Source organism: Leucopleurus acutus (genome assembly GCF_964270905.1).
Source record: "Leucopleurus acutus genome assembly, chromosome: 6".
Taxonomy (NCBI): domain Eukaryota; kingdom Metazoa; phylum Chordata; class Mammalia; order Artiodactyla; family Delphinidae; genus Leucopleurus; species Leucopleurus acutus.
The window spans coordinates 48393531-48465619 of NC_139149.1; positions in this window are offsets into that span (position 1 = coordinate 48393531).

Here is a 72089-nt window from a genome sequence, read left to right on the forward strand (position 1 = left end):
GACTCCCGGCCCACATCCATCCCAGAGTGGTCCAATGGGTCCACAGACCATCTCTGCAGTTATTGCCCATTCCCACAGTGCAATCAAGATTTGTTCTTTGGCCAGAGGTATAAGGGCAACAGTGTTTGCAAGGGGCGAGAGGAAGTCCCTAAATCTGCAGTATTATGTCACAGATGGAATTTCAGAAATTAGCACCACTATCAAAGATTTGAAGAATGCAAGGATACCCCCTTCAGTTTACCTATTTGGCCACTGCAAAAATTACAGAGATCATGGTGAATGACAATGGACCAAAATAAACATAAACAAGCGGTCGTCACAATCACAACTGCTATACCAGGTGTGGTATTTTCCTAGAACAGATTATCACAGCTTCTGGCACTTTTGAGCAGAAAAATGTATTTTTTTCTCAATCCCCATAAATAATAAGGATCAAAAGCAGTTTGCTGTTATGTAGAAAAGTCCATAGTATTCACTGTCTGTCTTACCCCAGAACCAGGTTAAATCTGTTCTCTGTCACAATGTAGTCCACAGAGACCTTGATCGTCTTGATATTGCACAGAACCTGCATGATTGCTGGTTGACAACGCTGATGGTGCCATGGTGATCGGACCTGGTGATCAGGAGGCAGCAAGTATTTAGATTGTCCTGGTAAGACACATACATGCTAGACGGTAGATGATAAAACCCTCAAAGTTTCAAGGACCCACATGGATGATGTTTTTAAAGATCCAATGAACAGGAACATGTGGGAAATTTTTTAATATAAATGACAAATTGTTGACCTACACACGTCCTATCACTAATAAAGAGACACTACGCGTGGCAGGCTTATTTGAATCCTGGTGTCAACACACACCATACACAGTCATACACTGTGAACCATTTATTGGTGTCTTGAAAGGCTGCCATATACCAAGGTGTGGTATATGCTGCCCAGAACAGGTAAGGACCCTATAGCAGGTCCAGACTGCAGTCCAAGCTGCCCTGATGCTCAGGCAGTATGACCTAGAAGATGGATAGTGCATTAGGACGCTGTATATAGTCTCTGTCAAACCTCAATATGACCTTGCTGGAAAAAACAGTGAAAATCTTATCTACTTGTACACAGATATGGCATCTAGATGAATGGACTTGTTTGCCATGTTTAAAAATAAAATGATCTGCTTTAGTTGAAGCCATTAGTGCTCATGAATAACTGAATTTATACTTAATTCTTCGCAAATATACTTAAATTACATATACATTGTATCATGTTAAGGAACCAGAGTTAGCCCAGATATCTCAGCCCTGGTAGCAAAATCAAAGCTGTAACTGTAGTTAGGGGTTGAGAACTGATACCAAATGGCTAAATCCAATTATGTTTTCCGCTATTTGATTGGGCCAGCACAGTGTTTAAATTAAACATCAAAAAACGAAGCCAGTGAATACCTTTAGCAGGAGCATGCACTCTCTAGTCTGCCATGGGCACCTCCATTTCCTCTGTCTTACATCCACCCAGCCTACTTTTATCTGCATAGTCCTGAAGACTACTGAGTTTGAGCTTCCTTTTCTACACAGGGAGTATTCTTCCTGATATTTATCTCATACCTTGCAGTTTCTGCCTCATAGCAGCACTAAGTAAATATCTGTTGAATGAATGAATGGCTGCATCAATGCGCATATGCATTTTGTGTAGAGGAGGAAAAAGCACCTTGGACAAAGGGTCAGGTTCTGGTCCAGGTTGTTTTGTTTCACATACCCTACTTTGAGTCTCTGAGTCTTACGTCTCTTTTAAAGTGAAGGGATCAGGCTAGATGAACAATAAGGCCATCTTGAGATCTCAATTCTGTTATCCTTGACTGTCTTTAAGTGTACGCGTTCACGTGTAATTGTATTGTTCCCCAATCTCAGGGAACACTATTCTGTATTATGTTAAATGTACAATAAATTTTTCTTTCAAAAAAAAAAAAAGCCTCAGTATAAGAGTCCCAGCACAGACCCCGGGTTCTGGAGCAAGGTCAAACCTTCGAAGACATAGGACTTCTCGCCATTTTGAAAGCAGCTCCTGGCATGCTTTTGAGCCCTAGTAGAGACTAGGACATCAAGAGTGACTAAGCACCTGGAGCTGCCTATGGTGAGTGGGATTATGAGATCCACAAAGTCATAAGGCTATCCAGGAACAGGAGCAAACCACAGTATGACGTAAATAGTGCATTACATGCAGGACTGGATTGAGCAGGTCCAGAGAGCACAAGTAAATTGCATAAGCATGTGGCCTCGACTTCCTCATGACTTTCCTCTGTTGCACTGATGCCTTCCTTCAGCTACACCCACACTCTCGTGGAGGCTTCCCTATGACCAACTTACAGAGGAGGAAATATTTGAGCCTGGTTCACAGATGGATTAGTGCAATGCATTTATGATAGCTGAAAATGCACAATACAGCCCCACTCAAAGGTGGCCTTGAAGGTAAGTGGAAAAGGGAAGTTTTCCCAGCAGGTATAACTCTGAGCAACACAATTGGTTATATACCTTGTATGCAAGGAGAAACTGCGTAAAACACAGATATACACAGCCTTCTGGGCTGACAGAGGGCTTTGTTGATTGGTCAAGATCCTGAAACGAGCACGATTAGAGGCTTAGAGACAAGGAAGTTTGAGAAACAGGTTTATGGATGAATCTTTGGCAGAGGGACCAAAGCATATATGGGTATTTGTGTCCTGTGTTAATGGCCACTGGGAACATTCTAGAGTGTTCAGAGAGGTTCTGGACAATCTGGTGAATAGGCTGACTTGTCCAGTGCATATCAGTCAGCTTCTGACCTCAGCCACCCCAGTGCTAGCACAGTAGTCCCATGAATGAGGCAGCCTTGGGGGCAAGGATGGGCTCTCTCCCACTAAGACAGATGTAACTACTGCCACTGCTGAACTCCTAAGATGCCAGCTGCAGGTCTGCAATATGGTGCCTCAATATAGAAACATCCCTCAAGGAGGCCAACTACGTGGTGACAAGTGGGTGACACCCTAGAAGGGCAGTAATACATCCTTACACTTGCTTTGATTATGAGTTTGCTTTTCCTATCCAAGGCTCCTCAGCTAGCATCATCTGAGGGCTTGAAGAGTGTACGGTTTACAACATAGGATCCCAATGACATTGCCTCAGATCAAGGGACATGTTTTACAGTGAAGGTAAATGAAATGAGTGGGTGGCGAGAGAATCCTCAGACCCTACCATACACCACAACACTCTGAAGAAGCCAGTCTAGTAGAATGATAGAATCACCTATTAAGTGCCCAGCTAGGAAGCCAGCTTGGGGACCACATCCAGCAAGGTTGGACGCTGTCCTCCAGGATTCTCTATGTGCAGTGAAGCCAACATGTGGTGACATGTAACTAGAATACAAGGGCCTGAAAACAGAAGGTGGAAGTAGGATTGTCCCCTCACGTTACCACTCCTAGTGACCCACTTTCAGAATATGTGCTTCCTGTCCCTATGTCCTTAGGCTCTGCTGCATTAAAAGCCCTGAGTCCAGGGCTTCCCTGGTTGGCACAGTGGTTGAGAGTCTGCCTGCCGATGCAGGGGACGCGGGTTCGTGCCCCGGTCCGGGAAGATCCCACATGCCGCGGAGCAGCTGGGCCCGTGACCATGGCCGCTGAGCCTGCACGTCCGGAGCCTGTGCTCCACAACGGGAGAGGCCACAACAGTGAGAGGCCCACGTACCGCAAAAATAAAAAAAAAAAAAAAAAAAAGCCCTGAGTCCTGTCACTAGGGGTGAAGATGGAGGGTAGACACAGAAAGGCAGAAAGAGTTCCACTGAATTTAAAGCTATGACTACTATGTATTTTGTCATTTGGGGCCTCTCAAATGGATGGACCAACAAGAAAAGAATGGAAAAGAAGTTGCCCACACTGGTAGGGCAACTGACTCTGATTACCATCAAGAAATTTGGTATTTCTGGATGATATCACTGATATGTGGAATCTAAAAATACAACAGACTAGTGAACATAACATAAAAGAAGCAGACTCACAGATACAGAGAACAAACTAGTGGTTGCCAGTGGGGAGGGGGAGAGGCCACGTAGGGGTGGGGAAGTGGGAGGTACAAACTATTGGGTGTAAGAGAGGCTCAAGGATGTATTGTACAACACAAGGAATAGAGCCAATATTTTGTAATAACCGTAAATGGAAAGTCACCTTTAAAAATTGTATAAAAAATTTTTTTACCTTTTTTTAATTCGATATTTGCTACACAATGGTGGCATGAAGGAACACAGATCTAACCTAGGATGTTCACTGGGGCTTCTCTTTTTTTTTTTTTCTTTTTTTGCGGTACGCAGTCCTCTCACTGTTGTGGCCTCTCCCGTTGCGGAGCACAGGCTCCGGACGCACAGGCTCAGCGGCCATGGCTCACGGGCCCAGCCGCTCTGCGGCATGTGGGATCTTCCCGGACCGGGGCACGAACCCGTGTCCCCTGCATCGGCAGGCGGACTCTCAACCACTGCGCCACCAGGGAAGCCCTGGGGCTTCTCTTGATGCTTCCATGCAATTCCAGCAAACAGCCTAATAAACGTAAAGCAACTAAGAGATCCAGATTCTGGAGATAAATGCTCCAACCAGGAAATACAAGGAAGTTAACACCCTCTGAAGCAACCTTTGGCCAAGGGGGGAAAGGAAGCTGGTGGATAAATAGTTTCCTTCTCCTATTTCAGGTGGATAAGCCTGAGGCAGAGCCTACACAGTTCCGCAAAAGGCACCCAGGCAAATTGAGCCCTAGTTCTCCAGGTTGGTAACCAACTCAATACTGTACCCTGAGATTAGCTTTCCCTCCTCCCCCATTTCACTCTTCCCAGCACCCTCAGTCTTGTTCCCTGTGATAACTTCCCATAATCAACTACCCACACTAAGTCACTGTCTCAGGCTCTGCTTTTTGGAAGAACCCCCAAAGTATTATTGTGACAACCTCCAAGAGTATTATTGTGAATATCTAATGAAATAGCCTAGAGCTGGGGTAGAATATTGGGGGAAAAAAGTACAAGAACTTAAATATATCCTGGTAATTTTTCTAAAGCCCAAGGATAAAAATAAAATTCTTCAAGCTTCCAGGCAGAAAATAACAATAATAACAACAGGCCACCTGGAAAAGAAAAAGAAATCAGACTGATACTGAAAAATCTCATCTGTAACACTAAAACCTAGAAAATAGTAATGTTTCCAAGCAAGAAGAATGTGACTCTAAGATTCTATAGCCAACCTATCCTTGTGTGACAGCAAGAGACAGACATTTTCAAATATGTAGGAATCTCAGAAAGTCCCACAACAGGAAATCTCTAACCAGAGGAAACTGCAAAAATAACTCAAGGAAATGGAATACATGGTATATAAGAAATAATGGTAAGTACTGAAATCCGTAAAATGGACAGAAATCTAGCTATAATGATGATGTATCATTAACTTTTATAATGGTTAAGAAAATTCTTAAAATAGAAGAAGTCTAATATTAAAAACGTAAGTACCTATTTCATGTGCTACCACAGTGCCAGGGATAGGGTAAGTATTAAAAACCAATTTGTTCTCTTCCTTACCTGTTATTTCTTGTCATCATGAAACACACATACAAGCAAAAGAGTGCATATATAACATATGGCATAGATAGAGTTTAAAAAATAATAATGATAGAAAAAAAAATCTATGCTTCTTCCCCCTAGCTTAAGCTTTATCTTCCCGCTTTTTCAATATGCTTTATTTTTGTAGCGAAGCCTTCTGTTTTTCACAATGGAAAAGTTCTCAACTTCTTACTTTTTAAAAATGTTTTAAGTTTTAAAATTTTAAATTGTAATTTTCCTTACATTTTATTTCCTTCTTTAAGTAACAAGGCTCTAGAACAAATCCCTGCTACACCATTAGCTGTATAAACTAGACCCAGGGACTGGATCTCCTTGACCCTAAGTTTCCCCTTTCGTAAAATCCTCACCTTCCCCACAGAAGCATCACTGGGAGTGTGGAGGGAGGACATAATTACTGTGGAAGATGTGCTCCATAATGTATAACTACTACTGTTACGGTTTTCCCTAAAGTAGAGAACAAAAGAGCATATACGTAAGAGAAGCACCTGGAATAATACCATCCAGCCACAGTGTGTCTGTTCCCCAAAGCTCATGCTATCAATTCTGCAGAAACGCTTGGACAGGGCTGGTTTTCTCTGGCTAACCTTTCTTTAGTCTTCCTGATCTGGCATACCCTGTTTCACTCTCTTTACCACTAAAAAACTATGCTCATCAATACACTCTTTTGCTCTTTTATCCCTTTTAAAAATCCAACGCATGAAGGAATCACCATTGAGTTCCATAAATTGCCTGAAGGAAAAGCTAAAATAAACAAATGTATCTGCTGCAAGGTGCCAGCAGTAAATTTTCAAAATAGCTCTGTGCAATGGACAGAATTAACTTTCCTTTTATTCTCCTGGCAGCATGTCTTTGTAGAGTTTGGCAGAGACATTTAACAGAACAGAACAAAACTTTATTTTCTCCTTGTACTGGTCTGACACTGTCAGCCTGAGCATTTTTGGGGATGACCCGGTGCACCCGGAATGGGCTCTGTGAGCTCGCAGGAGGCAGGAACAATGGCCTGCAGGCGGCTGAAGAGGGCAGCCCTGCAACTTGGAGCCACACCAACCCTGCTGGGAAGGAAGCCTATCCGTTTATCAAATTGACAGCAAGGCAGCGAAGGGAGCAGCTGAAGCACCCTTCGCCAAGGACAGGCGTCATGCAGAAAAATACATCATTGCTGCTAGTGAATGAATGTATTTCTGGTTCAATGGTTGGACCATATCACTAGCCATCTAAGGTAATGGCCAGTAAAGAATGACCAACAGTCACATCCTTCAAACAAAGCTGAAAATAGGTTTATCTAAAGCGAGTTATTGGGTTGGAGTCAGACTTGCTGACCTCGTAGAAAGAACGGAACCCTGACTAGCATCTCACGTCCATTCCAGAATCTGTTAAGGGCCTCACCCTAAAGAACACCCACCGAACCGTGGCCTTTTCCTGAACATGTCTCAAGGTTACCCAGCTTTAGCTTAGAACCTCCTCTTTGCCACGTGGTTCAAACTACACTGGCAAGAAGCTATCACGTTCAGACAGATTTCAACTGAGCAAATTCTGCAAGGCAATTCTGGAGACGCTATCACTGCCTCTCAGAAGAGTGGTTTCCAATGTATTTTTAAACAGGATGAGAAAAATTTTCACTATTTCTAGCTCCTATTTCACCATCACTACAAAAAAGCCAATTTGCTTGGGAAAGCCAATGTTACTACTAAAATATTGAAGGCAGAATAATGTGTTGTCACTCATCTCCATATTATATGCTTTCCTAAAATCGAATGCCCCTGTTTATAGCACCATCACTATTGCAATATGACAAGGTTACATATATTTATGTGGTTATTTGCTTGATGTTATTCCCACCATCAAACTGTAAACTCCATGAAGCCAGGTGATGTCTCTTTTTGCTCACCTATTCCAGTCCCTGGTATGCAGAACGTAACCAAAACATGTTTGTTGAATGAATATTATTTAGCAGGATGAGTTGTAATGATTTTTATATTAGTTACCCACGATGTGCTCAGAATTGGATAATACATAAAAGAACCAGCAGTGTAGCCTCCAGTCTTGAGAAGTTTACAGTCTAAGGTTGTTCTCAGGAACAGTGTTTTAGGTAACTAAGAACTCACACACCCCACCTCAGCATTCCCAGTCCATTGCTTTCCCGTTGCATTGATCACCTTCTAGCATACTACCCAATTCACTTCTTTGGTTTTTGCACTGTCTCCCCTCACTGGAATGTCAAGTCCAGGAGCAGGAGTTTTTCAACTGTTTTGTCTGTGGATGTTGTCCCTGTACCCAATAATCATACTAATTGGTCATTTCCTCCTCTTTAGAATACTTGTGTATTTCTAACCTGGCTATCTTTTCTCTCCGACCTTATCTCCTACCTAACTTATGCCATTCTACATGGAGGGCTTCATTGTTCCCCAATCGGCCCATGCAGCTCCAGCCTTGGGGTCTTTGCACTTGCCAGCCCTTCTCAGTAGGAGGCTTTTTCACCAGTTACCCTCATGCTCACACCCTTACCTCCTTCAGATCTTTATTCGAAAGTCACCCTGACCGCAGGGTCTCGCCTGATAATTTTAATTAAATTTGAACCCCTTCCCTGCAAGACACACATACAGTCTTAGAACTTGCCAACCTCCTGCCCTGGTTTTTCTCCATGACACCCATCACAGCCTAATATACAATGTTAGTTATTTGTTGTCTGTTGGTCTCCCTCCCTCCCCTCCCACAGACACACAAATTCTAAGCTCCATGAGGGCAGACATTATCCTCTCCCTTGCTCACTGATACTTCCGCAAGATCTAGAAAACTGTGTTACACTTGGCACTCAATAAATATTTGTTGAATAGATGAATTATTGTAAAGGCAATTTTTATACGTGAAACACCAGTTTTTAGAATGTTCCACTTTAGTTCAGAGAGCACACACATGATTATAATAAGATGTTTGAATTTCAAATAAGAAGTTGAATATGAAATAAAAGATATAATAAGAAGTAGGTGGCTTGGAAAGGTCAAGTAATACAAGGTATACATGTTTGCCTTTTGATGAATACACTGCTGGAGTTTAGGTTGTTGATAAATTTTGGCTTGAAAATCTCTAAGCAGTTGTTTGCTATCATATGCTATTTTTGAAGGCAGCAATCAAAACACACACAGGCACGCACACACACACACACAAGATTGCGTCTGGTGCCCAGGGAAAATGAGAGGAAATGACTTTTAAATGGCTAAGGAAAGTATTCATGATTTATTAGTTCAGTGGAAGAGCAGAGCAGGCATCCACTTAACAAAGTGGGCAGAATCAACCTTAACCAGGTAGATGTCAACATGGAGACTCATTGACCAAATACCTACAGTTCCAGCTGTGTGATTATGAACGACCCTGAGAATCAGAAACTTCAGAGTAACACTACAAGATCTTCCTCTTCCTTTCCCATCAGCCTGGAGACAGGAAATTTGCAAGGAATAATTTTCTCCATGTGAAACTCAGTCCAAAGTATACATTCTCCCTCCACCCAGGGACTCGAGAGTAGGATTTGGAAGGGTAGAAGCGATTGTTTGTTCTCTCGAATAGAATCACATTGCTTCAGAGCACATACTTTCATAATCATGCCCTCCGATCGCAGCGTTTTAGGAAGGAAAAAACTGAACCAAGCCAAAAGCTCCTCAGCTAACTTGGAGGGGATACCCCAACCAGTCTCAAGATCCCTGAAGCCCATACCAGTGTCCCCTCTGCATGCAGGAGTGTCATTGCTGGTGTCCCAGTTAGATCTCCAGAGAAGCACTCATTTCAGCCCAAATAATGCATGCATTCAAATCTATATATGCATGGTAGAGAGACAGAGGGATAGACATAGATAAATACAGATGCACTACATGTAGAAAATCAGTGTCATAAACTTCATTGATCTTGTTTTTTAATAAAGGAGAAAATGGAAAGTTTCTCATAATCTCATAGCCCTGATAACACCTGTTGATATTTAAATCCTTGTATTTTTAACGCTTTTATGTCTTCCACCTTAATAGTATTTAGTCACAATTTCTTGACCAGTTTCTATGTACCAGGTCCTGTCTTAGGTGATTCATTTATTTCAACTTCACAGCAACCCTATGACCTAGGTATTATTAGCCCCATTTTACAGAGGAAGGGATGGAGTTCAGGAAGTTGACTCAGAAAGTAACTTGGCCAAAGCCAAACAGCCCAGGTGTGGCTGGGCCTATTCTCAAACCGAAACCAACCTCCAAGGCCAGTGTTTTTCCTACTGCCCCTCACTGCATCCCCATATTCCCTCTGGGAAACAAAACCCCATTTCCTTCCTCATCCAAGATAGATACTTAAACCCTATATTTATGAGGACAGCTGACAATATCTCAATTACGATCACTCTATTTAGATAACAATGAAGTAACATCATTAGTATTTAAATAACAAACTTTACTTTGGTTTAAAAACCATGTAAGATGACTTTATTTTTCACCCATGCATTTGGCAATCAACCTGAGCAAAGCCCTCCAGGCTGGGAGTGGCGATTCTCCTGCTGCCAGTGGAAGACTTTTAGCCTCATGCGGAGAAGCAAGAATCTCAGTGATTTTTCTTGTCCCTTGCCTGCCTAGAATGCTTTCCTCCAAACAGAACAGATTTGTAGATTTGTAAGGGAAGGTTGGCTGAACCAGGAAGACATGGTGGCTCCTTCTGGAATAAACAGGCCATGCTGGGAGGAGACTGGGCCATGTTCTTCCCAGAGGTGGCAGGTGAATCACCAGGGCTTGGCCCCAAAATGTGGCTGGGATTTCAAGCACAGCACCTCTCAGGAGGCAGGCAGAAATGTCTGTGTTCCTACAGATAATTCACTCCTGGTTCTACACCCCGCCCCCAGGTCAAGGAAAGATTTATTGTCAAGATCTTTGGCTGGTGAATCATGCGACTTAAAGAGGTTCCTGGAGTCTTTCCAGAAATAGCCAGTGGGCCAGAGTGGGGCTGTCAGTCTACCTCCTGGGATCCCAACTCTGAAAGAGCAGGAGATAGCTTTCCAGAGCTCCACCCCACCAGCTCTGATTGGCGTCTGCATTCTTTCTGGGGGAAACCTGCAGGTGGAGGCCCAGAGAGGGAAGGAAATCTTTGGGTCTCCTCTTTACCCATTGTCCCATCATTCTGGCGACTGCCAGCCTTTCTTTTTTTAAGCATTAAACACATAAACAGCATTGCTTTATTTTTCTTTAAAGGAGATAATGCTCTTTTATAAAGGAAAAAAAAAACAAAAAAAAGCTTGTTTCTGGCTTCCAAAGGAAATGAGATGTTTAGTTTTGACTTCAAACTAAGAGGTTTCAGAATGTGCAAAGTGAGCTCTGCCCTTCTTAAGTTATCCTAGTTTTCATTGTCTTATTCTCACACTGACAGAGAATGCAATTACTGCCACCCTTTTTTGACTAGCTAGCTGGCTCTTTCTTATGAAAATGTGAACCATAAGTTGAAGAGGCTACTTGGCAGGTCTGTTTATAGTGAGCTCTTCCATACCATAGGTCACTAAAATGTCCTTGGGAGGATCTCCTTGTAGTATTTCTGTTGTATTTTTCTCAGAAGCCACAATCTATTCAATTGTTTCTACCAGACTACATAACATAATTCATTCCAGGAGATTTTCTCTTTAACAGTTTTCACTTCAACCCATCTTATTTCTACTAGTTATATTCGAATGTGTACACATTACAACTCACTGTTGATTCCCAGCAGCCGGTCTCAAACAGTCTCAGACGTACCACAACCAAATACATTTATCCATCCATATGTGTACATACATATAGATCTGGTAAGGTTAGTGCCCTCAATCATTTGGCATCAACGCTCTCTGCTTTGAGGAATTCAGAATGATATTTGTAGAATGTATTCATAAATGGAAACATAGATAACAGTTATTCTGCAGAATACAAGATATTATCTCTGTATTAACTGGCAAAACAATATACATGCTAACAAATACAGTTCACTGAAGTTCAGCATTATTGATGTTCTTTTTATTTTCTTTGTTCAGTTTCTTCCTCAAATTAAAATGCTTTGCTAAATATGGTCTTGTTTATCAAATTATTTCTCAATCATTTAGAATGTGGGTGTACATATTACTGTTTCCTATTTACTGAATTCAATCACAAGTACTTAAACATGTATAGAAGCTAAGAGAAAAGATAATACCTCTTAGTATTATCTTATCTTCAAACACATTGTCTTTTTAAAATCCATTTTATCACTAAATAATACGTAGAGCTTTGTGGAACAGAAAGCACACTCCTCATTATAGAGAAAATTAGTCACAAAGAACTCAAACAAGTTGACATGCAGTCACTGATTAGTTAACAAACGGATCTCAAAAGTCCTATTACTGGGCTTCCTGGTGGCGCAGTGGTTGAGAGTCTGCCTGACGATGCAGGGGACACGGGTTTGCGCCCCGGTCTGGGAAGATCCCACATGCCGCGGAGCGGCTGGGCCCGTGAGCCATGGCCGTTGAGCCTGCGCGTCCGGAGCCTGTGCTCCTGAACGGGAGAGGCCACAACAGTGAGAGGCCCACATACCGCAAAGAAAAAAAAAAAAAAGTCCTATTACTATCATGTGTTTTTTTCCATATGCAGACAGATGGAAAGCTGTAACAAACTTGGGTCAAAAATGTCAACTCTCAGGGAGAATACAGTCGGCCCTCTGTATCCACAGGTTCCACATCCACAGATTCAACCAACCAAAAATAAAAAATATTCGGGGAGAAAACCCCAGAAAGTTCCAAAAAGTAAAACTTTTGCTGCACCAGCAACTATTTACATAGCATTTACATTGTATGTACAACAGTTTACTTAGCGCTTACACCATATTAGGTACTATAAGCAGTCTAGAGATGAGTTTAAGTATACGAGAGGATGTGTGTAGGTTATATGTAAATACTATGCCACCTTTTATAAGGAACTTGAGCATCCACGGGGGCTCCCAGAACCAATCCCCCATGGCTACCAAGAGACACAACTGTAATTTTTAAAATATAAAAGCCTATACCTGATATTTTCTTCAATATACTACTATGCTTAATGCTAAAAAGAAACAAAATGTTCCTTCATGTAGATATATCCCATATCATTCTAAATAATTCATGTTCCTTAACACAAGTAGACCAAAATCTAGCTTTCCTTATGAAGTACACAGTTTTCCAAAGCAAGTTGGGAACTGGCTTTGTGAAGCCATAACAGCTTCTAGAAGATTTCCTCTGTGACACCTGTATGCTATGCTTAGCCATATGGCAGTATACCATTGCCAGTGAAGATGCCTGGGTAAGTAATCCCTCCACGGGCTCACAAGCTCTGCCCTGCATAACGAACCTCTGCTGGACCACTAGTGAGAAGAGAATAGGTGATGTCAGAATTCTGAAAGAAATCACAGAATCTCTAGGTTGTAAGAGACCTTAAATTTCATCCAGTCCCACCATATCGAAGTAACCTGCAAGCATCCTTGAAAAGCATTTTAAAGTAAGATAATAGTACAAATTCAGGAACGATAATGGCAAATAAACCACCATAGCAACCAGAGGTAAAATGCTTTAAGAACACCAAACAGAATGCTATTGGAACTCAGAAAAAGCACACCAAAAAGTTCTTGTTCCTCTTTGAAAGGTGAGAGGTAACAATCCCTTCAACATTTTCCAGTATTTCTGTAATTCAAGGGCAGGTGTTACAGATTTTGAATTGCTTCTTTCTCACTCATTTATTCAATAATATTTACGTAGTGCCTACCATGTGAAAGATAATCTATCAAAGTGAAGATTAACATTTATGACCACTACAAAAGTCACTTCTGTTCCCAGAAAAGTCTCCACTCAAATTTTTTTTACCATGTTCCACATACATGACCACAGATCATACACACTTCCACTTCTCTGAAGAGGAAAATATTCCATAATAACAAATATTAAAGGAAAATCTCATGAAAATGATAAAAATTTTAGAAATCCTTACTAACTCACTAGTTACTGTTACTAGAATAAACAAAATCTAATAGATACCTGAACCCAGATATAAAACACCAGAGTATTGGTTAGCATGAGTAAAGAGGAGAGAATTAAAAGCATGAGGAAGTGAAATCATGTGAAAATGTTAAAGTAAGTGGTGCGGAAAATTTCATTTAATGGCCTATAGGAAGATTATGAAAGGGCAAAGAGTAGAGAGAGGGAATTTTGTGAGGTTTTCTCTGACAAAAGCTGAGCTGTGAGTCCCTATCACCCTCTGCTTCCCCAGATAAAGGGGTTGCTGACACTTCTCTCCAGGACTAGAGCTGAGGGCTTCAACAGGACCTCTCAGAGATGTCAGGTCCTTGAATATAGAAGGCTTAGTAGACTGGAACCAGACTCATCTGATAAACTTCAAGCAGCCTATGGCAGCACAGAGAGGGCTACAGCTGGGATATAAATACACTACTGCCCAGCACTGGGTCAAACAGCATGTCCCAGGGACCCAGTGTAGAGCCTGTGATAGGAATGCCAGACCCGGGGCATGTGAAATGGAATTCTGTCTAAGAGAGCAGACTGCCAAGGTGAAGGGAGCACAGGAGTAAGAGGCTGAGTGCAGAACATGGGGGTGCAGGGTATCATGAGTGTTCTTGGCAAGTCTATGTACCCTGAGTCCTAGATCTTTAGCATTAGTTCTCCATGACTCTAACTTGCAGACATTAGAGCCAAGATCATTCTGTCAGGTTGGCACCTCCACAGACTATGGGATGTAGAGTAATAAGCAGATCACTAAGATTGTCAAGTCAATATGGCAGACTAAAGTGACAGAGAAGGACTCTCCCTCATGAAAAAATTAAACAAAAGACAAAATTTGGACACACAGTAAAATTTCAAATTCAGAGTGTGAAATCTCTGAGCATGAAAAAAGGAGACAAAGTCAGAGAATTGAATAGGAGCTTCAACCAAAGCAGCTCATAGTTTATACCCTCAACGGATATAGAACTTAATAGGCACAAGCAGAGGGGTTCAAAATGTCATTCCATGAGTGCATAGAGAAAACATAGACCGACAGAAGATGTCTCACTGGTGACAAAAGCTGCTGGAGTGCAATGAAGTAGTAATATTTTCAAAGTGGTAAAGGAAAATTACTATCTACCAATTAAACTCTGTCAAATGAAGAGAAATAAATATAAAGACTGAAAGAGTTTACTACCCATAGAAGCTTACTGAAAAAAATTACTAAATAACATTCAGCAAGAATAATAGTAACTCTAGAAGAAAAGAGTGGATGCAGGAAATAATGATGAGGAAAAGAAGCTGGTAAGCATGTTTGTAAATCTAAATGAACTTCAGATACAAAACAATGATAATATTAACTAACATGGCGGCTTTGATGCAAGAAAAAATTAAACACTAGATGATAATTTGGAATATATTGTTCAAGAGGAAGATAGAGAATTTGGATAAATTTATATTAGTTAAGTCAGGTATACATGTTAAGAACTTAAGGAATACTACTAAAAAGAATAAAAGCCAAATGTGTAATTACCAAATGAGTTGAGAGGAAGTAAAAGGAATAAAGAAGATTTCGTCAATTAAATGAAAATCAAGAAAAGAGAAAAAACACAGAAACATAAAACCAGATAGTGCAAATAGGCACTAATACATTAATAATCACAATAGACACAAGAAGATTAAAATCATCTCAAAATGGATTTTATACAAAGAGAATAACATCCAGAAAATTTTTAAGAGATATAAGCAAACTGTAATGATACAGGAAGAGATGAACAAATATTCACTAAGTAAACATTAATGAAAAGATAGCTGGTATTGAAGACATACATGAAAGACCAGAAACCGTAAAACTCCTAGAAGAAAACATAGTCAGAATACTCTTTTACATAAACTGTAGCAATATTTTTTTTGAATCTGTCCCCTAAGGCAAGAGTCCCTAACCCTGGGCCACGGACCATGGCCTGTTAGGAACTGGGCCACACAGCAGGAGGTGAGCAGCAGGTGAGAAAGCTTCATCTGCTGCTCCTCATTACCACCTGAACCATACCCCCCATTACTAGCATTACTGCCTGAACCATTCCCCTCCCCCACTCCCTGTGTGTGGAAAAATTGTCTTCAACAAAACAGGTTCCTGGTGTCAAAAAGGTTGGGGACCGCTGTCCTCAGGCAAAGGAAACAAAAGCAAAAATAAACACACAGGACTTAATTAAACTTAAAGGCTTTTGCACAGCAAAGGAAACCACAGACAAAACAAAAAGACAACCTACTAACTTGGAGAACATATTTGCAAATGATATGATCAGTAAGGGGTTAACATTCAAAATACATAAAGAGCTCATACAATTCAACATCAAAAACAAAAAACAAACAAACAAAAAATAGACAGCCTGATTAAAAAATGGGCACTCAGAAAGAGAAAAACAAATACCGTATGCTAACACATATATATGGAATCTAAAAAAAAAGAAAAAAAGAAAAAAAAGTGGTCAGAAGAACCTAGGGGCAAGATGGGAATAAAGATGCAGACTTACTAGAGAATGGACTTGAGGATATGGGGAGCGGGGAGGGTAAGCTGTGACAAAGTGAGAGAGCGGCATGGACATATATACACTACCAAACGTAAAATAGATAGCTAGTGGGAAGCAGCCGCATAGCACAGGGAGATCAGCTCGGTGCTTTGTGACCACCTAGATGGGTGGGATAGGGAGGGTGGGAGGGAGACGCAAGAGGGAAGAGATATGGGGACATATGTATATGTATAACTGATTCACTTTGTTATAAGGCAGAAACTAACACACCATTGTAAAGCAATTATACTCCAATAAAGATGTTAAAAAAAAAATGGGCAGAAGACCTGAATAGACATTTTTCCAAAAAAGACATATAGATGGCCAAGAGGCACATGAAAGGATGCTCAACAACATTAATCATCAGGAAAATGCAAATCAAAACCACAATCGCCTTACACCTATCAGAATGGCTGTCATCAAAAATAACACATATAACAAATGTTGGCAAGGATGTGGAAAAAAGGGAACCCTTGGGTACTGTTGGGAGGAATGTAAATTGGTACAGCCACTGTGGAAAACAGTATGCAGTTTCCTGAAAAAACTAAAAATAAAACTACCACATAATCCAGAATTCCACTCTGGGGTACATATCCAAAGAAAATGAAAGCATTAACTTGAGAAGACACATGCACCTCAATGTTCATAGCAGCATTATTTACAATAGCCAAGATATGGAAGGAACCTAACTTTCCATCATCAGAAGAATGAATAAAGAAGATGTGATACACACACACACACACACACACACACACACAATGGAATACTACTCAGCAATAAAAAAGAAGGAAATGTTACCATTTGCAACAACATGGATCGACTTGGAGGGTATTATGCTTAGTGAAATAAGTCAGACAGAGAAACACAAATACTGTATGATGTCACTTAAATGTAAAATCTAAATAATAAAACAAATGAATGAATATAACAAAACCAAAACAGACTCACAGATATAGAGAACAAACTAATGGTTTCCAGTGGGGAGAAGGATGGGGGAAGGGGCAAGATAGGGGTATGGGATTAAGAGGTACAAAATTCTGTGAATAAAATAAGTAAGCTACAAGGATATATTATACAGTACAGAATATACCCAATATTTTATAATAATTATAAATGGAGTATATATAACCTTTATAAAAAAAGGATAGTTGGTGTTTCAATATTCAAATCAAACAGCATAGAGTTTTAAGCCAAGAGGCATTGATAGAAATGTAGATTCATAAGATGAAAAGAACAACTCAACAAGAAAATAAAAGTCATGAAATTGTATGCACTTAGCAACATAGCAGTGAAATACATAAAGTAAAAAAATGACAAAATTATAAGGAGGAATTGACAAATCTACAATCACAGTGGGAGATTTTCACATACCTCTCTCCGAAACTGATACATCAGGCAGACAAAAAAGTATTAAGGATTTTAAAATATCTGAACAACCCAAAGAGCTAATATAAAAGATTTAACTATATGTAGAAACCTGCACATAGTGAATAGAAAAAGGAAAATACACATTCTTTTCAAGCACAAATGGAACAATCAGAAGAACTGACCATACAGCAGGTCACAAAGGAAATTTCAAGAAATACCAAAGAACCTATACCACATCTCTGTATCATAAAATAACCTAGTAGTCAGAGAGGAAACCACATGAGAATACTATTTAAAAATTTAAACTGTACAGTAATAAAAATGCTATATGACAAAATTGGGAGATATTTCTAAAGCAATATTTTAGCCTTAAATGAATTTACTTAAAAACACAAAAGACTGAACGTAAATGAGCTAGAGTTTCCATTGACAGTTAGGGGGTAGAAAGAATAAGCCCAAAGAAAGTAGAAGAAAGGATGTAATGAAGATAAGAGCAGAAATTAATGAAATTCAAAACAAAACCAATGGAGATAGTGCGGCCATCAAAATATTCCAGCTGGCTCCTAAACGATGAAGGATGAAGCTGTCTCATTCCTCAGCTGCCTCTGGTGTAGACTATCTACCAGCACTGCTGTCAGAAATACAATGTGAGCCACATATGCAATTTAAATTTTATGGTAGCCATATTCTAAAAGTAAGGAGAAATAGATGAATTTAACAATATATTTTATTTAAGACAGTATATCAAAAATATTATTCCAAAGCATAATCAATATTAAAAAGTTATGGAGCTATTTTATATACTAAGTCTTTAAATCTGGTTTATATTTGTAATTGCAGCACATCTCAATTTCGAGTAACCACATTTCAATTGCTCAGTAGCCACATACTACTGTCTCCTGGGTATCGAATTGGACAGAACAAACCTGTACTCAAATAGCGTGCCATATAATTTCAGACTTCTTCCTTCATAGGCACTGTTTTATCATATTTGTTTCTTAATTTTTTGGACAAGGTAAAGATTTGTATAAGCATCGTCATTTTGTCTGCATTCTAGGTCCTGCAGGTTGGCGGCAACGCTTCGCTTACCTTGCTGCCAATGTCTGGGTCTTTTCTGGCCAGAGGTATTGGTATCACTTTAGCAGCCAAAGTTCTGATAGCCAAGTAGCTGATGGCATCTCAAAGAGTCACCTACTTACTTTTCATATTAGTGTTTGCACAATAGAGAATCTCTACAGTCACCTCTATTCCCCAAGAGTTTCATGTTGAAATAACAAAATGGCCTAGATCCACCTGAAGATAAATTGCTTTAATTATTAGGCAGATTGTGAAGCTCACTGTTTCAAATATCAGGTCAGGGCAGTGCCCAGCATCAGCAATGGTTTCACTGTGATATTTCTCCAGGTGCTACTGTTGAGCCTTAATATCAATGAAATGCCTCCCTTTAGGACAAGCTTTATCTGCGGGATTTGTTCGCTTCTTCAATAGAAAAAAAAATGATCTCAGTAATAGGGGGAGGAGCCTATTATTTTCCAATGTTGCAATATTTTCTATTTGACATTTTAGTCTAATAGTCAGCATTGTTGCTAATATCTATGGAAATCTCACAGGATAAATTTTTTTTTTAGATCTTAAAATGAAGCTATAGAGGTACTTATCAACTTTTGTATTTTTAACACTTTATGTGAGGTCATAGAAGAGAATAGAATGGTTAAGACCGACAGCCCATAGACTGAAGTTGGACTACCTGGGTTTGAATCCCATTTACTGCTTCCCAATTGTGTGTCTGAATTTCAGCTTCCTCTGCTTCAAAATGGGAAAATATTAAAGTTGCAGAGAGGATCACACAAAGCAGCATATAAGTGCTTAACACAGTGTCCAGCAGAAGTACCAGAAGTATTTGATAAACATTAGCTAGCCCATCTGTAGGTTCAAATTCAGGCAAATTTGGGAGCATTAAAAAAGTGACCATCTGAGAGCATTTCTAAAGCACTGAAGACAATTCTTTCCAAAAGAAATTCCAGTTGACATGCTTCTCTCTAAATCGGAAAGTTTTCCCTAAATGATGGACTTCCTTTCTAGTTATTTATTATGCAACTATGCTAACGTTTTGGTTTGGAAACTCCCCCACTCAGATTCTATTATCAAGAACCAAGCCAGATTAAAGTTCTCTAAACATAATTGGCATCAGGTAGTGAAGTTTTGATATATCGCTTTCGCTAATTTTACGCTGAATCAGGAGAAGACATTGTAAGGCCAACGATTTTTAAATTTTTTTTCCTAACTCCATGATTTTTTTTTTAACATCTTTATTGGAGTATAATTGCTTTACAATGGTGTGTTAGTTTCTGCTTTATAACAAAGTGAATCAGTTATACATATACATATGTTCCCATACATCTTCCCTCTTGCGTCTCCCTCCCTCCCACCCTCCCTATCCCACCCCTCTAGGTGGTCACAAAGCACCGAGCTGATCTCCCTGTGCTATGCGGCTGCTTCCCACTAGCTGTCTATTTTACGTTTGGTAGTGTATATATGTCCATGCCACTCTCTCACATTGTCACAGCTTACCCTTCCCCCTCCCCGTATCCTCAAGTCCATTCTCTAGTAGGTCTGTGTCTTTATTCCCGTCTTACCCTTAGGTTCTTCATGACCTTTTTTTTTTTCTTAGATTCCATATATATATGTGTTAGCATACGGTATTTGTTTTTCTCTTTCTGACTTACTTCACTTTGTATGACAGACTCTACGTCCATCCACCTCACTACAAATAACTCAATTTTGTTTCTTTTTATGGCTGAGTAATATTCCATTGTATATATTTGCCACATCTTCTTTATCCATTCGTCTGTTGATGGACACTTAGGTTGCTTCCATGTCCTGGCTATTGTAAACAGAGCTGCATATTGAACATCATGAACATATTGGTACATGACTCTTTTTGAATTTTGGTTTGCTCAGGGTATATGCCCAGTAGTGGGATTGCTGGGTCGTATGGTAGTTCTATTTTTAGTCTTTTAAGGAACCTCCATACTCTTCTCCATAGTGGCTGTATCAATTTACATTCCCACCAACAGTGCAAGAGGGTTCCCTTTTCTCCACACCCTCTCCAGCATTTATTGTTTCTAGATTTTTTGATGATGGCCATTCTGACCGGTGTGAGATGATATCTCATTGTAGTTTTGATTTCTCTAATGATTAATGATGCTGTAACTCCATGATTTTTTATAACACATTTGCTCAGGGTAAGGCGAGGCCAAGTCTGAACGGAATAAATGGAATAATAGGATTCACGTAAGCAAGGTACTCAGATGGGAGTTTCATCCCAAGGCATTTCTTCCTTTTTCCTTTACTGTGAGGATAAAGTTCACTTTTAGACACTCACCTACCTGGGTGGGCAATTCTCTCCCCTGTTTTGCTATTTACACTTATATCTCCTCTCTTTGAGGTTCATATTCATTAAAACTATAAATTTCATGCCCACACTACCCATCTGTTGAAGTTTTCATGTTCTGGAGCTAAAATTGCACTTGCAGAGAATTTTTTATCAATTAATTGATAATGTGGTATAAAACTAGACAAGTTTTTGCAATTTTTCCAGGAAATCTGTTTTAATGCTAAAATATTTTCTTTTGAAAATACTGGTTAATAGTTACTCTAATGATTAGTGTGTGCCAGGCACCATTCTATTTTGTTTTACATAAAAAATGCTATTAATCCTCACAATAGCCCTATAAGGGAGATGTTAATTATCATTATTCCAACTTTATAGATGAGAAATGTAAGGGATAAAGAAGTGAAAAACTCTTCTAAGGTCTCATAGTCACCAAGTGGTAAAATCAGTATTTGAATGCAGCACACATTTCAGAGCCTAAGCTTTTAACCATAATGACATATTCTGCCTCTCACAAAAAGTATTAGTAGCATATTAAAATGAAAAAGAAGACTTTGTGCATTAAAAAGCAAGTTTGGCACATTTTAACATATCTTTGGAACCCAAAATAAATAACCCGTTCTTAAGTTATACATGTCTCAGAAACCATATGTCTTATAAGCCACCAGGGACACAGGCAAGGATATCAAATCATTATGAAAATTAACCAAAAGGTCAATGGGGTTTCCACCATGGTACTTTGGTGCTCTTCGTTACAAAACCGGTGCTCTTCCTCCACCCCAGTTCCCAAGTTGTAAAAAGGTAGAGAAAAGATCTTATGCTTTGAATGATGTTTACCTTTTTTTTTTTTTTAAAGTCCCGCAGGAAATCATTATCCAAGCCCAGCCACAAATATGTGCTACAAAACAATTTATCTACCAAGAGTTCATGGGCAGCTGGATTGGGAAAAAACAGATTAATTATCATTCAAGTGGAAATGCCCCCATAGACATAGCATTTAATTAACAGAGAGGCCGGTATTGGATGAATAATTTGAGGAAAGGCGGAAAGATGCATGAGATAAACCCTTAGGTGATTTAAGGTTATTATCTGTGGATAAACATTTTAAAAAATACATGAAATACAGCTCTACCTTATAAATGCCTTAAAAAATAAAAAGGCACCTTAGAGAAAAGATCCTTTCAAGCCTTTTCCTTGCCTGGATTACAAGTCATCATCTGTAAGCAGGAGCAGAAAGCTAGTTGGGGTCCGCAGGAACGTCAATTCCTTCAGAAGCTGGAAGATTCCACCCCCCTGAATCCGAACTCTGAAAAGAGGAGAGCTAAAATCACTTCGTGTAGCAGAATCCCTCTGTCTCCGAAAACCCTTGAAATTTGTAGCTCTGCCAAGATTATAAATAGAAGTGATATGGCAGCAGCGGATTGATCATTCTGCTAAATGTGCTCATCCCGTTTGGGATAGTTTTATGAAGCATGGCGGCAGCTGAGGCAGTGGTGGCTGCCGCCGCCGCCGGTCCTGCTGCTGCTGCAAAATGCCTTTCCCTTTTTTATTTCTTTACTGAGAAAAGCCAGGAGAGATTTTCCTAAAGCTTAAAAAAATAAAATAAAATTACAGCCTAAAGCCTGTTTTCTGGAGCAGTCTGAGAGGCAAAGAGTCTGAAATGAAATCACACCGATTGACTCCCTGCAAATAAGCCAAAAATCAAAATTCTGGGACCCAGCTTGGCATCATTTTGTCAATTTTGTGTTACAATTCTTGAAAATATCGCCCTTAATAAGATAAGCCAAATGCCATATCCAGCTGGGATGGAAGGTAGGTTTTCATTTCTGACCTTGGTATTTCCTTGAAACCATCTGTAAAGAGAGACTAGTTCATCTTCAATGATCTTTCTCTTTTTTGTATTCTCTCCTTGACTTCAGCTTCTCTTTTTTTTAACAGCCCCAAGGTTCTTAATTTAATTCAATTTGAGAAGTATTTATTGAGCACCTACTGAGTGCCCAGTACTGTACTAGATACTCGGAGAAAAGAATGTACTTAAAAAAAAAAAAAAAGCATCTTCATAATAAACTCCCATAGCGTTGGAATAAGAAATGGGGGTGCAGAGGAGGGTGGGGAGAAGGAGATTCATGACTCTATTTCTGCCCCCCTCCCAGGTTTTACCTTCCCTGTGGAGGCCTTGCCCTCTGGCTTTTCTCCATCTCCCCCATAGTCATCTCTGAGAGTGACATTATTGTGAGCAAAACTATTCCAATACCCCAGCTGAGATACTGTCAATGAAGGTTTTCAAAATTCCAAGAATTAACAAAGGAAAGAAACATTGAGAATGCAGTAATCAAAATAATCTAGAATACAAGGAAAACTGGCTTTCTCCACTAATATTTTTTTTCAGCAGGAAAACCTGTATTTCAAACATAATCTTATACAAAGCCTTAACAGAAAAAATAGAAAACCCCAGAGCTGCTCTAGTAAGTGCTGTGGAGGACACTCTTCCAGGCTCTTACTCACTACTTATCTGTACCCCAAGGGAGACCCAGGAGGCTCTTCTGTGGATCCCTAGGAAATCTCTGAGCATCATTCAAAAACAACCTTAAGTAGAGACGTCCATGTGGCAGATACTATCTTTAACACACTTCACACACTTCATGACCACAACACACACACACACACACACACACACACACACATCTCTGACATCCCTCCTTCAAAGTCAAGACCAAAGCAATACTCCACTCTTCTCTCCTATACCATCAGTGCTGATCTAATATATATGTTCTTTCCTCAAGTGACAAATATTAGACTAAACCTTATTTTTCAGCTGCACTTGGGTCCCTGCTATGGGTGTGACCTGTCCTAAATATACACCTGTCCCATAATATAACACCATCTTAATATAAAATAATAACCTAGCATTCACGTCCTAGTGAAGTCATATAGAGGAAGCAGTTTCATCACAAACTGAAGTGGTTCCCATTTCCTATAAGATAATGTTTTGGAGGAAACAAAAAATGTCTACACATGAAACAATCTGACTTGAAACAAAATAAAACAAGGCAGTGTGAAAGAGATTTCTAAACTGAAAGTGAACAAATTCTTAAACGTGTTTAAGTCCTGGGGTGGTAAGAAAGGGGAGGGATCCATGTTGGCTGTAGTGATCAGTGAATATTTGAAAGTAGTTTAGACGTAAGATCAACACTTTGGGAGGAATAGAGAGAGGAGAGATGGAAAGAAAGGAAAGGCGTTACTGGCAAGCATCTGGCAAACTAAGGCGTATTCTCCAGGAAGTGTTTATATTCTAGGGAATGAATGCCCCAAAAATAGAGCTAAGCTTTACTCATAAAAATAAACTTCTAAGAAGAAATTTAAGTTACACTTGATCCTTGATAGAGGAGGCATTGTCCCACTGAGGATGTAGGTGGAGCTTCTCAAATAACTTTCGGCAACCCAGAGCTATCTCTAATTTGTGTGTGATGAGATGTCTGCTCAAGGCATTTTAGGAAGAAATATGAATAACCCAGGAGTTTGCATTTTAGTGTGTTGCTGTAATTTTGAGACACTAACCAATATATTTCTCTTCCTACTTAACCTCTGTTTGCCTCCCATCCCAGCTGTTCTAAGCTCATTTCTTGAGAAAAAGAATATGATTGCAGAAAAGTAAGAAAAAAAGAGACTTTTTCTGGCTTTTGACTTTCAAAAGCCTAGATGAAAGATTCAGAAGAAAATAGGATGATTCCTAGGAAACTGTCCTCATGCATACCTCCACCTCCCATCTCTCCATCCTCTCAAAGCTAGAAAAGAATTCCCCAAGCTTGGAGAAGGAGTGGATAATAGATGGGAGGGAAGTGATATGAGAGAAAGGGACTGGAAGAAGGCACTGGACCCAATAAGACCTCAAGAACAAGAGCTGACCAAGTTCAACAGCCAGCCCAGCCTTAGGACTGACCTCCCTGTGCTTCCCGGGCAACTAGTGAGACCTTCTCTTCCACAGCATTCAGCACTTTGGCCATTGACTCACTTGAACTCCATCTCATTTTTACAAATTACATGTAGATATCTACATGTCTAGCAGTTTTCAAACACTCATGTGCATCAGGATCACCTGGAAGCCTTGTTAAAACACAAATGGTCAGGCTCAACTCCCAGGGTTTCTGATGCAGTAGGTCTGGGGCAGGACCTGAGAATTTTCATTTCTGACAAGTTCTCAAGGGAGAGATGCTGATGCTTCAGGTTTAGGGCTGACACATTGAGAATGACAGCCCTAGGCAAACTTGTAAGACATTCATAAGCACAGAGAAGGAAAATGGGATGCTATACATCTAGATTTTCTGTGTGTGTCTTTTTTTTTTATATACGGCAGGTTCCTATTAGTTATCTATTTTATACACATTAGTGTATATATGTCAATCCCAATCTCCCAGTTCAACCCACCACCACCTCTGCTTTCCCCCCTTGCCATGCATACGTTTGTTCTCTACAACTGTGTCTCTATTTCTGCCTTGCAAACTGGTTCACCTGTACCATTTTTCTAGATTCCACATATATGCGTTAATATACGATATTTGTTTTTCTCTTTCTGACTTACTTCACTCTGTATGACAGTCTCTAGGTCCATCCACATCTCTACAAATTACCCAATTTTGTTTCTTTTTATGCTTGAGTAATATTCCATTGTATATATGTGCCATATCTTCTTTATCCATTCGTCTGTCGATGGGCATTTATGTTGCTTCCATGACCTGGCTATTGTAAATAGTGCTGCAATGAACATTGGGGTGCATATGTCTTTTTGAAATATGGTTTTCTCTGGGTATATGCTTAGTAGTGGGACTGCTGGGTCATTTGGTAATTCTGTATTTAGTTTTTTAAGGAACCTCCATACTGTTCTCCATAGTGGCTGCATCAATTTACATTCCCACCGACAGTGCAGGAGGGTTCCCTTTTCTCCACACCCTCTCCAGCATTTGTTGTTTGTAGATTTTCCGATGATACTCATTCTAACGGGTATGAGGTGATACCTCATTGTGGTTTTGATTTGCATTTCTCTAAATATTAGTGATATTGAGCAGCTTTTCATGTGCTTCTTTGCCATGTGTATGTCTTCTTTGGAGAAATGTCTATTTAGATCTTCTGCCAATTTTTTGATTGGGTTTTTTTTTCAATATTGAGCTACATGAGCTGTTTATATATTTTGGAGATTAATCCTTTGTCTGTTGTTTCATTTGCAAATATTTTCTCCCATTTTGAGGGTTGTCTTTTCATCTTGTTTATAGTTTCCTTTGCTGTGCAAAAGCTTTTAAGTTTCATTAGGTCCCATTTGTTTATTTTTGTTTTTATTCCCATTACTCTAGGAGGTGGGTCAAAAAAGATCTTGTTGTGATTTATCTCAAAGAGTATTCTTCCTATGTTTTCCTCTAAGAGTTTTATAGTGTCCAGTCTTACATTGAGGTCTCTAGCCCATTTTGAGTTTATTCTTGTGTATGGTGTTAGGAAGTGTCCTAAAATGATTCTTCTACTTGTAGCTGTCCATTTTTCCCAGCTCCACTTATTGAAGAGGCTGTCTTTTCTCCATTGTATATCCTTGCCTCCTTTGTCATAGGTTAGTTGACCATAGGTGCGTGGGTTTATCTCTGGGCTTTCTATCCTGTTCCACTGAGCTATATTTCTGCTTTTGTGCCAGCACCATATTTTCTTGATTACTGTAGCTTTGCAGTATAGTCTGAAGTCAGGGAGTCTGATTCCTCCAGCTCTGTTTTTTTCCCTCAAGATTGCTTTAGCTATTCAGGGTCTTTTTTGTCTCCATACAAATTTTAAGATTTTTTTGTTCTAGTTCTGTAAAAAATGCCATTGGTATTTTGATAGGGATTGCATTGGATCTGTAGATTGCTTTGGGTAGTATAGTCATTTTCACAATATTGATTCTTACAATCTAAGAATATGGTATATCTCTCCATAAGTTTGTGTCACCTTTGATTTCTTTCATCAGTGTCTTATAGTTTTCTGAGTACAGGTCTTTTACCTCCTTAGGTAGGTTTATACCTAGGTATCCTATTCTTTTTGTTGCAGTGGTGAATGGGATTGTTTCCTTAGTTTCCCTTTCTAATCTTTCACTGTTAGTGTATAGGAATGCAAGAGATTTCTGTGCATTAATTTTGTATCCTGCAACTTTACCAGATTCATTGATTAGCTCTAATAGTTTTCTGGTGGCCTCTTTAGGATTCTCTATGGATAGTATCATGTCATCTGCAAACAATGACAGTTTTACTTCTTCTCCAATTTGTATTCCTTTTATTTCTTTTTCTCTTCTGATTGCTGTGGCTAGGACTTCCAAAACTTTGTTGAATAATAGTGGTGAAAGTGGAAAACCTTGTCTTGTTCCTGATCTTAGAGGAAATGCTTTCAGTTTTTCATCATTGAGAATGATGTTTGCTGTGGGTTTATTGTATATGGCCTTTATTATGTTGAGGTAGGTTCCCTCTATACCCACTTTCTGGAGAGTTTTTATTATAAATGGGTGTTGAATTTTGTCAAAAGCTTTTTCTGCATCTATTGAGACGATCATAGCATTTTTATTCTTCAATTTTTTAATATGGGTGTCACATTGATTGATTTGCATATATTAAAGAATCTTTGCATCCCTGGGATAAATCCCACTTAATCATGGTGTATGATCCTTTTAATGTGTTGTCAGTTTCTGTTTGCTAGTCTTTTGTTGAGGATTTTTGCATCTATATTCATCAGTGATATTGGTCTGTAATTTTCTTTTTTTGTAGTATCTTTGTCCAGGTTTTCATATCAGGGTGATGGTGGCCTCATAGAATGAGTTTGGGAGTGTTCCTTCCTCTGCAATTTTTTGGAAGAGTTTGAGGAGGATGGGCGTTAGCTCTTCTCTAAATGTTTGATAGAATTCACCTGTGAAGACATCTGGTCCTGGACTTTTGTTTGTTGGAAGATTTTTAATCACAGTTTCAATTTCATTGCTTGTGATTGGTCTGTTCATATTTTCTATTTCTTCCTGGTTCAGTCTCGGAAGGTTATACCTTTCTGAGAATTTGTCCATTTCTTCCAGGTTGGCCATTTTATTGGCATAGTGTTGCTTGTAGTAGTCTCTTATGATACTTTGTATTTCTGCAGTAGCTTTGTAGCTTCTCCTTTTTTATTTTTTTTCCTTTTATTTTATTTCCTTTGTAGCTTCTCCTTTTTTATTTCTAATTTTATTGATCAGAATCCTCCCCCTCTTTTTCTTGATGAGTCTGGCTAAAGGTTTATCAATTTTGCTTATCTTCTCAAAGAACCAGCTTTTATTTTTATTGATCTTTGCTATTGTTTTCTTTTTTTCTAGTTTCATTTATTTCTGCTCTGATCGTTATGATTTCTTTCCTTCTACTAACTTTTGGGTTTGTTTGTTCTTCTTTCTCTCGTTCCTTTAGGTGTCAGTTTATTTGAGATTTTTCGTGTTTCTTGAGGTAGGATTGTATTGCTATAAACTTCCCTCTTAGAACTGCTTTTGCTGCATCCTATACGTTTTGGATTGTCGTGTTTTCATTGTCATTTGTCTCTAGGTATTTTCTGATTTCCTCTTTGATTTCTTCAGCGATCTCTTGGTTATTTTGTAACGTATTGTTTAGCCTCAAAGTGTTTGTGTTTTTTACGTTTTTTTTCCCTGTAATTCACTTCTAATCTCATAGAGTTGTGGTCAGAAAAGATGCTTGAGATGATTTCAATTTTCTTAAATTTACTGAGGCTTGATTTGTGACCCAAGATGTGATCTATCCTGGAGAATGTTCCATGCACACTTCAGAAGAAAGTGTAATCTGCTGTTTTTGGATGGAATGTCCTATAAATATCAATTAAATCTATCTGGTCTATTTTGTCATTTAAAGCTTGTGTTTCCTTATTAATTTTCTGTTTGGATGATCTGTCCACTGGTGTAAGTGAGGTGTTAAAGTCCCCCACTATTATTGTGTTACTGTCGATTTCTTCTTTTATAGCTGTTAGCAGTTGCCTTATGTATTGAGGTGCTCCTATGTTGGGTGCATATATATTTATAATTGTTATATCTTCTTCTTGGATTGATCCCTTGATCAGTATGTAGTGCCCTTCCTTGTCTCTTGTAAATTCTTTATTTTAAAGTCTATTTTATTTGATATGAGTATTGCTACTGCAGCTTTCTTTTGATTTCCATTTGCATGGAATATCTTTTTACATCCCCTCACTTTGTGTCTGTATGTGTCCCTAGGTCTGAAGCGGGTCTCTTGTAGACAGCATATATATGGGTCTTGCTTTTGTATCTATTCACTGAGCCTGTGTCTTTTAGTTGGAGCATTTAATCCATTCACATGTAAGGTAATTATCAATATGTATGTTCCTATTACCATTTTCTTAATTGTTTTGGGTTTGTTTTTGTAGGTCCTTTTCTTGTCTTGTGTTTCCCACTTAGAGAAGTTCCTTTAGCATTTGTTGTAGAGCTGGTTGGTCTGGTGGTGCTGAATTCTTTTAGCTTTTGCTTGCCTTTAAAGCTTTTAAATATTTTTATTTTATTTATTTATTTGTTTATTTTTGGCTGTGTTGGGTCTTTGCTGTGGTACGCAGGTTTCTCACTGCAGTGGCTTCTCTTGTTGTGGAGTATGGGCTCAAGGCGTGCGGGCTTCAGTATTTGTGGCTCGCGGGCTCTAGAGCGCAGCCTTAGTAGTTGTGGCTCATGGGCTTAGTTGCTCCGCGGTATGGAGGATCTTCCAGGACCAGGGATCAAACCCGTGTCCCCTACATTGGCAGGCAGATTCTTAACCACTGGGCCACCAGGGAAGGCCCTGTGAAGCTTTTGATTTCTCTGTCAAATCTGAGTGAGATCCTTGCTGGATAGAGTAATCTTGGTTTTTCGTTCTTCCCTTTCATCACTTTAAATATATCGTGCCACTCCCTTCTGGCTTGTAGAGTTTCTGCTGAGAAATCAGCTGTTAGCCTTATGGGAGTTCCCTTGTATGTCATTTGTTATTTTTCCCTTGTTGCTTTTAATAATTTTTCTTTGTCTTTAATTTTTGTCAATTTGATTACTATGTCTCAGCATGTTTCTCCTTGGGTTTATCCTGCCTGGGATTCTCTGTGCTTATTGGACTTGGGTGGCTATTTCTTTTCCCATGTTAGGGAAGTTTTCAACAATAATCTCTTCAAGTATTTTCTCAGGTCCTTTCTCTCTCTCTTCTCCTTCTGGGACTCCTATAATGTGAATGTTGGTGCATTTAATGTTGTCCCAGAAGTCTCTTAGGCTGTCTTCATTTCTTTTCATTCTTTTTTCTTTATTCTGTTCCATGGCAGTGAATTCCACCATTCTGTCTTCCAGGTCACTTATCTATTCTTCTGCCTCAGTTATTCTGCTATTGATTCCTTCTAGTGTATTTTTTATTTCAGTTATTGTACTGTTCATCTCTGTTTGTTTGTTCTTTGATTCTTCTAGGTATTTGTTCTTTAAATCTTCTAGGTCTTTGTTAAACATTTCTTGCATCTGCTCGATCTTTGCCTCCATTCTTTTTCAGAGGTCCTGGATCATCCACACTATCGTTATTCTGAATTCTTTTTCTGGAAGGTTGCCTATCTCCACTTCATTTAGTTGTTTTTCTAGGGTTTTATCTTGTTCCTTCATCTGGTACATAGTCCTCTGCCTTTTCATTTTGTCTATCTTTCTGTGAATGTGGTTTTCGTTCCACAGGATTGTAGTTATTCTTGCTTCTGCTGATAAAATATTTTATTGCTGCTGGTGTTGGAGGGGTGGGGGGTGGCTGTGCCTCACCACAGGGACAAGGACACTGGCAGCAGAAGTTCTGGGAAGTACTGCTTGGCATGAGCCCTCTCAGAGTCCGTCATTAGCCCCACCAAAAAGCCTGTAGCTATACATCTAGATTTTAATGACAAAGATGAAAGAGAAGTCCCTACATTTGAACTGGGAGGGGATTAAACAGAACCAGTTTGAGTTGTCCTCTGGGCTTGTGAGATGGTACAAAATACTGGGAAAGAACAGTTTGAAAATGATGGTGTGTTTTATCATTGTGGATCTAAAATTACAGTCCCAACCAGGTATCCTTGGTCTCCCTAGTTTTACTAGCAAATCTTTGCCCCAGAAATTCTTTGAATAGATCACAATGGGAAAAGATACCTTGGGTCATTTCAGTGTGCTGTTGCACCTTGGGGGAGGATTTCCACATGCCACTTTCCCACCCAAATGACAGACATATTCACTGAGGCCTGGCTTCTTTACAACTGTGTCACATTTAAGCAGAAGGAAAATGCTACTGGGATCTAGGTCTCCCTTTCTCTGGCATTCTTAAATGGGTACCAAATATGTCTGATTCTAACTTGAAAGCTTGATGTCTATGCTATGTCATCATCTCTGAATCAAAATACAAGGCAGCAACTGATTGCACAGGCTCTGGGGTTAGGAGACTTGACTTGAATCTCAGCAATTCTACTTACAAGTTGCGTGAACTGAGCTACATTTCCTAACCTCTCTGTCCCTCAGTTTCCTTACGTTAAAAAAAAAAAAATGCATATAGTACCTGCCTCATACAGTTCTGGTGAAGATTCAATGAAAAGGTGCTAAAGCATTTGGCAAGGGGCTGGCTCATGGCACATAAATATTGCTGGCTATTCTTTAAAACAGCAGTTAATATAATGTCTTTCACATAATTAAGCCTTCAATAAATGTTTTCTGGTTAGTTGAATTGTCACCAAATTTTGAAAGTCTCAAAAGTAAGTTGGATATATCTATACACTTCCATCCTCCTCTGTTTTTGTGCCCACACCTTAAGGATGACAGGACCCAGAAATTTATATTGCCTGGGGCTTGAGCATGTGTCCCTCCAAATCCATGTTCCAGACCCTGCTAATGAAATTTAAAGAATGCCAGAAGGCAGGCCTCTGTTGTTGAGGAGAGGAAACCAGGAGAGGCAATCTCCCAGAGTTGTGGTCCCAGTAGGAATTCAAAACCTCCCATATTCTCAGCTCCCACTTATCTTGGGTTGAGCCTTTGTTAGCATTAAAAAAAAAAAAAAAAAACAGTGAAAACCAGCTTCTCAGTAAACTGTATAGGCACTTCCTGGTTATCCGTGATATGAGAATAACATTTAAACTATTTCCATTTCTGATCCCAGCTAGAAACAGGAAACGCATGGGGTACAACTTTACACAAAAACAAAAGGACCAAAAAATAAACCAAATTGTCCCAGGGTTCAGAAGAGGTTTACGCTAATTGTTAGGAGGTTCAGATTTAGCGAATCCTCCCCTGGTTTGTACCATTCCAGAAATTCCTTTTGAGGGGTGGGGAAGTGAAGGGTTGTACTAAATTGCACAGCACTGCCATCTTCAGGGCTATTGAGGAAAATTTCTCAGGTCGGTCAGATAAATCATCCTCCTAAACACTTCATTTAAATATAATCAGATGGTTAAAAATTTGACAGCAGACAGACTGGAACAGATTTTTCTACTGTTTCCAATGTTTGAAAAGTCAGTAGACACAGCTTTTTTTTGTGGTGTATGCACATTTAAAAAAATATTTGCTGATCGAAAAGCCATTTACAATAAATAGGAAAGTTTAAATAGCTCATACTGCATTGCCAAATGATGGGAGTAACACAAACATATTGTTCTGGAAAAAAAATTCCTTAAAAAGAAAAGTATGAATCAAATGATTTCGAAGTGCTGTTTGAACAGATGGTGTGATTAACAACTAGCAATGTTAGCCATCTCAGGAGCTTACAGAGAAGTAAACAAATGCAAAGGGAAAAAATCACTTTATTCCCCCAAAAGACTGTTTAGTTCATTTCATTAGAAAAATTTGAAAGTCTGCAATTTGAAAGTGAGATATATCTAGGGGATATGGGGAATAAGGAGTAAAGGGAGACTTTTTGGAGAAAGACCATATCAAGACAAATGCTGACGCTCCATGCATGGCTGAGGATGAGATAGGAGAAGTTTAGGCGGTCGCTTTCATCCAAAATGCCAGAGGCAGGTGGGGCAGTGCAGAACACACTGGCTTTGAAGTCAGAGGGCTAGGTTCTCATCCTGGCTCTAGCACCAGCTGCCGCTGGCCTCGGGGCCATCCTTGATCTCTCCAGACCTCAGTTTCTTTGTTTGGAAAATAAGAATGAGAACCAGATGAGCTGTACAGCTGTGCTTGAAAACGCTAATGTGCACCTGGGGATCTCATTAAAATGCAGATTCTAACTCATAGCCCCAGGGTAGGGTCTGAGAGTCTGAATTTTTCACAGGCTCCCAGGTAATGCTGATGCTGCTGACCCACAGACTACATGTTTACTACATGTTTACCACCAGGGCTCTAAAATCCCTTCCAGTGATTATAATCTCAACTTCTGATACAGAAGGTGTGGCTCAGGGCAAGATGAAAAAGACCACATGTCTACCTTCCAGGTAGAATGACTCAGAAATATGTATGAATGGAAGTGCATAATGAACATGCCAAATGTTGAATTGATTTTAAAAGCAACTGAAGTATATATTTATATTACATAGTAAATAGTTTGAACTTTTTGAGCAAGTGATGTGAGAGGAGAGTACTGGGAATTGGATGTGGAGACCAAATATATGGGGATGAGATGAGGGGGAGATTGGGAGATTGAGTATGAACCAGCTTCCATATGGAGTATTCAATACTGATCCTGAGACTTCATCAGATTTAAAAACTTTTGCTCTGTGAAAGATACTGTTAAGAGAATGAAAAGACAATCTACAAACTGGGAGAAAGTATTCACAAATCACATATTCGACAAAGGACTTGTATCCAGAATATACAAGGATTCTCAAAACTCAAAAGCAAGAAAACAACTCAATTCTTTAAACGGGCAAAAGACTTGAATAGATACTTGGCGAGGGAGGAGATATGGATGGCAAATAAGCAAATGAAAAGATGTCCAACATTATTAGCCACTAGGGAAATTCAAATTAAACCCATGATGAGATAGCACCATACACCTATTAAAATGGCTAAAATAAAAAATATTGACAATAGCAAATGCTGACAAGGATGTGAAGAAACTGGATCACATATATATTGCTGGTATAAATATAAAAATAATACAGACACTCTGGAAAAGATTTTTGGCAGTTTCTTATGAAGTTAAACATAAATTTACCACATGATCCAGAAATCCCACTTTTACATAATCTACCCTAGAGAAATTAAAACTTACATTTGCACAATAACCGGTACAAAAGTGTTTACAGCAGCTCTACTCATAACCACTGAAAACTAGAAATGAACCAAATGTCTTTCAATAAGTGAGTAGATAAACAAACTGTGGTACACCCATACAATGGAATATTACTCAAAAATAAAAAGGAGCAAATGGAGCAAACCACTGATACATACAACTTGGATGAATCGGAAAGGCATTATGCAGGGTGAAAGAAGCCAGTCTCAAAATTTTCATACTGCATGATTGCATTTATATGACACTCTCAAAAAAGCAAAACTAAAGTGACAGAAAACAGATCAGTGGTGGCCAGGGGTTAGAGGTGGGAGGAGAGGTGAGCACAAGGGAGTTTCCTGGGAAATGTAACTGTTCCCCATCCTGATTGTGGTGGTAGTTACACAAATCTACCCATGTGTTAAAATTCATGGAAATACATGGCCAAAAATGTCAATTTTACTGTATGCTAAATTAATTTTTAACTAATCCAAAAATCATTAGTTTTTTTCTTTTTAAATTTTGAGCAAAAGTGTGCAGCCACTATGGAAAACAGTATGGAGGCTCCTTGAAAAACAAAAAAATAAAGCTGCCAAATGATCCAGCAATCCCACTCCTGGGTACATATGTGAAAAAAACAAAAACTATAATTTGAAAAGATACATGCAGTCCAATGTTCATAACAGCACTATTTGCAATAGCCAAGACATGGAAATAACCCAAGTGCCCAGCAACAGATGACTGGTTTAAGATGTTTTATATATGCATATATATATATACACACACATATATATGTATATATATAATACCATTATATATAATATATAATAATAAATATAATGGAATATTACTCAGCCATAAAAAGGAATAAAATATTGCCATTTGCAACAACGTGGATGGACCTAAAGAATATTATACTTAATGAAGTAAGTCAAACAGACAAATACTATATGATATCACATGTAGAATCTTAAAAATAATACAAATGAATCTACATGCAAAACAGAAAGACTCACAGACACAGAAAACAAACTTATGGTTACCAAAGGGGAGAGGGATGTGGGGAGGGACAAATTAGGAGTATGAGATTAGCAGATAAAAACTACTACATGTAAAATAGATAAGGAACAAGGATTTACTATACAGCACAGGGAACTATATTCAATGTCTTATAATAACCTATAATGGAATATAATAAGAAAAACAACTGAATCACTCTGCTCTACACCTGAAACCAACACAATGTTGTAAATCTACTATACTGCAATTAAAAAAAAAAACAAAACTTTGAGTAAAAGTGAAAAGTTTTTGAAAGTCTAATTAATAAGGTAAATATTTCCCAGCCACCACTGTGAGACTTACAGTGAGCTGCCACTCTTCTATCTCTTCACACAGCCTTGAAAGATATTCCTGTACTCAAGGTCCAACAGCTTATCATTTTAAGTCTCTAGTACCCTTTCCTTTTCAGATAATTCATGTCAAAAAGCCGTCCCCTACAAATTACAGCCCAATCCTTAACATAAGTCAGCAGTGAGTCCAGAAGACCAATTCATAACCAACAAGTCCTTGCCCTCCAAGAAACATAGTATCTCTCTACAAATAAACTGTCAGTTGATTCTCCCATTGTTTTCACCATGTAATACCCCCTCAGAAATTTCACAGAAAGAATATATACCAACAATTTCTTGAAAAAAAAAAAAAAGACATATAGCTATAAGAAGATATTCAACTTTATTAGTAATTTAAGAACTGAGGAGGGTGTGGGGGAATGGGCCATGGGGGTAAACTGATTTACCTTTCAAGAGGCCTATTTAGCAGTCTGTATCAAAAGGCATAAAATGTGCATCCCCTGTGGGATTGAAATTTAACTTCTAGGAATTCACCCTAAGTATATTCTGCTTAGCATTGTTTTAATGGTAAAATATTGAATGCCAAAGTTCTAAAATCCCTTCCAGCTAATGGATTTAAATACTCTATCATTCACTGTTGGCGTGACTGTATTTAAATTGGGGCAGCCACTGCGGAAAACAGTATGGAGGTTCTTCAAAAAATTAAAACTAGAACTACCTAATGATCCAGCAATTCCACTTCTGAGAATATATTCAAAGGAAACAAAAACACTAAACTGAAAAGAGATTTGCACCCCCATGTTCATAGCAGCATTATTTACAATAACCAAGACATGGAAAAAACCTAAGTGTCCATTGACGGATGAATGGATAAAGTTGTGGCATATATACACTGGGATATTATTCAGCCATAAAAAATGAGGAAATCCAGCCATTTGCAACAGCATAGATGGAACTTGAAGGCATTATGCTAAGTGAAATAATTCAAAGACAAATAGTGTATGATCTTGCTTATATGTGGAATCTAAAATTAAAAAAAAAAAATCACATAAAGAAACAGATCAGACTTGTGATTACCAGACTTGTGAAGGGGAGGGGCAGGAGGAATTGAAGGAAGGTAATCAAAAGATACAAATTTCCAGTTATAAGATAATTACCAGGTATGTAATGTATAACATGATGACTATAGCTAACACCACTATACGATATATAGGAAAGTTAAGTAAATCCTAAGAGTTCTCATCACAAGGAAAATTTATTTTTCCTTTTCTCTTCTTTTTTTTTAAAAATTATATCTGTATGAGAAGGTAGATGTTAGCTGAACATATTGTGGTAATCATTTCACAATATATGTAAATCAAACCATCATGCTGCATGCCTTAAACTTATACAGTGGTGTATGTTTCTCAAAAAAAACTGAAAAAAGATACTCTATCATCTCTGGTGTGCTAGATGCTGCACAGAGCATAATATTATAGGCTGAGAGTATACTGTGATTCAGAAATCTGTATCGATTAATACACGAAAGAACATACTGAGAGCCAAATTTTGAACTGGTTTTTAAAAGTAAATTAAATATTTATTTAAATTATGTGACCTAACATAATCTAATTATCAAAAAGGTAGATCAGTTAAACTACCTAATATTCAAACATTAAAAATGATACGTATCTATATTCATTGACATGGATAGATTTGCATTTCATGTTTCTAAGTGAAACCTACAGACTACAAAATAGTACTATCTCATTTTTATACAAAATGTACAGAAAGACAGAGAACAGATATATGGGGAAAATCTGTAAGAATATACTTTAAAATTTTACTATGGTTATTGCTGTGTAGGGGGATGATAGTTGATTTCTATTTTCTTCTTTATACTTTTTCTGCTTTTCCCAGTTTTTTTTTTAATGAGAGTATATTACTTTCATGATTGAAAAAAAAATCCCATAAAACTATTTCTAGAAACATCTAGCAGATTAGTCCCAGACAGTTTTCTTTATATTAACATTGTTGCCTTTCTCTCCAAGAAGGGTATGGTTCTTCCTGTCTTTCATGACAGATTCCAAAGACTTACCAGGAGGTTCAACCATGGCTGCAGAGCATTTAGAGTCACATGGGCAACCCTCCATCTACTGGCACAGTGGCTCAGTTAACAGCTGGGAATATATACTGAATATACCTAAAGTCCATTCAAAGATCTTGGGTGGGAATCAGCCACTCCCAGTGATCTTAACTTCATCCTGACTTTTTTCTTAGTAGCTCACAACTGTCTGCTTCCAAGTTAACTTGGAAGTGGGATGCAGCCTTAACATCTTTCCATAACATCTTCGTTTGGGGAAAAAAAAAAAAAAAAGGCTATGAAACTTTTTCAAACAGTTTTCCTTAAAATTGGGTTTCATTAAAAATTTGGAGTGTTTCTAATTTCTTCAGGTAATAAAGAGCAAAGGGAGAAAATCTGTCTTTTCCGAATTAATTCTTTTTTCTTTTTTAGGTGCTGTTCACATTTCTAGTCAAGAAAAGAATAAATGAATTAATTGGATTACATTTTTTCTTTTCCATACATACACATAACTTTTTCATAGTTATGTAGCTTGCTGATTTGATGTATCTAAAAACAATCTTGGTATTACTAATTTCAGAAAAGTTTGCCATGTGCTTCTAGAATTATTTAGTCACTTAATTTCTAGTTCACCCCTAGTACCTGGACATTTTATCTTTGGCAAATAATTTTCATGTGTTTATAATCATGTTTTTAGTCAGCCTTTAGGGTTTTTTTTAATGTTGCTTTAAAATCTATTTACCAAGTTTTCTAATTAGTGTTTGAATTTTATGTAAAAGGGTGATTTTGGCTTTACCCTACCTGCTAAAATGTTGAATTGATTCTGCTGTCATTACATAAAGGATCATTCATAACGACCTGACTAAACCAGTTCCTGTTCATTACGCAAACACTCTATGTTGTGCAGGGTTATTTGACTTTGTTAGAATTAGTCATTTGTATCATCCTAAAATCTCATCTCTGCATTTCAGCCTGAATTAGGAAGCCTGACAACTGATGGGTAGATAATAGAAGTTTTTAATTTCTTACCTGACCTAACTTTCCAGCTTCCCCAATTTCATTGGGAGACTGATTTTCAGCACTGGTCAAGCGCTTTTTCTCTATTTTTATTGTTTTTAATTATTTTATAATTATGAAATTCATGCCGGCAGAGATTTCAGAGAGAATACTTGCTTAGAAAAAATTCTGATGTCATTTCTAATGGTATTTTTCAATGGTAATTTCACAAAGAATGATACAACTCCCTGAACTCTAGCCTAGATATACCATTTGTTACCCATCTTTCTCCAATTATATCAAGACCACTTATTTCACACCGACTCTCCCTCACATACCACCAAGCATTCCATTTCATTCACTTAATGGTTTCCGCATTTTTATATTTTGACCTGACTTTTCTCCCATTTCCCACAAATGTCAAATAACTTTCTACTGATAAACTGGACACCATTTTCCTCAAATAAATCATTGACTTCCCTCCAGTGACTCTAACTACTTATCGTGTGCTTTTCTTAACTTGTTGGTTTCTCTGTAATTTAGAAACTACTCTATCACCTTATAATTTTTTTAAACCAGCTTCCTGATGTTCTTCCTTCCTGATTTATGCCCCATGGATCCAAAAGTCCCCTAGTTAACAATAATAGCTACTATTTATTATCTACAAGGTACCAACTACTTTTGAGACATTATATCTTATCCTCATAAGAGCACTGTGAAGAAAACATTGTCATTCCAGTTTCACAAACGAGGAAACTGAGGGTCAGGAGTTTAAGTAACTTGCCCAGGCAAGCTCAGCTAGCAAGTGACCACTGGGATTCAGAGTCAGGTCTCTCTGATGCCAAAGCAACTTCTTTCTTTATGTCACCATTTCTTCTGTGAATCTAACACTCCCACTCAGACATCCATGTCTGATCATCTTGGCTAGCTCATGGACCACTGCTCCAGTATCGCAATGAACTCTTAGCTTCATGCCTGCAATATTAACCTATGCCAAATGAGGCCGGCATGGAACTAATCAGATGTAAGTTTCTAATTTTATTATGTGGTCTCTTTGGTCCCAAAAGACCCTCCCAAATGCATTATATTTTCCTTTCAAAAACGTAATTCCCTTTTTAAAGTCTTATGTGGTTCCTTAAGCTAACACTACTTTTCCCTGCTTTCTCAACAAAGCTGATTATTGACTTATTACTTTCAGTGTGGCAGTAAATCAACAAATCAGGAAGCAGTTTGTCAAATGATCCAAAGAATGTAGAACAATTATTTTCGTAGGGAAATGAACACCCAGGGTTTCTGTTTGGGAATCATGGTTGATCCCATCTTCCCAACACTTCTTTTGTACTGGAGCAGAAAAAGCTGGTCTGGTGATTACTCACATTTCCAGCTTTGCCATTCCCTTGGGCACTAACTTATTTTCTGGCATTTGGAAAGATTACTCCCCCAGGGTTTAATTGCAATTAGAGGAACAGGTTGGAGAGAACATCAAATTGTGCTCTGGGAAAAAAAAAATTTTTTTTTTTTTTTTTTTTTTTTACTGCAGAGGAAAGGAGCTAGACGGTAAGAAGAAAAAAGAGTTATTAATTTCCAAAATACATTTTACAGAAGCACAAAGCTAATAAGTTATACTTGGTGTTCATTCTATTTTTGCTATTTGGCTCTTGACAGGCAATTTTATTTACCACTTTCTAAATTAATCACGAAATCAAACTGCAGCACTGCATATCCGCTCACTCCCTAAATCATTTTTGCGTCCACTGGCTGACAGTTCTGACATGCGCAGATAGCCCTGACTGAAATGCTGACCTATGTTAATGAGACACATCTTTTCTCCATCCCTTTAGGGCTTGGGTTACCCCTTCCGCAGAGCAAATCAGTGCTGTCTTAACCAACTAAACTTCCCGTGGGGTCCCTTCAGTTTTGGGGCTTCCTGTGTTTTGAAGAAATAGCTTTTAAGAAATCACTATTCTTTTTAAGGCCCTTTGACTGAGGAACTTTTTGTGTGTTTGGTAAAATATAAAGGAACTCTCAACATGCTGAATGTAGTTCCCTGTGCTATAGAGTAGGACCTTGTTGTTTATCTATTTTATACATAGTAGCTTGCATCTGCCAATCCCAAACTCCTAATTTCTCTCTCCCCCACCACCTTTCCCCTTTGGTAACCGTAAGTTTGTTTCTGTGTCTGTGAGTCTGTTTCTGTTTTGTAAATAAGTTCATTTGTATCATATCTGAGATTCCATATATGTGATACCATGTGATATTTGTCTTTGTCTGACTTACTTCACTTAGTATGATAATCTCTAGGTCCAACCACATTGCTGCAAATGGCATTATTTCATTCTTTTTTATGGCTGAGTAATATTTCATTGTATATATGTACGACATCTTCTTTATCCACTCATCTGCTGATGGACACTTAGGTTACTTCCATGTCTTAGCTATTGTAAATAGTGCTGTTATGAACATTGGGGTGCATTTATCTTTTCGAATTAGAGTTTTCTCCAAATATACGCCCAGGAGTGGGGTTGTTAGATCATATGGTAGTTCTATTTTTAGTTTTTTAAGGACTCTTCATACTGCTTTCCGTAGTGGCTGCACCAATTTACATTAAAGAAACCCTTTTAAACATACCAAACTTGAGGTCAAATTCATTAATCAAACACCTTAAAATTAGATCAAATCACAAGCTGAGTCTTTGCTCTAAATTATCTACTCCTGCCTGCTGCAGTCCCAGATCCTTGGAGTGACTCCCCTCCACTCCCTGTGTGTCTCATATTTAATACTTATTTTTTAAGAATTTTATTCTACTATATTTTTTATATCAGTAAGGCATTTAAAATTCTCTTTGGAACAAAAGAGGGTATACATAAATAAATTAAATGTCTGGAAAGGATCCTAGACCAGGAATTAAGATTTGCCATTAATTAGCTGTGAGACCTGGAACATGTCATTTAAATTTTCTGGGTCTCCGTTTCCTCATCTGCAAAATTATAAAGTTAGAATAAAATAATCTCTAGGGTTTTTTTTTTTTCTTTCTTATTCTGATTTTGGTGTAATAGAACTGCCAGTCAAAGGAACAGATAAAAATAGAGGGAATATCTCAACTACCAGGGCTGAATGTACTCAATTAGCACTTCACATTCTTCCCACTTCCTTCCTGTGTGTGTTTCTTTACTGCAGAGGCTGCAAAGCCGAAAAGTACATTCCCCGGTTTTGCAGCTAGGGTCCTGGATGTGAATAAATTTCCACAACTAGATGCACTTGCATGAGATTTTGAAGGTGGAAATGAAGCACGAACTATTATACCTCGGTGCCTTTTGTTGCTGTTGGGAAACTGTCATGGAAATGCCAGTGTCCAGTCTCCAGCTTCATGGGGCAGGAGGAGCTGTAAGGGTGGTGGGTGTCAAACTCCGTGTTCCAGGCCCGATCACTACACTTTATTGGGGGCTGTCAAGAAGCAATTTTTTTTTTTTTTTTTTTTTTTTTTTTTTTTGCAGTACGCGGGCCTCTCACTGTTGTGGCCTCTCCCGTTGCAGAGCACAGGCTCCGGACGCGCAGGCTCAGCAGCCATGGCTCATGGGCCCAGCCGCTCCGCGGCACGTGGGATCCTCCCGGGCCGGAGTACGAACCCGTGTCCCCTGCGTCGGCAGGCGGACTCTCAACCACTGTGCCACCAGGGAAGCCCAAGAAGCATTTTTGATAGCAATATCTGTGTCTTCCTAATCCTGGCTTTCTTAAACCCTATTTTATACTTTGTGATTGAGAGTGCAGCACCCCATAAGGGTCCTATCCTTTGTGTTCCGGAAGTCATTACTTGTCCCCCTCTAGAGCCTGCTCTTCTGTTCTGCTAATGGTTTTGTGAGCATCTAATTCTCTGTATTAAATTCCATTTTCCTTAAAGTACTGAAGGGGATCAGAATATTCCACCCCAAAATATGCTACAAAATATGTGTAAGGATTATTTTGAGCTGAAGGAAATTGGGAAATAACAGATGCAGAAAAAACTCTCTACTCTCCCCCCCTTTATGCCTTAAAGACAGGGTATAAATCTCCCTTTGTGAAAGTGTCCCCTCTCTCCTCTCCAATACCTGGAAGAGGAGGCAGCTCATCACTGGGGACAGCACTGACTTGAACCTGCATAAATAAAGCTTACTGAAATAACCCTTATCTTCCATTAGTTCTCCCCCTGCCACATATTCATTTTCCCACAATTTATCACTCCTAGAAGCCCAAATACTTTTCCTTCATCTTGTCACTTCTCCACAAATGCATCACTTTTTGTTAAAATGGTATATAAGCTCTCAAGCCTAACCTTGTCTTTGGGTTTTCACTTCCTTTTCTGCGAGAACCCCATATACACCTAAAAATTAAAATATTAACATCAAATAAAATTTGTACGACTTTTCTCCTGTTAATCTGTCTTTTGTCAGTTTAATTTGCAGGAGCTCAGTTCCTGAACATTAGAAGGAAAAAGTTTTTTCTTATACTATGATACCTAGAGTAGGTTTCGATCCCTTTCCTCTAGCATATATTTATTTTTGAGGTCTAGTTTCTTCTTCCTTTGTTCTTGCTAATTTGTTTTTGTTGTTGTTCAGTTATATTTTGTTTGCATGATGCCAAACCTGGTCCTGTGAGAGCTTGTTTTAACACTCATTCCAACCCAGTCTTTTTTTCCCTTCAAATCAAGCCAAATGTTCTTTCAGACTTGTTCAGTTCTCAGTGTGATTCTATCCTGACTGCTCTTTTGTGCAATGGCAAGCACGATCCCAGGATTTTCTTGGAAACTATGTATAGTATACTGTTTCTCTTTGTACTTCTTTGCCTCTGGTTTGATCTGCTATTTTGAATTTAAGCTTTTACCCTTCAAATATCTGAATTAAAATATATATAAGATCCTGAAATACATTATTTATTATATTTTTTTAACTTTTTACTTTGAAATAATTGTAGATTCACTGGAAGTAGAAAAAAGTAGTACCAAGAGGTCCAGTGTACCCTATATCTTAACAAATATTTTTATCATCAATAAAATTTTAGTCACTAACCCTCTAACTTTTCTAACACACATCATGCCACGCTATTTCCCTCCTCAAAAACCTGAAGTAGAAAATGACATCACTGAAAATGGCAGAGTGGAAAATTCCAGAGCTCCACCCCTTCATAAAAGCAACTAATAGATACTGCTGGCTGCACAACACTGTGAATGTACTCAATGACACTGAATTGTGCACTAAAAACTTGTTTAAATAGCAAGCTTTATTTATATATGTTTTACCAAAATGAAAAAAAAAATTTTAATACATGAGAGAAAAAGAAGCAACTAAGAAGCTGGCGCAAACTGTAAGAATCAAGTTTTGCAAAACACTGGAATCTAGTCAAATGTTCACAACAACTAGGAAAAACAATGATAAAAGAAGCTGCTGCACCGTGGTAAGAGCACTGTGACATTTTGTATTGCCCACCTACCATCCCTCATTCCCCAGAGCAGCCATGAAGATGGTAGCATGCACTTCTGATATAAGCTGTTTGTGGCAGAGGAAGCAATATAGACATTAGTCTGGAAGAATTGTGGTTGTGTGTTTCAGCTTCTTTGGTGGCTCCTTAAAGGACCAATGCAAGGGCATGCCTTTGTTTTGCTCTACTCAGAGCATTCCAAATGTTGGAGTGGCTTCTCCAGGTGGCATTTGCCAAAAGCATTTAAAAGCAAAAGCATTTAAAAGCAAAAGCATTGACCACAGGAGCCTGAGGCAAGGGATAACAGTCAGGACAAACAACAGACAAACTGAAAAGCCTGGGGAAAGAAGAGATAAGGAAAGGAGATACAGGGGAGGATAGCGAATTTAGAGGCTCCTACATATACTGGGGAATTGAAAAGACCACACACATTCCCAGAGCTGAATGAATGCTCAGAAAAGTCCTGAGAAGACCCTAAGCTTTTACCTCTGACTGACCTTCAAACTCAGAACAAACAGGAAAAGACAGAGTTGTAAATAGCATGGCTAACTCTTTAAGTACCCCCCAACCAGAGCCAATCTGCAAAGACAGGAAGAGTTTTTTGTTTGTTTCTTTCTTTTTTGCCTCCAGGCATTTAAGGAAAACACTGGGTGACCACCAAGCTGATAGAACACAGATTTCAGTAGCTACACATGACAAAGAATACAAACTTTATAAAAATAGTTTAGAAATCCACTAAATAAGCAAACAACAATAACCCAAAACAAGCAGCATCAACAAAGCCCAGAGAGGGGAGAGAGTATGACTTTCAGAGTTGCCACATTATAATACTTAAAATGTCCAGTTTTCAACAAAAAAGTATGAGGCAGAAAGTATGACCATTCACTGGGAGGAAAAAAGAGAAAAATTAAGAGACACTGTCTCCAAGGAAGCACAAACATTGGACTTACTAGACAAAGACTTTCAATCTACTATCTTAAATATACTGAAAGAGATTAAGGACATCATGGACAAAGAATTAATTAAAGGAAACCTGGAGAAAAATGTGTCACAAAATTGATGAACAGTTTCAATGCAATCCTTATCAAAATCCCAACAGCATTTTTTGCAGACATGAAAAAGCTGACCTTAAAATGTATATGGAATTGCAATAGCTAAAAGCATCTGCAAAAAAGAAAGTAAAATTGAAGGACGCATATTTCCCACTTTCAAAACTACCACAAAGGCAGCAATAATCAAAACAGTGTGGTATTGATATAAGGATAATCATATGATCAATGGACTAGAATTGAGAGTGAAGAAAAAACACATAAATATATATGGTGAATTGATTTCTGACAAGGGTGGAAAGACCATTCAATGGAAAAAAAGAGTCTCTTCAAAATATGATACTGATAGAGCTGGAAATCCACTTGTAAAACAGTGATGTTGGACATACACTTCACACCATATACAAAAAGTAAAATGGATCAAAGACCTAAATGTAAGAGCTGAAACTATAAAATTCTTAGAAGAAACCATAGGAAAAATTCTTAATGACCTTGGATTTGGCAATAGATCTTAGATATGGCACAAAAAGCCCAAAGAACAAAAACAATAACAAAAGTAATTGGACTTTCTACAAATTTAAAGTGTTTGTACATCAAAAGACACTATCAAGAGATGGTGAAGAGATCAAGACAGTGAAAAGATAACACACAGAATGGGAAAAAATATTTGCAAATCTTATCTCTAATAAGAATCTAGGAGAGACATTGAAGATGGCGGAGGAGTAAGACGTGGAGATCACCTTCCTCCCCACAAATACATCAGAAATACATCTACATGTGGAACAACTCCTACAGAACACCTAGCGAATGCTGGCAGAAGACCTCAGTCTTCCCAAAAGGCAAGAAACTCCCCACATACGTGGGTAGGTAGGGCAAAAGAAAAAACAGAGACAAAAGAATAGGGACAAGACCTGCACTTCTGGGAGGGAGCTTTGAAGGAGGAAAAGTTTCCACACACTAGGAAGCCCCTTCACTGCAGGAGACAGGGGTATGGAGGGGGAAGCTTCAGAGCCATGGAAGAGAGCACAGCAACAGGGGTGCAGAGGGCAAAGATGAGAGATTCTCGCACAGAGGATCGGTGCCCACCAGCACTCACCAGTCCGAGAGGCTTGTCTGCTCACCCACCGGGACAGGTGAGGGCTGGGAGCTGAGGCTCAGGCTTCAGAGGTCAGATCCCAGGGAGAGGATTGGGGTTGGCTGCATGAACACAGCCTGAAGGGGACTAGTGCGCCACAGCTAGCTGGAAGGGAGTCCGGGAAAAAGTCTGGACCCGCCTAAGAGGCAATAGACCATTGTTTCGGGGTGCACAGGGGAGGGGCACCGCCTAAACGAGCTCCAAAGATGGGTGCGAGCCATGGCTATCAGCGCGGACACCAGAGACAGGCATGAAATGCTAAAAATGCTACTGCAGCCACCAAGAAGCCTCTGTGCAAACACAGGTCACTATCCACACCTCCCCTCCCAGGAGCCTGTGCAACCCACCACTGCCAGGGTCCCGTGATCCAGGGACAACTTCCCCCGGAGAACACACGGCGCACCTCAGGCTATTGCAACGTCACGCTGGCCTCAGCCACCGCAGGCTCACCCCACATTCCATACCCCTCCCTCCCCATGGCCTGAGTGACCCAGAGCCCCCAAATCAGCTGCTCCTTTAACCCTGTCCTGTCTGAGCTAAGAACAGACGCCCTCAGGCGACCTACAAGCAGAGGCAGGTCCAAATACAAAGCTGAACCCCAGGAGCTGTGTGAACAAAGAAGAGAAAGGGAAATTTCTCCCAGCAGCAACAGGAGCAGTGGATTCATCTCCACAGTCAATTTGATGTACGCTGCATCTCTGGAATACCTGAACAGACAACAAATCATCCCAAAATTGAGGCGGTGGATGCTGGGAGCAACTGTAGACTTGGGGTTTGCTTTGTGAATCTAATTTGTTTCTGGTTTTATGTTTATCTTAGTTTAGTATTTAGAGTCTATTATCATTGGTTGATTTGTTTATTGATTTGGTTGCTCTCTTCCTTTTTTTTGTTTAATATAGATTTTTTTTCCTTTTTCTCTTTTTGTAAGTGTGTATGTGAATGCTTCTTTGTGTGATTTTGTCTGTATAGCTTTGCTTTTACCATTTGTCCTAGGGTTCTGTCTGTCCTTTTATTTTATATTATTTGTTTAGTATAGTTTTTAGCACTTGTTATCATTGTTGGATTTATTTCTTGGTTTGGATGCTCACTTCTTTCTTTTTTCTTACTTTTTAATTTTTTTATTCTTAATAATTTTTTATTTTAATAACTTTGTTTTATTTATTTTTTAATTTTTTCATTTTTTCTCCCTTTTCTTCTGAGCTGTGCAGCTGACAGAGTCTTGGTGCTCTGGCCGGGTGTCAGGCCTGTGTCTCTGAGCTGGGAGAGCTGAGTTCATGACATTGGTCCACCAGAGACCTCCCGGCTCCAGGTAATGTCAAAAGGCGAAAGCTCTCTCAGATATCTCCATCTCAACACTGAGACCAAGCTCCACTTAACAACCAGCAAGCTGCAGTGCTGGATGCCCTATGCCAAACAACTATCAAGACAGGAACACAACCACACCCATTAGCAGGGAAGCTGCCTAAAATCATAATAAGGTCACAGACACCCCAAAACACAGCACCAGATGAAGTCCTGCCCAACACAAAGACAAGATCCAGCCTCATCCACCAGAAAAGAGGCACCAGTCCCCTCCACCAGGAAGCCTACACAATCCACTGAACCAACCTTACCCATGGGGGCAGACACCAAAAACAATGGGAACTATGAACCTGCAGCCTACAAAAAGGAGACCACAAAAAAAAAAAAAAAAAAAAAAGGAGACCACAAACACAGTAAGTTAAGCAAAATGAGAAGAAGAGAAACACACAGCAGATGAAGGAGCAAGGTAAAAACCCACCAGACCAAACAAATGAAGAGGAACTAGGCAGTCGACCTGAAAAAGAATTTAGAGTAATGATACTAAAGATGATCCAAAATCTTGGAAATAAAATGCAGAAAATACAAGAAACGTTTAACAAGGACTTAGAAGAACTGAAGAGCAAACTAACAATGATGAACAACACAATAAATGAAATTGAAAATTCTCTAGCAGAATAACTGAGACAGAAGAACGGATAAGTGACCTGGAAGATAAAATAGTGGAAATAACTACAGTAGAGCAGAATAAAGAAAAAAGAATGAAAAGAATTGAGGACAGTCTCACAGACCTCTGGGACAACATTATATGCACGAACATTCGAATAATAGGGGTCCCAGAAGAAGAAGAGAAAAAGAAAGCAACTGAGAAAATATTTGAAGAGATTATAGTTGAAAACTTCCCAAATATGGAAAAGGAAATAGTCAGTCAAGTCCAAGAAATGCAGAGAGTCCCATATAGGATAAAGGCAAGGAAAAAACATGCCAAGACACATAGTAATCAAACTATCAAAAATTAAATACAAAGAAAAATATTAAAAGAAGCAAGGGAAAAACAACAAATAACATACAATGGAATCCCCATAAGGTTAACAGCTGATCTTTCAGCAGAAACTCTGCAAACCAGAAAGGAAAGACAGGACATACTTAAACTGATGAAAGGGAAAAAACTACAAACAAGATTATTCTACCCAGCAAGGATCTCATTCAGATTTGATGGAGAAATTAAAATCTTTACAGATAAGCAAAAGCTAAGAGAATTCAGCACCGCCAAACCAGCTTTACAACAAATGCTAAAGGAACTTGTCCAGGCAGGAAACACAAGAGAAGGAAAAGACCTACAATAACAAAACCAAAACAATTAAGAAAATGGTAATAGGAACACACATAACGATAACAACCTTAAATGTAAATGGATTAAATGCTCCAACCAAAAGACATAGACTGGCTGAATAGATACAAAAACAAGACCCATATATATGCTATCTACAAGAGATCCACTTCAGAATTAGGGACACATACAGCCTGAAAGAGAGTGGATGGAAAAACATATTCCATGCAAATGGAAATCAAAAGAAAGCTGGAGTAGCAATTCCCATACCAGACAAAATAGACTTTAAAATAAAGACTATTACAAGAGATAAAGAAGGACACTACATAATGATCAAGGGATCAATCCAAGAAGATATAACAATAGTAAATATTTATGCACCCAACATAGGAGCACCTCAATACATAATACATAATACATACACCTCAATACATAATACATAATGCTAAAAGCCATAAAATGGAAATCGACAGTAACACAATCATAGTAGGAGACTTTAACACCCCACTTTCACCAATGGACAGATCATCCAAAATGAAAATAAATAAGGAACCACAAGCTTTAAATGCTACATTAAAAAAGATGGACTTAATTTATATTTATAGGATATTCCATCCAAAAACAACAAAATACACTTTCTTCTCAAGTGCTCATGGAACATTCTCCAGGATAGATCATATCTTGGGTCACAAATCAAGCCTTGGTAAATTTAAGAAAACTGAAATTGTATCAAGTATCTTTTCCAACCACAACACTATGAGAATAGATATCAATTACAGGGGAAAATCTTTAAAAAATACAAACACATGGAGGCTAAACAATACACTACTAAATAACCAAGAGATCACTGAAGAAATCAAAGAGGAAATCAAAAAATACCTAAAAACAAATGACAATGAAAACACGACAATCCAAGACCTATGGGATGCAGCAAAAGCAGTTTTAAGAGGGAAGTTTATAGCAATACAAACCTACCTCAAGAAACAAGAAACATCTCAAATAAACAACCTAACTTTACACCTAAAGCAATTAGAGAAAGAAGAGCAAAAATTACCCAAAGTTGGCAGAAGGAAAGAAATCATAAAGATCAGATCAGAAATAAATGAAAAAGAAATGAAGGAAACAATAGCAAAGGACAATAAAACTAAGACCTGGTTCTTTGAGAAGATAAGCAAAACTGATAAACCATTAGCCAGACTCATCAAGAAAAAAAGGGAGAAGACTCAAATCAATAGAATTAGAAATGAAAAAGGAGAAATAACAACCGACACTGCAGAAATACAAAGGATCAGGAGAGATTACTATAAGCAACAATACGCCAAAAAAAGGGACAACCTGGAAAAAATGGACAAATTCTTAGGAAAGCACAACCTTCCCAGACTGAGCCAGGAAGAAACTGAAAATATAAACAGACCCATCACAAGCACTGAAATTGAAACTGTGATTAAAAATCTTCCAACAAACAAAAGCCCAGGACCGGAAGACTTCACAGTCGACTTCTATCAAACATTTAGAGATGAGCTAACATCTATCCTTCTCAAACTCTTCCAAAATATAGCAGAGGGAGGAACACTCCCAAACCCATTCTATGAGGCCACCATCACCCTGATACCAAAACCAGACAATGATGTCACAAAGAAAGAAAACTATAGGCCAATATCACTGATGAACACACATGCAAAAATCCTCAACAAAATACTAGCAAACAGAACCCAACAGCACATTAAAAGGATCATACACCATGATCAAGTGGGGTTTATCCCAGGTATGCAAGAATTCGTCAATATATGCAAATCAATCAATGTGATACACCATATTAACAATTTGAAGGGTAAAAATCATATGATCATTTCAATAGATGCAGAAAAAGCTTTCATCAAAATTCAGAACCCATTTATGATAAAAACACTCCAGAAAGTAGGAATAGTGGGAACTTACCTCAACATAATAAAGGCCATATATGAAAGACCCACAGCCAACATCATTCTCAATGGTGAAAAACTGAAGCCATTTCCTCTAAGATCAGGAACAAGACAAGGTTTTCCACTCTCACCACTATTATTCAATATGGTTTTGGAAGTTTTAGCCACAGCAATCAGAGAAAAAAAAGAAATAAAGGAATCCAAATCAGAAAAGAAGAAGTAAAGCTGTCACTGTTTGCAGATTAAATGATACTATACATAGAGGATCCTAAAGATGCTACCAGAAAACTACTACAGCTAATCAATGAATTTGGTAAAGTAGCAGTATACAAAATTAATGCACAGAAATCACTTGCATTCCTATACACTAATGATGAAAAAATGTGAAAGAGATATTAAGAAAGCACTCCAATTTACCACTGCAACAAAAAGAATAAAATACCTAGGAATAAACCTTCCTAGGAAGACAAAAGACCTGTACACTGATGAAAGAAATTAAAGATGATACAAACAGATGGAGAGATATACCATGTTCTTGGATTGGAATAATCAATATTGTGAAAATGACTATACTACCCAAAGCAACCTACAGATTCAGTGGAATCCCTCTCAAACTACCAATGGCATTTTTCACAGAACTAGAACAAAATATTTCACAATTTGCATGGAAACACAAAAGACCCCGAATAGCCAAAGCAATTTTGAGAAAGGAAAATGGAGCTGAAGGAATCAGGCTCCCGGACTTCAGACTATATCACAAAGCTATAGTAATCAAGACAATATGGTAATGGCACAAAAAGAGAAATATAGATCAATGGAACAGTATAGAAAGCCCAGAGATAAACCCACACACATATGGTCACATTATTTTTGATGAAGGAGGCAAGAATATACAATGGAGAAAAGAGAGCCTCTTCAATAAGTGGTGCTGACAAAACTGGACAGCCACATGTAAAAGAATGAAATTAGAACACTCCCTAACACCATACACAAAAATAAAGTCAAAATAGATTAAAGACCTAAATGTAAGGCCAGACACTATAAAACTCTTAGAGGAAAACATACGCAGAATACTCTATGACATAAATCACAGCAAGATCCTTTTTGACCCACTTCCTAGAGAAATGGAAATAAGAACAAAAATAAACAAACGGGACCTAATGAAACTTAAAAGCTTTTTCACAGCAAAGGAAACCATAAACAAGACCAAAAGACAACCCTCAGAATGGGAGAAAATGTTTGCAAATGAAGCAACTTAGAAAGGATTAATCTCCAAAATTTACAAGCAGCTCATGCAGCTCAATAGCAAGAAAACAAACAACCGAATCCAAAAATGGGCAGAAGACCTAAATAAACATTTCTCCAAAGAAGATACACAGATTGCCAACAAACTCGTGAAAGGATGTTCAACATCACTAATTGTTAGAGAAATGCAAATCAAAATTACAATCAGGTATCACCTCACACAGATCAGAATGGCCATCATCAAAAAATCTACAAACAATAAATGCTGGAGAGGGTGTGGAGAAAAGAGAACCCTCTTGCACTGTTGGTGGGAATGTAAATCGATATAGCCACTATGGAGAACACTATGGAGGTTCCTTAAAAAACTAAAAATAGAACTGCCATACAACCCAGCCATCCCACTACTGGGCATATACCCTGAGAAAATCATAATTGAAAAAGAGTCATGTACCACAATGGTCACTGCAGCTCTATTTCCAATAGCCAGGACATGGAAGCAACATAAGTTCCATCGACAGATGAATGGATAAAGAAAATGTGGCACATATATATGATGGAATATTACTCAGCCATAAAAGAAACGAAATTGAGTTATTTGTAGTGAGGTGGATGGACGTAGAGTCTGTCATACAGAGTGAAGTAAGTCAGAAAGTTAAAAACATATACGGTATGTTAACACAGTTTATATATGGAATCTAAAAACAAGAAAGGTTCTGAAGAACCTAGGGGCAGGGCAGGAATAAAGACGCAGATATAGAGAATGGACTTGAGGACACAGGAAGGGGGAAGGGTTAGCTGGGACGAAGTGAGAGAGTGGCACGGACATACATACACTACCAAATGTAAAACAGATAGCTAGTGGGAAGCAGCCGCATAGCACAGGGAGATCAGCTTGGTGCTTTGTGACCACTTAGAGGGGTGGATAGGGAGGGTGGGAGGGAGACACAAGAGGGAGGAGATATAGGGATATATGTGTATGTGTAGCTGATTCACTTTGTTATAAAGCAGAAACTAACACACCATTGTAAAGCAATTATACTCCAATAAAGATGTTAAAAAAAAAGTCTAACATCCAGAATATATACAGAACTCCAACAACTCAACAACAGGAAGGCAATCCAATTAAAATATAGGTAAAGGACTTGAATAGACAATCCTCCAAAGAAGATATACAAATGGTCAACAAGCACATGAAAAGATGCTCAACATCACTGATCACTAGGGAAATACAAATAAAACTGTAATAAGACACCACTTCACACCCAGTAGGATGGTTATAATTTTTTTTTAATGGAAAATAACAAGTGTTGGAGTGGCTGTGGAAAAAACTGGAACCTACTCACATTGCTGGTGGAATGTCAAATAGTGCAATCGTTGTGGAAAACAGTTTGGCAATTCCTCAAAAATTAAGCATAGAATTACTGTATGACCCGGGGTTTCCACTCTTAATTATATACTCAAAGAATTGAAAACAGGTATTCCAACAAAAACTTGTACATAAATGTTCATGGTAGCACTATTCACAATAGCCAAAAGGAGGAAATAACCCAAACTTCCATGAAGTCATGACTGAATAAGTATGTTGTGATACATCTGTACAATGGAATATTATTCATCCATAAAAAGAATGAAGTACTGATACTCACTACAACATGGATGAGCCTCAAAAACATTATACTAAGTGGAAGAAGCTGGACACATAAGATCCCATAATAAATGATTTCATTTCAATGAAATATCCAGAATAGGTGAAACCCTTAGAGACAGAAGATAGATGAGTGGTTGCCAGGGGCTGGGGGAAAGGTGAATAGAGAGTGACTGCTTAATGGGTACAGGGTTTCTTTTTTGGATGATGATATGTTTTGGAACCAAATAGAGGTGCCGGTGCACAACACTGTAAATGCGCTAAACGCCACTGAATTGTACGTACACTTCAAAATGGTTAGTTTTACGTTATGTGAATTTTGTCTCAATTAAAAACAAAACCTGAAATAGCTTTCCCTTGTCTGGTCTGCAGAATAAAGTACAAACTCCTTAGTCAATCTGGTATTCACTACTTTTCATTATCTGGTCCTGTCTCTCCAGCCTCATCTCCTTCCACATCCCAAGCTCACCAGGGATGTACCAATTACCTGAATCTCCCACGCCCTCACTCACCTCCTTGTCTTTTTAGGTGAAATGTCCTTTCTTCCCCTTTCTTTTGCTTGATTAACTCCTACTTCTACTTCAAGATTCTGCTCAAGACTTAACCTTCTCTGGGAAGCATTTCCTAATTCCCTCCCCCAGTCTTGTTCCTTAGCTCCAGCTGGAGTATGGATTTCTAACCGTGGGCTCCCATAACATCCTTTGCATACTGCATTTGTCACACTGTCTTCTAATTATCTCCCCTTCCGAACTGTGAGATTCTCAAGAGCAGAAATTGTGCCAGAAATAGCTCCTGGCAGTGGTCCTGGCACACAGCACATGCTCAAAAGTGTTGAATTGTTAAACTGGATCACAACTTTCTCCAGCATGATTTTTGCTCATGTGCTTCCTTGTTTGGGCACCAATCTTCCTCTGTTTCTTTACTTCAGACCACGGTCTAATACAGTCAGTGCCCTCACCCTTGTGGACCATTGGTTACCAGGAGCCCCAGGAGACTGTGCGACAGTGTTCTGACAAATACATACCTCTGGAGCAATAGCTCAGCATTCACACCCTTTTTCTGGTGGATCAGAAATTCCATCTTTATTCAATGACATACAAGGGGAAGAACATAAGGGCCTTGGAGTCAAAAGAACAATGTTCAAGTTCCTACCACACTATTCACTTGCGCAACCTTAGCCAAGTCACTTATTCCCTATGGGATTCATTTTCCTCATCTATAAAATGGGGATTAACATAACTGCCAGGATTTATTACAAAAGCTTTTGAGGATTAAAATGAAATCAAACAATGTATTCACATAGATTTTGTTTTTTGTTTTGTTTTGTTTTTTTTGCGGTACGCGGGCCTCTCACTGTTGTGGCCTCTCCCGTTGCGGAGCACAGGCTCCGGACGCGCAGGCTCAGCAGCCAGGGCTCATGGGCCTAGCCGCTCCGCGGCATGTGGGATCTTCCCGGACTGGGGCACGAACCCGTGTCCCCTGCATCGGCAGGCGGACTCTCAACCACTGCGCCACCAGGGAAGCCCCCTAAATGTTATTCTTGCACTGAAATACTTTATGACCCCATTTTGTAACTCCCACTAGTAATGATTCAAGGGTCACTTTAACCTGTCCCTTCATCACAGAAACTTAGAGTCAGCTAGAATTGATCACCTTTCCCAGCCATTGTTGGTAATTTTTTTCCTCCCTATTCATGGCTAGCCAATAACTATAGTAAAATGGATAAATAAGGGCAATAATTAAGTAAGTACTTTAGGATCCTTTTGTATTTGCTTGCTATGAAATAAAATTGAATCCAGTTTAAATAAAGTTATTCTTATCATACCTATCATAGAGCATGAAATGGTTTAAGAAAAAGTTATAGGCCATGTGATTCACAAAAGCCTAATAAAGTGAAAAGGCTAAAAAATAGCAGAAATATTGCCTTCTACTTTCAGGTACTAAACAATCTGAAAGTTGTTCTATTTTTCATCAAAATTATGAGCTGCTTATATGGCTTCCCTCTTCGCTCAGCCTGTCCCTATAGACAAATCAAAGCATAACCAGAGAGAGAAAAGTAAAAGCGGCCTAGAGGGCTTCCCTGGTGGCGCAGTGGTTAAGAATCTGCCTGCCAATCCAGAGAACACAGGTTCGAGCCCTGGTCCAGGAAGATCCCACATGCTGCAGAGCAACTAAGCCCGCGCACCCCAACTACTGAAGCCCGCATGCCTAGAGCCCATGCTCTGCAACAAGAGAAGCCGCCGCAATGAGAAGCACACGCACCGCAATGAAGAGTAGCTCCCGCTCGCCACAACTAGAGAAAGCCCACGTGCAGCAACGAAGACCCAACACAGACACAAATAAATAAATAAATAAATAAAATTTATTTTTTTAAAAAAAAGTGACCTAGAGACAAACCTTTCCTGGACAATAGCAGCTTACAATTTACAGGGAATATTCTGCAAAAAAGCAAACTTGCTTACATTCCAGCCTTGCTTGAGTCTGTGCAATAGTAAATTGGGGACAGCAATAGCTTGAGCAAGGGAAAGATGATTCATGAAGGCTTAACTAAGTCCAATCTTAGATCCAAGTCTAAACATTGAGCAGTTACTGACTCTCTGCAAAATTAACACTAAATTCTTATGCAAACTGGCATGGAGCACAGAAGAATGATGGACTAGTATGACCAAAGAAGATGAAAGATGTTTATTTCCTAAATGAGGAGAGATTGGAGGTTAACATTAAGAATGCATTATGTATTATGTTTAAATTAACTGTTCAAGATACTCCAAAATTATGGCAGATAAGGAAGCCTTTTCCAACTAGTCCCAATTGCTTGGTCTCTGGCCTTCTCTCCTAGCACCCCACCCCAACCAGTCACAGCCACACTAGCCCAAAACATGACTTTACCCAGGCCCTTCCCTTAGCAAATCCCTACTCTTTTTCCATGATCCAGTTCATTTATCATCTCTTCTGTGAATCCTTCTTTGATTCCCCAGGTGCTCCATTTCCTAATATCACAGGGCATTATTCAGTTCTCTATTAAAGCACTAATCGCATTAAGTTGCAATTCCTTGGAGGACTTGTCTGTTTCCCTTGTCTTATATCTTTGTGTTCCTTGGACTTAGCAAACTGTCCAGCATTGAGCAGGGCTTCATGAGTGTTTGTTGAACAGTTAGTGACTCTCTCATTCCTCTTCCAGCCAGCCAGCTATTTACCTCCACAGCAGCCTTGAAATCCCAGTTCCTATTTCCTACACAAAGTCCAAGATTATAATCCTCTCTGAGATACTAACATAAAGGACCAATGAATAAGTTTTGGTTGCAAGATCTCAGCATCGTTAACAATGACTACAGAGTACATGCTTATTGCCTAGCAAAGACCAGAATGTGCAGCTTTGCAGTCTTTGTTCGCAGTGAATTCATATCAAAGAAGACCAACAGGTAGACAGGGAGGTCTGAAAACGTGGCCATGCATGTCATGCTCTGCTCACATGTGGTAGAAGAAAGGTAAAGCAACTGGAAGAGATAAGTTCTAACCTGCATGCTTTAGGATTCTTCGGCAGGGTTGTTAGTGAAGATGTATTATGAGGATTTATAGTGAAGAAAGGGAATAAATATCTGATTTAAGTTGCTTTTTAAAAAAATAGCACATATACACTGTGCTCTGCTGTCATGGTTTGTTGTTCCAAAGTGTGAGAACAACAGTTAGTTTTTTAGTTTTTCCTCATGCCTGTTCTACCCTATTCTCCACCTTGCCCTCTGCCCTGGGAGGCTGACTTGGATGACTGACTGCACCATCAGCTGGCCCACTGGCTTCCAGGGGGTTCTGACCCTGAAGAGTCACCGGCTGGGCTCAGAGGGCAGGGATAGAGACTGATGTCTATTCCCCTGCCCCTCTCCCCACTCAGTGGCTTCATTCGTGGCAGCCCCTCTTCCATGCCTACAGCTCTCCCCAGACTCATAATCCTGTTCCCGGCTGAGGGTGCCTTCTGTTTCCTGGGAGGAGCCTGACTGACACAATAGTCACCCGCCCACAACTGAAAAAAAAAAATGTGAATAAAAGAAATGCTGCTTAGCTGTCTCCATTTCTTGCTCTTGTGTGTGTTCCACTGAGCAATTCCTCTACTAAGACTTGTAATAGTGAGGGAAGAGTGTAAGGTTTGAGAAGGGCAATGCTAAAATTTCAGTTATAATCTCATTGATTTTCACCCATTTCAGAAAGATCACAAGCTTCCGTGGAACAATAGATGCTTCCTCCCGGTGACTGTTTTGCACACTGACAATTAGACTTCACCAGGAACAAATGTCTGAAGTTGCCCCTCTCCTTACTCCTACAAATGACCTCCTTGGAAAAGAGCTGTGCAGCCATGGCTCACTTCCATTCAATTCAATAAACCTGTTTTAAGCATCTTCAATGGTTCATTGGTGTCATTTTTTTAAAAAAAAGTGAATTTCTAGGGGGGCTTGTATGGCCATGTGCTATGTGTTATCTGTGTAAGGTTTATACTTGTGTTCTTTTGTTTAAAAACCCTCTGGATTCCCTTGAGATGATAACTGATGCAGAACCGCATTTTCAAAAAGATTCTTTAATTCTTGGCAGTAAAAGTAGCTCAGCTGATCTTTGCACATTTTTGAAAATGGTTTGAGTTTCCTGATTACTTGCAACACCTCATCCTTCCCTTTCCAGTTGCTTAATGCTCCTAGCAGATCCCACAGGCCTGAGGATGATGTCGTCTGTCACTTCTAAGTGACAGTTCTAAGTGCCTTTCTCTAGAAAGGCAGATTCTTCTGGGAGTTAAAGGTAATGAATGCTAAAAATTGTTTTTCAGATGTTCAGGGTTTAATAAAACACAGGATGTGCACTGCCAGGTAGCACCAATGTTCATTTTTTAAGCTGTCCTTATGTTATCATATATTTGCCTAAAACACTGCCGTATGTTACTTTGCCTTTCTGTTTGGCTACATTTCTGTGCAGAATTCCTAGGACTCCAGACTTTTTAAAGCCCATTTTAAAAATAGCCACCAACAAAAGAAGGATCTAAAACATTTTTTTAAAGTCCTCAGGCAATTGCATTCAGGTAGGAGCAAAGAATTTCATTTGAGGTTCAGAAGTAATGAGGTTTATGGGAATTTCAAACACGGCCCAGTACTAAATGCTTGAGAATTTTTTTGTATAAATGTCCCTCATGTCCTTCTCATTGTATTAAAATAGCAGTTTGAAGAGAAATGGGTGAACTGTTTTGGGTTTTGTTTTTTTAGTTTAAATAAATTGAATTAAAAAAAAAAAAAGAGCAGAGGGGCCTGTAGCTCCAGCACCCATCATTGTGCTGGCCTGGGAGACATCTGCCCAAGTGTGGGTGGGCCTTGGTGGTGGGTGCTCCGTGTAGTTCAAGAATATTCCTACAAAGAGGCCTCTACCACAGGAGGACACTGGGTAGAGAGGAATATGGGTGACAAAAAAAAGGGGCTCATTTGACAGTGACTCTAAAAAATAAAAACAGTTTGAGATATAAATAATCTCTACAATATCAGTTGTACCCAGAGCCACAAACACTGGTGTTGTTGAGGTGAATATCTGGTCTCATCTCTGGGCCCTGAAAACCTGATTTTTGGAGGCTGATGGCTTTGAGTCAGCAGATACTCTCTGGGTTTCTGCACTAACCTGGGAGGTCATTGTCCCCCACCTGCCTCAGGGGGTCAGAAGACAACATTTACTCAGCCCTTGCTCTGCCTTGAGCTCGTCATTAACATTGTCGACAGTGTAACAAGAGGGAAGGAAGAGGCACCACCCCTGCCCTTGGGGACATCCAAGAAGTCAGGAAAAATCCAGACAAAGTGAGCCCACAGAAACCAGGTCCATATAAAGAGAATGTTTCCCAACACTATTAGAACGGCCAGCGATGCAGCCTAAACAAGTTTGTTTTCATCCTCTGTATTGTGTCTAGGAGAGGAGTGTAATCAAAATGATTTTGAGTTCACTACCATGAAGCCCTTCTCCATGGCCATGCCTAGAAGCATGTTAATTACAGCCATGAAATCCATGTTATTGCCTTTCAACCGTATTATATCGTAAGTTAATTTAGCAGTTAGTGAGGCTATAAAACGTATCAACTGAGCACTCCACCAGGTATCTAGGTGGAGGAATAGAGATAAATAATCAAGTATGGTTCCTTACCTCAAGTTTGCCACCTGGCTGAGAAAAGCAATCATAATCAGATAATATGGTTGGAGGAAATAAATAAGTTCATGTCCCAAAATACAAGATAACACAGGACATGTCAACATTATTGGAGCCAAGATAGGCAGCCGTGTTAGTAACGAGAATGGGATTGAGGTCACCAAAATGCCTGTCATCTAATCTTTTGGTGATATGACTTGTGTCTCTCAAGCAAAACCTCCTACCAGACCCTTCCAGAGAGCTGCAGTTTAATTCCTCTCCTTCATTCCTCTTCTAAACTAACTGGAATGCTTAGTTTAGATAAATAGTGTATTGAGGTTTAAGATAGAAACAATTTCTTTTTTTTCTTTTTTAATAGTTCGACTTTAGTCCAGACCCAATGTCTTTCAGACCTGGTACAAGTTCATCCGAAAGTCAGGAAATAGTTTTCAAAGTGTGCTTTAAGGGCCTCCTACATCAACATCAACCGGGTGCCTGTTAAAATTCAGTTTTCTGGCCTTAGTAAGCCTAAGACAACTAACATACCTGGTGGGACAGGCCAAGAATCTTAATTTTAATAAGCATCCAGGTTATTATTCTCCCTCCACCACCAACAGTTTGAGAACCATGGGTTAAGGGCACGTAGTGATTTTTTTTGGCATCTTCCTAACCCTATTCTTACTGATGAAATCTGTACGAAGAATCATCCCTTCCAGTTATATTCTTCTGTATATTGCAGGAATTCTTAGCCCCCTGCCCTCCCACCCCCACCCAGGGCTCATGCATTTCTATGGAATCCCTAGATGGGCTTTAAGACAGGCTTAAAAGCCTCTGAATGTGTAGGCAATATGGTGGGCAGGTATATGCTTTTTTTCTGGGGTAAGAATCCATAGATATCTTCAGATTATCAAAAGAGACTCCAGAACATAAAATGATTGACCCACTGCTTTATAGGAATGACTATATGTAAACTCTAGGGCCCCATTACTGAAATTAGTTTTCCCTCTGACACACATGGATACTAAGCATGTATCAGGATTATCAAGCTAAGTAATAAAATGAATAGGCATTTATTGAGCATCCTGGGGGATGATGATGCAGTAAATACATACGCATTCCTCACACAACTCTGTAGCTCTTGTTTGTTTTTTAACATCTTTATTGGAGTAAAACTGCTTTACAATGGCGTGTTAGTTTCTGCTTTATAACAAAGTGAATCAGCTACATGTATACATATAGCCCCATATCCCCTCCCTCTTGCACCTCCCTCCCACCCTCCCTATCCCACCCCTCTAGGTGGTCACAAAGCACCGAGCTGATCTCCCTGTGCTATGCGGCTGCTTCCCACTAGCTATGTATTTTACATTTGGTAGTGTGTATATGTCCACGCCACTCTCGCACGTCGTCCCAGCTTACCCTTCCCGCTCCCCGTGTCCTCAAGTCCACTCTCTATGTCTGTACAGCTCTTTAGGGTGGAAAGTAGCGTTATCTCCATCCAGGTTACTAGTAACAATGACAATACTTTATTGAGCCATTACTATTTGCCAAGTACTATTCTAAGTACTTCACATATAGTAGCTTATTTAAATCTTACAACACCTCTATAAAGTGGGTTCTACTGTTACCCCCATTTTACAGCTGGGGAAACTGACACTTTTCATGAAGTCCTCTTCCCTCATCTCTGCATCCTAATAACAAAAATATAACATCAATAATAATAATAGCTAACTTTCATTGAAACTCATTACATTCCGGGCACTATTCTAAGCACTCATTTTATACAAAAAGAACCTGAGGCGCAAAGAAGTTAAGTAACTTTCCCAAAGTCATCCAGCCAGTAGTAGACAGAGCTAGGGTTCAAACTCTCGTCTGACTAGAGAGCCCACACCCGTCATGCTTTCTAACTGCCACAAGTTCTAGCCTCCAGCTTACTGCAAAATTACCGATTCTGTGGGCCTTAGTTTTTGTGGATGCCCACCTCTAATCTAATGAATTCCTTTTCTTTTCTCATTTTAAAGCTCCATTTCCAACGCAGGCTTCTGGAAGTGGTCCCCAAGTTTCCACAAGCACCCCTACGGCCAGCTTATGCTGCCTGAGGGTCCTGGGTGACAATGTGCCTGGCCACCCTAGCTCTGTCCCGGTTCCCAGACCACACAAGGTCACACCAGTTGCTCAGGGGTGTCAGGGCTCTCAGATGCCTTTACAATCACACACACAATAGGACCCGCAGCTCTGCTGGCTGCAGAGGAACTGGGCAGTATCACCTTTCAAATATCGCCTCTGCGTAATGCTGAGACCATTCAGAACCCGGTTAAAAAAACACAGTCACGACTCTCCTCGGGACCTGGGCTGTTGATTTTGTTAGGTGAGATCACTTGAGGAATATAAAACGCAAGAGAAAGAGTGGCAAAGAGGAAAAACAATAGGTGGGTAGAAAGGGTCATATAAAAGTCACGAAGTGGTGGAGCAGCAGCCTGGCCGCAGTGTTTTGCTCAGTTTAAACCTAGGTTTTAAGAGGTGAAGGAATAATCAATCCTTGTTTCAATTCCTTCCCAACTGTAAAATGTTTACTTGCACAGTGGCTTTTAATTCAGTGTGCGTGTGTGTGTATCTGTAAAAGAGGCTAAACTATGACCCTCTTAAAACTCCTGACAGCTGCCAATGCTCAGCACACACACAGCAAAGGTTTTGTGTTCAAAGCACACACTGTCCATACAGCTAAGCACCCATTGATGCTGGGCTTTTAATGTTATGCAAGACTTTTTCCTTCCTTTACTTGCCACTGAGTGACTGTGCTGATTCAACATTTTATACACGCATAAATTTCCCTTTAGAGGCTGAACCCAGAATGTGTGCCTCCCTGGTCCAGTTCCTTACTGAAATCAGATGATGCAGAAAGTATCCTCTTGCATTTCAGTGAGAGGCTGCCCCCTAGTGAAAAATTTCAGCTACACATTCAACCGACAAATTTATTGTTGAAAATACTGCAAAGGTTTCTTGACACAAAGGAGAAACGTCCTTCAGTTGCCAAGGAAGTGACAGCATTGTGTTATTTAACCATCAATCGGATGTTTCTTTCCTTTCAACTTCCCCCCAGCCTATTTTTGGTATGTTTCAGTGTTCTGTAAAGTTTTCTTTGATAATTCAAGATGTCTCTGATTTTTAAATATACACACAAGATATATTCTTTTCTAAGCCAATAAAAATATTTTCAGGGAACTAAAGGTAAGATGCTGATGACCAGAGTCCATTCCTTGTTGTTTTGACACTGAGTTGTATATATATTTCCACTCCCACTTATTTTATTTGACTATATTTTGGTATATTTTCCTATCTAGGATTACTACCCAAAGTAAACAATTTTTGGTTCTAGAAGGTGAGTGTGTGAGTATTCTAAATACTTTTTAGTGTTGAATGCCTCGATTTTAAATTAATGTCTAATATTTATTCTCATGCAGATCTAAGAGATAATTCAGATGAAGCCTTTTGAATAGTGCCTTACATGATACGCCTTAAAAGTAGTTCATTACTACTATTATTACAGAATTATCCATTTTAGACAAAAATTATTTTGAACGTTAAACAGGAATACAGTTAGTATTTTGTCTACAAGTTTTTTCTCCATTGCCGTACAGAAGTGAAATAGTTACTTTGACAAACATAAACAGTCTCTCCATTAAAAGCTGGTATTTAGAAACTTGAAAATAGTGGCAAATTTGTGCTTCTTTGCTATTTTATTTCTCCATCTCCCACCCCTCCCATCCATCTATCACTAGAAGGAATAGTATGTTGTCTGAATTAACCTTTTTGAAACTTGTAAGACTTAAAGGTGAAAATTCAATGACTGTGAACAATTGTTATAACATCTGGGTGTCTGGAAACTCACTTCTCTCTGCTCTTTTCATTTTGTAGAGATGTCATCCAAGATTAGAATGAAAGAGTGCTCTTCATTTTATTCTGGTGATTCATCCACGGATTTCAAATTCTCTAGAATCAAAGTTCTTTTCGTTTCTCCTACTCGTGAAAACCAATGAATACTCTCCATTTTGCAGGTAGCTGAGAACTAATCTGTGTGCAACTAATGACAACGCTGTGAGAGAGGTAGTAGTATATTCTCATTAGAGATTTAGCTCAGAGAAGTCGTGTCACTTTTCCAAGGATACACAGCTTGTTATTGGCCTCCAAATTCAAACCTTAGCCAACTTAGGACAAGCCCTGTGCTCTTTCTCATCAAGGCTGTTCCACATCCTGCCCTTGGCTTGTTGTTTTATTAAATCTTAAAGACACGGGCCATGTTGTCCCCATTTTAAGAGAGAAAATTACATCAAGAAATAATCAAAAGCCAGGAAGTACATACAAACGTCAGCATTTCTCCACTAAATCTATTCAGATGTTCTAAATTAAGGAAAGCTACTCTCATTGATCCTTGGGAAGAATGAACGAGAGCTGTCCCTAAGGAAGTGAGAAGGACTGATAATGCTGCTTTGCAGTGATTCTCACCAAGGTTGGATCCTTATCCCAGCCATGAATAAGTTATGAAGGTGAAATTTCTCTACTTACACAAAGATGCTGCCATAATGGGAAAGAAGGGGACTTCAGATAGACATTGCTAAGAGCAGATGGTATGATCTGGAATGACAAACAAACTGCCCCTTGTGGGATTACCACACCATGAGAGCTCAAGAAAGCTGTTTGACAACAATATCCATAAACTGTGATTCAGAATTGGATTTGAAATTTCATGGCTGAGGGAATATTCGCAATATTTTTTCCTTTACTTATTAAACTGTTTGTTTTTTTTCCTTTTTATTTTTTTTTTGTTTTGTTTTGGGGTTTTTCTTCCTTGTTTCGGTTTGGTTTGGGGTTTTGGGGGTCTTTTTTGGTCCATTATCTATACTCTTAGGATGAACAACATCAAAGAATTCTTCCTTCTGGAGGTTTTGGAATCTTACTAGGATGCTTAATCTGCCTTTTTTAAAATGATAGCAAGGTGATCTGTGGTTATTTTTCTTTTTTAAAAAATATGAATTCACTTATAAGAAGGGGCAGCTTGGGGTCAATTAAGTAATTGTTAAGCAAATATTCACTTGCTTTCTTTGGGAGGATATATATATTTATTACCCTTCCCCATTGTTGTTGACCTTGACCGTGTGGTTTGCTGTGGCCAATGGAGGGTGGGTGGAAGTAAGAATACGGCAGGGCCACGCCTAAGCCATAAGAGGCATCCTGCATCTATGTTCATCCCTCTTGTCCTCTTATCTTTGGGTTCAAATAGCTCCTGGCCCAAGAAGAAATATTAGGGCAGTCCTGTATCCAATCCAGAATTTTGAACCAAGCCCAACTAAACCCACATGGATTAACAGAGCTCCAGCTGACCTGCAAACAAAGAAAAACAAATGCCTATTGTTGTGTGTCACTTAGCTGCGGGATGGTTTGTTATGTGGTATTATTGTAGCAATAGCTGACTAATACAAAGCCTAATAACATCCTACGGAACTCTATATTGCATAAACAATATATTTACCTACCTCTCAAGTGTCAGGTAATCATTAACTGGTCGACTTGGTCATCTAGACCACAAGTAAAGAATGGGAAAAATGCAAAGCTGGCCCCTGACTTAAAAAAAGAGATGCCCCATAGTCTGTGCACTAACACCTGCACACTTTATTCATAGGAGAGACTTTCACTAAAAGCCTATTTAGTATTATTCTAACAAACTCTGTTGTCTAATTTCCCAGCACTTGGCAGTAGGCAGGGAGAAATTCTTGGAAGCCAACTTTCTGGTAACAAGAAAAAGGTAACTGATGCATCATGGAAAAGGAGACAGAAATACCATTAAAAAGCAAGGATAAATTAATAGAAGAACAATATCCCTAAATGTGTCATTTCCCCAATAGGTAGCAAATAAAATAGGAACGTCAGATCAATGTGAAAATTTTTACTTCAAGAATTGCTTAAAACAGTAGTTCCTAGGGTTTTTTGGATTACAGTCCATTTTGGGGGGTTTTTTGTTGTTGTTTGTTTGTTTTTATTTCACTATTTTATTAGCAAACCAGTATTACAACAAAACATTACACTCAGAATATCACACTTCCATTTTCCTAGCTGCAGAAAGACTTTGCTAAAAGAAAACTTTGTGAAAAGATTATCTTCAAATAGTTGCTGAATACAAAAGCCGGGGAGGGGGGTGTTTCTTTCTTATCAGTTTTGAAGAACTTGTAAAAATTATGGATCCTGTCTTCAGAAAAATGCATGTGAGAAAAAAACCCACAAAATCTTCTATATAATTTCAGGCAGTTCAAAAACTCCCTAGAACTGATTCATGAACCCTGGGTTATAAACCACTATATTAAAATAAAAAACAGTCTTACTTCCAGGTGGGGTATAATTTAATTATCTGAAATTTTTTATTTCTGTGAAACAGCTTATTCCTGTGAAACATAATTCCAGATAAATAGGGTGTCCTGGAATTTATAAACCTATAAGAGGGCTTTGCCAATCACCACCCTATTTACGGGCAAGACTGGCCTTGGAAGAGATGAATGATCTTTACATCTCCTAAGACTCCATGATATCCTTTAGAGATACATTTCCTCATCTCTATTTTGTTTTATGAACTTGAAGTTTACGAGAGCTTAGTAATTAGATCATTGTTCTATATTCTTGGATCCTAGCTTTCATGTCACTGGTCCACTGCTTGTTAGAAAAATAGAAAACCATCGGATCCATTTTATTCTCTTTAGTGATTCAGTAAGGGATTTTTTCTATATCTGCCCCTTAACTTTAATTCCTTCTGTGAAATATGAGGCATCCATCTTGCCTTTGCTTATAGAAAGTACCACTGTATGAGTCGTTATCAAGTTTTCCATCTCAGGTTCCTGAACATTTATTTCTACAACCCCTTATTCTCTCTTTCAAGAAAAAAAAGGAGCCCCAAACTGACAGTTATTGTTATAGATACCACAACAGTTCAGGGTTCTGCAGCTACAACTGGTAGTTCTTAGGATCAAATTTACAGACTTTAAAAGCCAAGGTGGAAGTCCAGCAATGATTCTTAAAATTATTGATGTCGTGGTGCTGTTATGACTAATAATACCTTATTATTGTCACATTTTCAGAACACATTTATATCCTGAGAGAAATTATGAGCAATTATGACATTTTCTAAAAAAGGAAGAGAAATAACATTTATTGTATGCCTACTATGTGCTTAATTTGATTCTTTAAACACATATGTCCTTAGATTCCCCAAACACCTTATGAGGTAAGAATTATTATCCTTATATTACTCAGCCATAAAAAAGAATGAAATAATGCCATTTGCAGCAACATGGATGGATGTAGAGATTGTCATACTGAGTGAAGCAAGTTAGGCAGAGAAAGACAAATATCGTATGATATCGCTCATATGTGGAATTTTAAAAAATGGTACAAATGAACCTATTTACAAAACAGAAATAGAGTCACAGATGTAGAAAACAAACTTATGGTTACCAAGGGGGAAAGCGGGGAAGGGATAAACTGTGAGATTGAGATTGATATATACACACTATTATATATAAAATAGATAACTAATAAGAACATACTGTATAGCACAGGGAACTCTACTTAATACTCTGTAATGACCTATATGGGAATAGAATCTAAAAAAGAGTAGATATATGTATATGTATAACTGATTCACTTTGCTGTACAGCAGAAACTAACAGAACACTGTAAATCAACTATACTCCAATAAAAATTAATTTAAAAAAAAGAATTATTATCCTTATTTTACAGATCATTAACCTGAAATCAAAGAAATGAAATGACTTGCGCAAGGTCACAATGCAAACACTTAACACCCAAGTCTGTCTCATTCCTATCATATCATGTTTTTGGAGAACAGAAGTGACAGAGAGGTTTTGATACACCTTTTGAAAAGAACTTTTATGTAGAAAAGTCCTTCTACATAAAGGACGTTTATGTAGAAAAGAAAATGGGATTGTTCTTTTTAAATCTGAAGATGGGATTGATACCAACGTGTGAATATAGTGAGAAGTAGATTTGGGCTCAGTATTAGAATATTGATGAGTGTCTCTGAGAGGGTATAGGATGCCCACCAAGTACTGAAATTGATAAAAAAACAAACAAACCAAAAAATGCGCTCATACGCAAAGCTGGGGATCTGAGAGTTGATAAGACTGCCTTTTGATGACCTATCTACACAGCGTTCCTGCACTACAACAGCAACAAAGGAACAGATTGTACCAGGAGGAGCCTGATTCCTAGTGTCCCCATCAAAACATGGGGTACAAACCAACACCTTCCCCCGAGGCCGAGCATTTGAACACAGCTCAGGAGGCTGAAAAACCTATGGGAGACTCTGTAAGAATGAAGAGAACTCTGTGTCTAGGCCAGTATCTATCAAAGTGTAGTCCACAGATTGCCGGAGGTCACTGAGACCCTTTCAGGGCATCCGTGAGGTTAAGACTATTTTCATAATAATTCTAAGATATTGTTTGCCTTTTTAATTGTGTTGACATTAGCACTAATGATGCAAAAGCTATATACTGAGTTATATTCCTGGTGCCTTAGCACGAGTCGTGGCAGCAGCATCAAATGGTACTAGCTGTTTTGTAGTCTTCATCACCGCACACTTGTATTTTTTAATGCCAATTTCACTGAAGAATGTCCTTGATGAGACAGCTCAAGTTGTTAATTTTATCAAATCTAGTCCCTTGAGTATAAGTATCTTTAATATCCCATGTAGTAAAATGGAAATTATGCCTAAAGCCCCTCTGCTGCATTTCAAAGCGCAATGGTTGTGTCAGGAACAGCATAGGTGCAACTGAGTTGCCAGCTGAACTAGCTGCCTTTTTCATGGAACATCGTTTCTATTTCCTTGAAAGACTGAAAGATAAATTATGATTATTCAGACTTGAGCATTTAACAGACTTGAGTATTTTCTTGGAAATGAACCAAGTGAGCCTGGTACTTGAAAAAGAAAAATTAACAGAATGTGTTGCCCATCATACAATTCAAGAAAAAATTAGAATTTTGGAAAACTTGTATCTACCACTGTGAGCTTGACGGTTTTCCAGGAATTAGAGTTTTCTTATTAAATAAGTCATGATATCATTGAATCTGAGTTTTTGATGTTGTATATTAAAATATATCAACATTTAGAAGATCTGATTAACTCAGTTGATCAGTTTTCCAAATGACCAATGCATGATGTTATGAAATCATACAGAGGCAGAAGATCCATTCAGAGTGCAAATAGAGCAATGGATTTTAATGTGGAAGAATATGAAAAGCTCATTGCTATGGTTTCAGATTCCACATTGCAACTACCCTTTGAGACACTACCACTTGTTGAGTTTTGGTATAGTACTAAAAAGAATATGGATGGTTATGTGAAAAAGCTGTTATATACTCCTCTCTTTGTCAACTACATATATCTGAATGAGGCCAGATTGTCTTTACATGGTTCAACCAAAATAGCATATCACAATAGATTGAATGCAGTAAGAGATGAAAATCCAGCTCTCTTCTATGAAGCCAGATATTAAAGAGATTTGCAGAAATGTTTTTAAAAGCTACTCTTCTCACTATTTTTTTATTTTGCAAAATGTGGTTATTTTCATAAACAGTATGTCATTTAGGTTAATATGGAATGACTTCTAGTTTTTGAATGAAGAAATAAATACTTACAAATTTTCTGTTTTAATTACCAGTATAAATTTGATAGACATAACCCACAAGAACAAAATTATTTGGGGTTTCAATAATTTTTAAGAATATAAAGGGCTTCTGAGACCAAAAAGTTTGAGAACCACTGGTCCAGTTTGATGACCTGAGATAAATGGGGACTCGGATATTGTAGTGGGTACCAACGTGAAAAGAGGCTCCGCCCAAGAAGCAGGCAGGATTGTATATTGCAGTGGGTGCCAACACAGTACATTCTCCAGAACCAGACGCTTCTCAGATGTCTTGATATTATGACGTTAAAGCGTGCCACCAGAGAGATGAATTTGACTGAAATGCTGAGTTTAAAATCTGAAATGACTAAGACCCAATTAACTAGGTTAACTTTTCTGTCACTAGGTAGAATGGGGACTTGAAATACCCTCCTGTTCAATCATTGAGAAACAAACAAAAAAGAAACTTACATTGTTTGCAGACCTAACTTTATGGCTCTGAAACATCTTGGCCACTGGGATCACTAGCAGCCCCTCAGGAGAAGCCAAATTACTACCGGGCAGAGATGATGTAAGAGGCTTTCAGCTTGCGGGAAACTTAGGACTACATACAATTGCTCAATCCTTTCCCAAATCTTCAGAATTCTACATGTTCTCATATTTGATGTTACAAAAAAAATCCTGTTAAATAGAGAAGGTGTGATTATTCCCTACAGAAAGAGACCAAGACCCAGGACACACAAGGGTATCAGAGGTAGCCAAGGTAGGAATCCATCAAAGGTCCCATTAATTAAAGAGAAAATGTGTGATCAGCTGGGGGACTCTAAAGTCTATGAAATAACTTAATTCCCTCTCATTTCAACTGAACAGATGTTCACTCCGCACCTATGAAGAGCAGAGAGAATATTAAGATGAAACAGGATGGTCTCCACCCCCCCAGGGACTCTCAGTTCAGGCTGGATGGAGAGCATGTTCCACTAAAAGTAGAATAATGTGTTACAGGAACGTGGAGCAAAGAGGAATTAATTCTGATGCTAAGAGTTAATGTCAAGACCTCCAACCCTCAGTTGGAGGTCAAGTAGAAACATTTTATCACTTCTCCTTAAGTCTCCTCCCAGAGGGGAGGTCAGCCACTGAGTTGGTTGGAAGACACACACCAGTTTTGATGGAATCTAGCAGAACACAGATTGGAATCTTTCCACTCTGTGTCCCGGGGTGGTGGTGGTGGGGCGCTCCACAGGACTTCACTGCCACCCATCACTCACAGCCCACAATGACATTGGTGCCCAGAGTTACTGGGCAAGTGGTTATTTTTCTTTACATGCTCATGAGATTTGGCAGCAAGGCCGTGTATTTTGCATGAGGAAATAACAGTTTGTTAAACCAAATTGCCCCAGCAGTAGTCTCTTTTCCAGGAGGACTCCTGGCTTTGTGACCTTGGCTGGTGAGTGGAGTGTATTATTTTCCTGGGATAAGCTGTTTCTCAGATCCATCTCTCCACACACAACAAGGGTAACCGGTGGCTTTGTGTTCTGAAAATACGCCTCCCAGTTGCTCTGTTCCACCCAAAGGTTGCTATTCTGCTGCTTTTCCAAGTGCAATTAATATTAAAGCCATGAGTGCTATAGATGACTGATTATACTAAGCTTTATGTTTGGGTCCTAGACACAATAAATAAATCATAAATTTTTCTTTTGTTCACTCAGGCATAATTTGTGTTAGGAACTTCAGTCAGTCATCTAAAAACACATATGTATTTTGCAACAGCTGTTATATTTTATATATTGATTGTCCCCACCAATCCAGCCCTCCCCTCCCGTGGAAGAAAAATAAAACCCTGAGTGTCAGCAACGTAGTAAAATGAAAAACATATGGCCATGGTTAATAGTATACCAAAAGAAAACTATGTACATCTGTAAAGAAAAGAAATAAAAAGGAAAACACAAGCCTTAGTATTTGGCTTTAAATGAATTTTTGGTTCCCCAAAAGTGTGAACTATGGTTTAACGAATGGAAAGAAAGCACTTCTGGGAATGGTGCCCTCTTTCTCCTTCAGATGTGTGAGAACCTAAATGGTTCATTTATACACAGTGTTATGTATTGATTACATTATGTTAAGTATTATGTGATACAGTAATCATTAAATGCATTCTGATTTCTCCTGTTCTGTATGGTTTTAAAATAACCTCTCATTTTTCAGATTGTGATGAAGCAATGCTATCAAAATTGAATTATATAGTTGAGCTCTAATTGAATATTTGGTTCCAACCCAGAAAGAAGTAGTCCAGAAAGACTGTGGTAAATGACAGTTGTGCGTGAGAGAAGAGAAACTGGGGGTCTTATTCGTCTAGGCTGAGGTGCTACCACTCTAACACCCTCTCAGGGTATCACTAGGCAAAACATCAGAAATAGAGAACTCCCTTGAGAGGTTCTGGAAGTACTACTTCAGTTAGGGAGAGTGGGAGCTCTAGGAAGGTGGACACCATGATCGTATTGTTCATGATTTTAACCCCAGAGACTAACACAATAGTTTATAAGAGTTTCTCTATAACTGTCTGTTGAGTGAAGGAATGAAAGGAACAAGTTAAATGATGGGGCAACAAACTCTAGCAGACCATTGACTCCGATGGTTCTGGGAGAGTGGAAGCTAAGGCAGGCAAGGTGCAGATGAGCTCTGA